The 72,089-nt window shown below is 31.3% G+C and overlaps 5 protein-coding genes, 1 long non-coding RNA gene and 2 pseudogenes across 9 annotated transcripts in view; 2 read left to right on the top strand and 6 right to left on the bottom strand.

The window, feature by feature from the left end:
* The window catches only part of LOC150023232 (uncharacterized), a 639-nt gene extending 188 nt beyond the window's left edge, over window positions 1–451 (bottom strand). The window contains exon 1 of the mRNA XM_090297771.1: window positions 1–451. This exon is cut by the window's left edge and continues 188 nt beyond it. Coding sequence (XP_090153897.1) covers window positions 1–451 — 451 coding nt within the window.
* Window positions 452–6,470: 6,019 nt separating this feature from the next.
* On the top strand, window positions 6,471–6,576 carry LOC137811610 (small nucleolar RNA R71; annotated as a pseudogene).
* Window positions 6,577–24,928: 18,352 nt separating this feature from the next.
* Window positions 24,929–36,303, bottom strand: LOC137806442 (uncharacterized; annotated as a pseudogene).
* Window positions 36,304–37,812: 1,509 nt separating this feature from the next.
* LOC150023231 (replication protein A 70 kDa DNA-binding subunit B-like) lies at window positions 37,813–40,429 on the bottom strand. The gene is made up of 12 exons (XM_090297770.1): window positions 40,271–40,429; window positions 39,997–40,177; window positions 39,746–39,842; window positions 39,552–39,673; window positions 39,385–39,469; window positions 39,180–39,312; window positions 38,950–39,104; window positions 38,638–38,758; window positions 38,431–38,553; window positions 38,195–38,272; window positions 37,955–38,119; window positions 37,813–37,854 (listed from the first exon to the last, which is right to left on the bottom strand). The coding sequence occupies exons 1-12, from the start codon at window positions 40,427–40,429 to the stop codon at window positions 37,813–37,815; spliced, it is 1,461 nt and encodes a 486-aa protein (XP_090153896.1).
* Window positions 40,430–43,234: 2,805 nt separating this feature from the next.
* On the bottom strand, window positions 43,235–45,430 carry LOC137825112 (uncharacterized). 3 transcript variants are annotated; one of them, XR_011083290.2, is made up of 5 exons: window positions 44,397–45,430; window positions 44,197–44,274; window positions 44,023–44,091; window positions 43,605–43,857; window positions 43,235–43,488 (listed from the first exon to the last, which is right to left on the bottom strand). It is a non-coding gene; the product is annotated as an uncharacterized LOC137825112 (long non-coding RNA). The 3 variants fall into 3 exon arrangements; XR_016517582.1 differs by lacking the exon at window positions 44,197–44,274 and having other exon boundaries at window positions 44,397–44,621; window positions 44,664–45,429; XR_011083289.2 differs by lacking the exon at window positions 44,197–44,274 and having other exon boundaries at window positions 44,397–45,425.
* Window positions 45,431–47,629: 2,199 nt separating this feature from the next.
* LOC137806435 (uncharacterized) lies at window positions 47,630–48,409 on the bottom strand. The gene has a single exon (XM_068606560.2). It carries the CDS (start codon window positions 48,407–48,409, stop codon window positions 47,630–47,632), a length of 780 nt encoding a protein of 259 aa, XP_068462661.2.
* Window positions 48,410–54,574: 6,165 nt separating this feature from the next.
* Window positions 54,575–58,875, top strand: LOC137830530 (putative anthocyanidin reductase). Of its 2 annotated transcripts, none has more exons than XM_068637942.2 (5): window positions 54,575–54,830; window positions 57,030–57,200; window positions 57,312–57,529; window positions 57,617–57,776; window positions 58,308–58,875. In XM_068637942.2, exons 1-5 carry the CDS (start codon window positions 54,677–54,679, stop codon window positions 58,667–58,669), a joined length of 1,065 nt encoding a protein of 354 aa, XP_068494043.1. In that variant the 5' UTR covers window positions 54,575–54,676; the 3' UTR covers window positions 58,670–58,875. The 2 variants fall into 2 exon arrangements, with proteins under 2 accessions (XP_068494043.1, XP_068494051.1); XM_068637950.2 differs by having other exon boundaries at window positions 54,614–54,830; window positions 57,035–57,200.
* Window positions 58,876–64,694: 5,819 nt separating this feature from the next.
* On the bottom strand, window positions 64,695–67,465 carry LOC137820315 (uncharacterized). Its single transcript, XM_068624344.2, has 2 exons — window positions 66,111–67,465; window positions 64,695–65,535 (listed from the first exon to the last, which is right to left on the bottom strand). Exons 1-2 carry the CDS (start codon window positions 66,796–66,798, stop codon window positions 64,904–64,906), a joined length of 1,320 nt encoding a protein of 439 aa, XP_068480445.1. The 5' UTR covers window positions 66,799–67,465; the 3' UTR covers window positions 64,695–64,903.
* Window positions 67,466–72,089: the final 4,624 nt, after the last annotated feature.

Genomic DNA, 72,089 nt, shown 5'->3' with positions numbered 1-72,089 from the left:
CTGGAAGATTTGAGGATGTTCCTTGTGATTCTCCTCCCAAGCCCCAATAATGTGGAAGCAAAAAACCTTGGCACATACCATCATTTCTTTCGAATTCGATACCATTGCGAAGGTCGTGAGATTTTTTAATGTAGTGTGACATGGTAATATTTTCAATATATTTTACAGCAAACCAATGATGAAGGTAAGTTTCATACAAAGGTACAGATTTACCATCTTCATCAACTACTTCAACATCAAAACTCTTGACCCCAATGTGACCCTTTGGAAAGTCAATATCTAATAGTGTTTTCACTACAATTTTTCCTGGTCCCACTTCAAACTTTTCGGACAAAAAAGTAGCTGATTTGATATAACTTTCATTAGACTCTACAACAATTGAGTGTGTTGTGCCAAAAAGAAACATCATCATTGATGATAACATTATTGTTACTTTATAGAGATTCTTCATGTTAACCTACACATAAACCGTAAACATTAGCCATGACAATATTTTGTATCCAATGTTATTCATGTGGTAAAAACACATGATAATCAAATAAGATTTAAATGAAAGGGTAAAATAATAGAACATTGATAACAAAAGTTGCATACCATATACAAAAAAGAGAATTGGCTAATCATGGTGATGCTTCGGTTTTAGCTGATGATGTATGGTCGTTTAGATTTTAAAGTAGGTAAATTTATGTGTATATGAAATTAATTGCTAGTTTTATATATGATAGATGACTTGATAGTGATATATTTGGCCTAACTAAATTTTAAATCGATGTTGATTGTCTCCTTTTATTGGATGTATAAGGTGTTTTTGTTTTACTTTAAAGCCCAAATTAGCATGTGTAGACGTAGTTTTACACATGTACAAACCTATTAGAAAACTCTAATAACTATTTGTAGGTGTTAAACCAGTTCGATTAACAATTTGTTTAAGCAAACTTGGCATGGTTTAGTTTTTAGAGGGATTTATTTTCTTAATTAGTAACATATACATTGTAAGTTTTACCTGTTTAAAAAGAAAATAAAAAATATAATTATATAAATGTAATATAAAAATTATTTAAAAAAAATATTTAATTTAGATTTATGTTAAAATATACAAAATTTGGAAGAGAAAAGTAAAAGTAATATTTTAATACTCTAATTTGATTTAAGAAAAAAAAACTAATAATAATATTAATAAAATAAATTAATTAATAGCTACAAAAGGAGAGAAGACATAACATATGGAAACGAAAATTTTATATATGATGTACCGGTAGGGTCCATACGACACCTGGAGACCCAACACCCAATCAAGGCTGACCGAGACAACCAAAACCATTATGCCTAAACAGAGGATTAACAAGACTAATCAATGGTCAAGGATTAGGTAATACACTCCTAATCATGATCCAAATCCCTAATCTGAACCAATAACAAAGAGCCTATGATAATCATATAAATTGACAAATATTCCAAGAATCATGTATGCATCATCTAGTAGTAATAACATTGAAGGTCAAACACCAAAATCTCACTTGAGCGTCGGAGTGCCTTTTGCACGTACCATCTGAGCTTGGAGTTTACAGAGACGAGGAGTGGAGCAATGAAAGGAAAGCACGGAGACCGTTTCAAGAAGAGAGAGGGAAGGGTAGACCAACCAACCGAGAAGGAAGGTAATAGTTCTTTTGGTTCCAACCCCGTTAGAGAACATATACTGATATTACATATAACGTTGAGAATGCATGATATTTTTTTACTGTTCATAGTATTTTTGTAGTAAATAAAATTATATTCTTATATAATTTAAATTATTTTAAAACTAATTGTGCATGTCATCTAGAGTTCAATATAAAGATTAAATGAAACAAAACTTGAAGGCTATGCTCCAAAGATTAGATTGTTAAGGTTTTACAAGATAATGAACTTACAGGTAATCAAATTAAGTTAATTTCACTAAAGCATGTTGTTGAATGTAACATGAAACTATTATACATGTTGTTGAATGTCAAATATTAAGAAAGAAAATATATCAGAATATTAAATAACAATTAGATAAAGGTAAAATAATTATAGAAAATAGTAAAAATTATCAAATGTGAGCCTTATAAATAATTTTGGAAATTAAGGACCAAAGAAACATTAATATAAGTCTCTTAGGTTACCTAAAATACTAAAGATATTTTAGTCATTTAAAACGGGAACGAGTAAAAGGATGATGATTGGAATTGGGATGCATATGGGGACGAGGATAAGACGGATATGTACATACTCATCCCATCCTCGTACCCAATTTAAAAAATCAAGTGTTATTCATAGTTATACTCATACCCTATCAATGGAATTTCTCATTAAAATCAAGATGAATTCAATACTTTCAAGAACGAGTTCATTTATTATCTCTAATTTTAAGAGTGAGATTTATTTATGAAAATGATTTAATTCTATATTAAATTTATATACATGGTAGATTTTGAAAGATTATTCAAGTGGTTAATTTGTGCTTGTAAATACAACTTTAAAACTTAAAAGATTGTGCTTGTAAACATACTTTTTGTTGAACAAGATGCTTTGATGTCTCCAAATCCAAGAGGAAAGCTTGAAGACCTTGCTGCTGGGTGTGTGTGTGTTGTCTAGTTGTTTGAAACTTGTTAATTCACTCCTTAAGTTGATCCAAGTTCATTTGAATCTTTAACTTTTTAAAAAGATGTGTTTTCTAAAAAGCTGTCAAAATTTCAACAGGTTGTTTTACCTTAGCAGTTTTTGAAAAACTTGGTTGACTTTGCTGTCAAACCAAAACAATCGATTGTTTCGACAAAACAACCGATTGTTTTCCTGAAAACCTTAACAGAATTTTGTTAAGCGGTTTTAATGTTTTAAATGATCCTAACTAACTTGGCTCCTTTATTAAATGCTTTTGACCACTTGGTGGGTCTATATAAAGGTGGTTTTACGCTCCTAATCTTGGAGTAAGAGAAAGAGTTTATCAAAACAGTTTTTCCAAGATTTGAAAGAGCTTTGGATCATTCTTAAGTGTGTGGAATAGGATTGGGATGTAATTATGAACTTTAAGCTTTGTAATACCCAGGTGCATTCTATTCCCTTCTTCCTTGATTACTGTATTTCTGTAGTTGTGTTGCCAAGGAGTGTTGTGTGTTCTTGAGGTGTTCAAGATCAACATTCTTGGTGTGGTTTGCCAAAGGTAGTGTGTTTCTTGAGGGGTTCAAGGTCACTACTTTGGTGTGTAATGTGTGTAATCTGGTTTTGATTGCATAGTGGATTACCTAGTGGTTTCTGGGGACTGGATGTAGCTCTTGGTGTAAGAGTGAACCAGTATAAATCTGTTTGTGTGATTCTCTCTTTCCCTGATCTCACATATATATGTTTTAAGCTGTTTTTATTAACTGCTGATAAAAAAACCGATTGTTTTGACAAAACAACCGATTGTTTTTCTGATATCATCTTAAAACAGTTTTGGGTATTTGTTTCTTTGATTCTTTTCTCTGTAATTCAGCATTGATTTTCATTATACCTTCAAAGTTTGCGAAAATCCCTCTTAAACAATTCACCCCCCTCTCGTTTAAGGCCATATATTCTAACACTTTTGGTCATGAATTATTATTTTTTTCGCCTTTTTACAATAGTCCATAATTACATGTATTTTGTGTATTTTTTAAATTGTGTTTTGGAAGATATTTTTATTTATTTTTTAAATTATATTTACAAGTATGTTTTTATTTTTCTTATGTTTTAATTTTCTTAAATAGTATATGAGAGGACAATTTTACCGTTTTTATGTTTTGTGTGTTGTTTTTAATTTTCTAAAACAGTGAGTTCTTAAAATTTATTTAATATTTCTGTGATATTTTTTCTAGTAGGGTGATATTTTTTAATTTCTTTTATCTGAAAAATATTTTAAGAAAAATATGTTAATATAATGTTGTAGTTTTTACTTTTATTTAATAGAACTTATTTATAATTTTAGATTATTTAGCTAATTAATACCCGATTAATTATGTTAATTGAATGTGATTTGGAAAAATTCAAAAACATTAGTAGTAAATTCAAGTCTTCGTGGTAATAAAATTAAATCACTTGAAAATAAATTTTTAATAATAATAATATAGTTAAAGAAGGTAACAAAAATTTATTTGTGACAATTAATACAATAAATTAATCTTTGAAAATTTAGTTGTCGGGTTTTCTTACTTCATATATGGCAGATGTGTGAAGTGATGATAAAATTTGCATGACAATAATGATAATGATGATTACATAGTTGTAATTTGTGCGTAAATATGTGGTTCTATATTGTTATCATTGTCATATTATTTTGAATATCATTCTTAGACTAGCTTCCGAACCACCTCATACATATGCAAAATTTGAGGCGCACAAAATATCCATTAGACAACTTGGAAGGTAACCTTGTGACACATATACTCATGAATATATTTTTTTTGTTAACATTCCTTAACTATGTTATTATTAAATTTTATTTTTTATTTTAAATTTATTTTATTACAATAAAATAGGTGTGTGTTTTAAGTGCAAGGTTCAAAGCAGAGGTTAGACCGACTTCCTTATGGTTTCACTAGGCTTGATAGCTTCTAGCAAACAGAGAATTGGAGAAATTTGTTGAATATTCAGAAACAAAATTCATTAATATTTTAAGTCTATGTTTAAAAAGGAGGAGCCACTTATTTACAGGTTCATGTGTCTCAAAACCATGCCTCTTGGTTGCCTTCATCTTAGTTAAGTGAACTTAATTATGGTGAAGATTAAACCAAGCTAATGACCGTCCATGCTCCTTAAAGTGCTCTAGAAGCCTTTGCTTGATTGTCAAATGAAGGTGATAGTGCCTTTGAGTTATTTTTAACCTATTTTATGAATGACTTAGAAATACAACGCTGAAAGAAAAGACTATTCTAGTTTTCACAATTTGTACAAACTAAGGAACAAATTTCTCCTGTCTATTTATGTGGTTGATCTTTTACTCCCAACTAAGTGTATGGTGGCTTTGGAAGTGAAGATGGTCCTCTATCATACACTTTCCTTTTTTGTTCTAGTGGTAGCTCATTAGCCATTGATATCTTGAAATATGTCCCTTGAGGTTTTGATTGTTCCATATTTTTCCAAAGATTCACAATAACCTCTTCATCTTAGACTTATAAATTTAACCTCCATTTATCAACATCAATCACCATTCTTGTAGTTTTTAAGAAAGTCCTTCCAAGGATCAAAGGGAATTCTCTACTTTTTTCAGTAATCATGACTACAAAATCGACTTGAAATATAAACTTGATAGTTCTTACAACATATCTTCAACTATACCATACAGTTGTTGCACACTTCCATTAGCCATCCTTAAGGTCATTCTGGTTGGTTTCATGGTCACTTTACCTATATTTTTTAACAAAGAAAAGGGAATAAGATTTATATTGGCCCCTAAACCTAATAATGCATTATGTACACAAACGTTTCCTATAGACATTGGAATTGTGAAACTCCTAAGATCATTTGAGTTTCTTGGTATGATTCTCTCATTGCATTCACTACTTATTCCTCCATTTTCTTTCATAACAATTTTCTTTTTCTCCTCACTTATTATTTTTTTCATAAACAATTTCTTTTCTTTTTTTTTCTCTTCCTATATTTGCACTTTTTTATTTTATTTTTTCTTTCTTTCTTCCTTCACTTGTTAAGCTTTCTCTATATTTTCATCTCCCCCTCCAATTTTTTTTAAATTTTCTTTATTGTTTTCAGTTTGACAATCATCCTTGTCTAAAATCATATTGCTAGAGTTTTGAGATTTAATCTCCATGCCTTCAAGTGTTAAGACATTGCAATGTTCCTTCGGGTTAATCCGTGTGTTTGTTGTAAATCTTCCTTCCTGTTGTCCCCCTAATTTTTTAGCCAACTGCTTCACTTGTGTTTCTATATTTTTTATTGAAGCTTCAACAATCTTTTGATATGTCAAGGAAGCATACAAAAATTTTCTAGTGTATCCTCTAGCTTTGATGTTCTTTTATGCATTGAAGGATAGTGTTATTGTTGTTTCTAGTAGGTTTGTTGTCTATTAGATGAAACATTTTCTTGTTTCCATCCAAAAATTTGGTTTGGTTTGGTCATCTAGCTTTGCCTTCCTTGATTCATCATGTATTGAACTTCTTCTGCTGCTAGGGTGTCATAGGAACATTAACCTCTATATTGATTTTCTCCACTTGTATTTGAGGATAATTTATGGCATGTAGTTGATGAGGCAATTTGGACATTTATTTTATGGCATGTTTGGTTCTAACACTTATTTCTTCTGACCAACTTGTCTATCATGTTGAACTTGATAATCGGTTGAAGGCAAAATATCAATGATCGTAGTTGTTTACTCTGCATCTACTTCCATCATAGTTCCTCTAGTTGATGTATCTAGGATCATTTTAGTGTCAGACCTTTGACCATTTTGAAATATACTTAGCTGGTCTAAGTCTTCAAATCCATGGTTTGGACATCTTCTTAGTAACATCTTGAAGCGCTCCCAAGCTTCATATAAGGGTTCATCTGGTCCTTGCCTAAATGTAGAAATGCTAGATTTAGCTTTAATAAAGGGAGAGTAAAAAAAATCCTCTTTAAGAATTTTTCTTTAACTTCATTGCAGTTGTTCAAACTTTGGTTTAGGTAAGATTTAAGCCATTATTTTGCTTTGCCAGCTACTGAGAAAAGAAATAAATATGTAGGTAGATTGATTCCATATCCCTCTCTACAAATCCCATGCTACAAATTAATTCATAGAAAATGGATAGATGAGTGTAAGGGTCATCATGATTCATTCCTGTGAATTGATGGTAGCTAATTAAGTTCAAAATTGATGCCTTCAATTCCAAAGATCTAGTTGTAGCAGGCATTGCTATGCTTGAAAAATATGTTGGTCCTTGTTGCGTAGCATAGTTTCCTAATGTTCTCCTTCGAGGATTTACAATTTTTCCTCCTTCATTGTTTCTGTTTCCCATTTGATCAGCCATGTTGTCAGGTTGTGGTGCTTGAGATTGTGACTTGGATAAGTTTGGATTTGGTATTTTCTCTTGATCTCCTTAGTTTTGTTTGAGCCTATTTCTTTCTTTTCTCAAAGGTTTCTCAATATCCTACTCAAACAACAAGTCTTTTGAGGAGGGTTTGCCTCTTGTTATCATTAATATAAAAAATCCTTAAAAGAATATTTAAACAAAACAAATTAAAACAAAACAAAATAGTTATAAATTCAAAAAGATTTAGGCTATTACAAAATAGTTAAAACTAAATCTACAGTTGAAAGTTAGTTATGCACAAATATTACAATATGTACTTTTTCAGAATGAAAGATATAACATAATTATTGGTGTATCAATTAGTCCCGACAATAATGGCAAAAACTTGATGGTGGTTTTATTAAAATCTATTTTCAGCAAGTAGATCGAGTTAACTGTAGTATAGTCGATAAGGGGGTTGTTGTATACACAGGGATTAAACCAAGAAAATAATATCATTTGAAGTGATGCAGAAATACAATAAAGGTTGAATGCATATATGGTTTTTCCCTTCTCACCTTTCCTATCAAAAACTTTATCCTTATTTTGTATATTTGAACATTTAATTTTGGTATGTCCTTATTTTCCACAATCAAAACAAGTAAAATTAGATGCATTAGGATCGTATTTTTTTGGAAACCTTCTTTGTGATGAACCTCTTTCTTTCTTTTTTTCTTTTCTTCAAGAATTTGGTAAACTTTTTGGTTAACAAGTTTAATGTTTTCTTAATCATTGTTTACCTTAGATTCATCACCCTTTGAATCTATTTTCTAAGCAGCTGACTTAAGAGGAATATTCTTAATCTTTTTATCATTAATTTCTTGCTCATTTAACCGGTTCGTTTCCAGCTGATGTTCTTTTAATTTGCCAAACAATGTTGCACTAGTCATTATTGTTAAATTTTTGGATTCAAATATAGTTGTTACCTTGGGTTCCCATTTACGGTTCAAACACTTAATTACCTTTATGTTTAATTACACTTTATCAATGAATTTGCCTAGCTCAATCAAATGATTCACTATTTGTAAAATGCTTTTGCACTTCTGAAAATACTTCACCCTACTCCATTATGAACAACTCATATTCTCGGATTAGAGCATGTTTCCTTGCCCTTTTCATATATGTTGCGCCCTCATATGTTTTCTCCAAAATGTCCCACATTTCTTTTGTAGACGAGCCTTGTGAAACCCTAAAAAATTCATCAAGATTTAAAGTAGATGTAATAATATTCTTAGCCATGCAATATTATTGTGCTTTCTTATTCTCAATAACAGACCAATTTGACCATGATTTTTCCAGAAGTTCATTATTAACAAGACACATGGACCTCTATCTATTGATTCAACAAAAGAAGTACTTTCCAAATGCAACAAAGATATAATTTCAATAAGCACCTCATCGAACTTAATGTACCCAAATGACAACTTGGAGTCAGTTTCATCCATCATCACTCTTATAAGCTTTTCAATATTGTCTTTACCATCACAACCTATCAATTCTCATCGCTTGGCCAAATTTAACATGTCCATAGACAATTTTCGAGTATAATAAGCATGTTTATAGATTCAAAACTCACTTCTTACACTAGTGCAAAAAAGATATTTTACACTGGTTCTAGGAGGAATTTTACTCCAGTACTACAACCGATGTAGTTGTGGGCATTGTAAAATGTCAATTACATATAACATCGACTGCTTAACCGGTGTTATATGTACCCATATTACACTGGTTGGCTCTAGTAACTGGTGTAATATGAGACATTTGAAGCAAATTTTTATTTAATTGAGCCCCCAATCATAAATAAAAAAAAAACACATGATGTGTAGCAATTAACACAATTAGAGAAGAAAAACCATAATGATATGAACCTTTGTATATGGTCCCTTCATGTCCATCCTTCTTGATAGTTGGTTTTGGAACACACTAGGAAGAAGCATACTCAACAACCGCTTTATGTTGAGCACCTGATTGAAGATTCACCATTGATAATTAAAAGGAGCAGTTACATAGTGAGTTAAAGACGTGAAGTGTAAGAGAGAAAAAATTACCACTCTCGTTAACAAAAACATGTCCATCGAAGAACTGAGCAAACTCGAAAACATCATGAGGAGAATTGAAGTCTATGTAGGCTCGGGAATGCCTCTAACGCTTGTGGCTACAAATACAGTTAGGAAAAAATGGAGGAAGGAACGAATAATGTTTGAATGGATTTAGAGGAACCTGGTGTTGCTAGGTCTGAAAGAGAACCAATTGTAATATATGAAATTACAAATTAAAACTAAAATTAAAATTAAAATTACAATATTTGAAAATAAAAAAACTCACTTTGGAGCGTGAATGAAGGCGTTGTGGTTGCAGAACGAGTGCAATGTGGTGCGACTATGGAGGCGCATCGACGGAAGGATTGGTGGCAATGAAGAGGAAGAATAGTGGCACCGAAGAGGAAGAGTGGTGGTCGCGAATGTATTGAAGGACCAATGGTCGCAAAGAGGAAGGAAATATTTGAAAGGGTGGTGGCAACGGAGAGGAGATAAACAAAGTTGGGGACAACAGTGAGGAAGAAAAATTAGGGGTGGCAAAGCGGGCCAGCCCGCCCCACATTGGCCCGCCCCACGCTTGGCCCGCCCCGCAAAGTTATTGCGGGCTAGAATTCTCGACCCGCCCCGCATAAGAGCCGGCCCGCGGGTTTGCGGGCCAACCCGCATTCTTTTTTTTTTTTTTACATTTTATTCTTAAAAAATTGTCAAATTAAACTTATATATTTGTTAATATCAAACCTAAATTTTTTTTCTTCATTTTCAAACATAGTCAAACATCAAAACATTAAACATTAAGATAAATATCAAATATCACTATTCTTCCACTTTCAAAACATTAAAAATACCTAATTCCAAAACATTAAACATAAACATAAACATTAATTCAAAAACATTAATTCCAAAAGTGTGATTGTGTTATGTTTCTTTCTTTGAAATTTTGTGAAAACCTAATTACGTTGCCCTACTGCTAAGTGCCAATTTCTTTTTTTCTTGCAGGTTAGTGGGTCAGCCCGCCCTGCCTCGCTGCTGGCCCGCGCGGGCTGCGGGTTAGCGGGTTGAAAAGGTCAGTCTGCCCCACGTTTTTTACCAACGGGTTGGCCCACACGACCCGCCCCGCTTTGCCATCCCTAATAAAAATAGAGACACACAAAGGTGGAAGCTCAATGAAAATGAAGGTGGAAGCGGCGGTGGAAGACAAAGCAGCATAATGGAGGCAAAGAGTAGAGTAGCGCAAATGAGCAGTGAGGTGGAAGCATGAAAATAAGTTAAAAAAATTATATTACACTAGTTCTTAGTAATAATTGGTGTAATATATTTTTTTTACTCAGAAATGGTATATAATACCGGTTGTACAGGGTAACCGGTGTTATATGCCTTTTTTAAAACTTATAAATCTATTTTTTTTCTCTAGGACACTACATATTATCCTGGTTGGGCTATCCAACGGGTGTAATATATGTTGCTAACAAAAAAAGTTTAAAAAAAATCTAAGTATTACAGCAATATATTACACCGGTTGGACTATCCAACCAATGTAATATATACCAAATATTTAAAAAAGGCTACCGTATTTTTGTTTACATCGATTCTTATTTAATCAGCCTAGAATATCGTTGTAAAATGTCTTTTCTGCACTAGTGTTACTTTTTTAAAATATAATATGCCAGAGGAATGCCTTTATTTTATTAAAAAAAATAAAAATTAGTAACACATTTTATATCATTATTTTCTCAATTATCATTCAAATGGGTTTGTTAGTTTGAAAATGAAATTCAATTCATGGAGAATTAAATAAAATCCACATTTAAAATGTAAAAAAAAAAAGTGTTGGATTATGTGTGAATAACATGTAATATAATTTGTAGAAAAAAATTGAATTTGGTGTTGATGATTTAATTGATTTAATAAATGATATTTTGTATTAGAAAATTGAGATTATAACAGATGAAACTTTAGGTAAACTTTATGACATGTACAGCCAAACAACTCTTTTAGTGATTAACTAATTATGAACATAAATCAATTTCTCTTATATCTTATTTATGCTAATCAATTAATATGCATAACATACATAAAGTAGTTTGATATTTATTTTTATATAAAAGTTTTCATGTTATACATCATTATGCAACTTGACATCTATGTTGATATCTCAAGTAACAACAATCATTTGCCAATACATGAAAAATAAAATATTATTAAAAAAAATCAAAATTTGGGATACTAGACCAAAACTCATATGTTAACAAAAACGATACATTGGTAGACTGTATCTATTCATAAAGAATTCTAAAAATAGACGATTTTCATATTCAATTTTTACAACAACACAAATATCAAAATTATTTTATAAAATAAAATTAAATATATTTACTTTATCAAAACTATTTTATCGATTTAAAAAAAAATTAATTACTTATAAGAAGTATTTAAATCATCAAATTTAATTTTTTAAAATTATTGTCTAAAATAATTTTAAACAAATAATTATATATTTTTTTTACTATTTATTACAAATTATTTAAAATTTTATTTTACAAGAATAAATTTTTGATAACATCATAATTAATATATATATATATATATTAAAAAATATATAATATATATACTAATACTTTCTTACAAAAATATTCAAATTTTGTTTAATTTATATGATTTTTTTCAACATTATTTTAAAATGGAAAATTAAAATTTATGAAATTAAAATGTTAAATTTTAATCAATTTATCAAAAAAATATATACTACTTACAATACATAAATATTAAAATTATTTTTATAAAATAAAATAAAAAATTTATATTTTCTTTACCATAAATATTTTACCGATTTTTTTAAAAATTATTAAATTATAAAAATTATTTAAATCATCAACTTTATTTTTTTGAAAGTGTCTAAAAAAATTGACAAATAATTATATATTTTTTACTATTTATTAAAGATTATTTAAGACAATTTTTAGTAATAACTATTATTTTTCTTCTAATTTATTTATTTTTAATTATTTTTTTATTTCACTTCTTTTTTTAATTACTTGAATTCTATACTTCAACGTTATCACATGCTATTTTATATCATTTTTAAATAATATATATATATATATATATATATATATTATCTTGCGTTAGTTATCTGGAACAAAATAATTTGTCATTATCTTTTAATTTGTTTCCCCTAATCAATATTGTAAAATATTGATGAATTAGTTTTTTAAACTGTTTGAAAGAAAATCAAATTACAAAATTGTAAAATTGATACCGTCTACTGCAAAATACCATTTAATCCAAATATAAAGATACTATCAAATTCAAAATTAACATATTCAAGTATTAAAATACACATTCACATAATTATATAATTCGCATAATTATATAAAAGAATTGAATGTAAAAAAAAAAAAAATAAGTCAAACGATTCAAGTTATGAAGTATAATGTGTAATGTTTCATCCTCTCTAATACACATATTTGGTCTACCATACCACCACTTTATGTTCATTATTACATATACAAATTTATTCCACCCATAAAAAAATAATATATTTAATTTTATGATATTTTTATATATTACTTTGTGATATTTTTATATAGTATAAATTTGTTTTTATTAACTAATATTAAACTCTCATCCTCTAAAAAAACACGTCCACCCTAGTACATTTACAAAGATGATGTAATCTCAAAAGAATTTTTGAATTTCTAAATTCTAGATAGAAAAAAATAGAATACTTTTGACCTGTTGCCAATTTAATTTTTTTCCACACCTATAAAAAATACAAGAAAAAAAATAATGAAAACGCTAAAGAAATTGTCTTAAAAAAACATGGTATTGTAAACTCTATGTACAACAATAACGGAATGACTTTTGAATTAAGAAACACAGGTAAAATTTTAACAATTTATTTAAAATTAATTTTAAATAAAATAATATTTGCAGGAAATTTCAAATGGACAACGCAATATGAACAAGTAATGTGTTTAGTTTGAATAATATTAAGGATGACAAAATACATTCTACTCCATTTTTATACTTGAGAACATCTTAAAGATTAATAGAATTTATTTTATTATAACTTTTTTTACCCAATAATAACATAATAGTAAAACTTGGTGAAGTTACAATTCAAATAATTAAGACTTTAAATCAAACTAACTCAAACTCATTTGTTGGTGGGTTGACTTTGTTCAATTGACATTAATTATGTGCACCTCGTTTGAAGATAGAAAGAACATCTACCTTTTTTTTTTTCTTTTCTGGAAATTCTATTCTGATTTTTCTTTAGTCCACATGAATAAAAAATATATAAATCAAAATCAAAATGAATTAATGAAAAACAAAAAAATGAATCGAGACTTTTAATTTTTCCTTCTCTTACCCTCAAAAGAGGTTATAAGAGAGGATTTTAATCTTATTCTTCTAGAATGAAATTAGTACTATAGTACATTACTATTGAGAGTGAAAAAAAATTGTATGTTATTTGAATATTTTTAAACTTAAATTTTTATTTAGAAGAATCTTGTGAAGGAAATAAATCATGTCAAATTAATAATGCGCAAAATCTATAACTAGTAAATTCCGTTCAAATTAAAAAATCGCATTTAGAGTGTAAAATATATCTTATATGTAAAATTTTGATTAAAATTAATTTAAAATTAAGACATTTATGTTTTGAATATTTTTATTTTGAAAATAAGGCATCTTCGTAATTAAAATTCATTAAATTAAAACTCATTGATCTTGAAATTTTAATATATTTTTTTCACTTCGCACACCATTGAGGGCATGCAAACCATTGAACGAAGTAAAGTAACCCTCATTTTTCATTCATTGTAAATGCCCAAAATAGCAAAAAGAGAAATGCTTTTCTCAAGAAAAAAAACTTAATGATATAGGGTATGATGGATTCATTTTCTTACTTTTATGAGTTAAAAATTATTTTCTAAAAAAAATTTATACTACTCAAATAATTTTTTTGTTTAAAATATTTTTGTTCTTGTTGGTTGACCTGCTCGCTGGTTGACCCTAGTGACAAGCTCTGACTTCGTCTATCTCTGTTGGAATTTGTTCTTCTTTTTGTTTCGTTGGAACGCGGCTCCGTTGAGACAGAGGGGGCCTACCTGTTGATTGCACTCCGACGATCAAGTAAGTACAGGGGTTATAAGAAACAAGAAGTAACTAGTTTCAGTCTTAGAAACAACGTACCTTTATCTGGGATCTCAAGTCCCTTTTAATAGTTTATCTCTTGTAACAACTTTCCCTCACGAGAATATAATCTCAACTGAAAGCATACTCAACAAGAAAATATTTTGTTCAAGGGCACCCTCTCTTGGGGCTGCAACCAAGCATAACCTTTCCTCCATGGAGTGCATAAAATCGTAACAGAATAACCACCAGGGTACAAACTCATGTACCAACATCAAGGGTCCAATCTGTTTACGTAGGCACCCTCAGCGTGGCGCTACGCATCATACATGCAACCTACGATTTTACGTGATCTAGAACACATGGGCTTAGGTTTAAAAGAAAATGTTTTACTTAAGTTAGACCCTATGCAAACTAAGCGCACTCCTAGGTCCATAAATACCCCTTGTTGACCGCCTAGGCCTTATGCATGAAAGGTTGCACTAAACCTACTAAAAAGGCTAATACATGCATCAGGGGTCCAATCACATGGCCCGCCAACCAGGTCTAAGAGCTAGGTTGACCTATATATGGCAAGTGCTGAGGTCTGACCTCCGAGTGCTGATCTCTGAGCGCTCTGGTCTAGTACACAAGCCCCCCAGGCTCAAGCTGAGCTTGCTTCAGTGAAGAGGCTACTTGCTCGCTCTTGGTGTCTTGTGGGTAGTGGCGCGACGCACAAAGCGTTTTTTTATAGGACATCTCACCATACTTCATCGTTAGCGTACACGTGGCCTTTTATCAGCGGTTGGAAAGCATTGTCGCTTGTCCTTTTCTCTATTGTTTTACATAACGTTCGAAAATCCCCAGCGTTTCTCATTGTTTCATCTCTCCTTCACAAAGTTTTCGCACCTCTCTCAAACTCTTTGCACCTCCTTCCTCATCTTGAGAAATCTCCTCGCCTCGATTCATCCTTTGAATCAAGGTACCTCCTCCAACTCATAACTATGTACTGGCATCCTTTGACACTTTCATTATGATTATATTACCTATTATGGGATTGCTCTGCACTTATTTGATTCCAATTGCTATCTCTGTTTAGCTTCATCATTTCTCTTGAATCCAAAATGTGCGCTTTCTTTCATTGCATGAATGTGTGCTTGTATTTACTTGTTTGTTTTTCTTGTTTTAGATACTCTGTTGTGATGGATTACCAAAACATGTACCCATGGGCTCCTGAAAACCTTCTAGAGGAAACCTCTGTATACACCTCCTCTGAGAAGATAGTGCTTTACATGAAAAGCGAACGTCCTAAAAAATGTATTCTTGGTAGGGAAAACGATAGGGGTCTCAGGGTAGTGCTATGTAGGGAGGATGAGCTAGTTTGTTGCGATGATTCCTCGGACCCAAATGGTCCTTTCTGTTATTTCTATACTATAGTCTTTAAGAAAGTTCCCCTCCGTTTACCCTTGTACAACTTTGAAAAAGAGCTTCTTACCGAGATTAACGTCGCCCCAGCCCAGCTACATCCAAATAGTTGGGCATTTGTTAAGGGTTTTTCCATCCTTTGTACCCATTTTGGCCATCTGCCATCTGTAGAGGTCTTTCTGTATTTCTTTGAGGCCAAACACTTGGGCCGCCAATTGTGGTTCTCTTTCAACGGGGTGGCTGGGAGAGCATTACTATCGCTCTTCCAACAATCTTATAAGGGTTTCAAGAGTAATTCTTTGAAAAATCGTTGCAACAAGAGGGACCCAACTCTTCTATATGGGTTCCCATTGTACTGGACCCAAAAACCAAACTTCCAAGGAGGACATGCCACAGCGGGATGCCTTTTCTTCTGCAGTTTGAAGGTGGTTTTCGACACAGTCACCCTAATAAAACAAGAGTTCTCTCCAGGAGAGTTAAAAGCTTACATTGGTATTCTTTGTTCTCTTACTCTTACTGATGTTAACTTATGTATTTGTTTGCTGAACTACCTCTGTTTTTCTTGTAGACAGTATGTTGGGTAAGCTCAACAAGAAAGACTTGGCAGCTAGAGCCAAGAAGATGAAGAAAACTGCCTAAGCTCTCCTTGTTGAAGACTTGAAGATCAAAGTTGTTGTTGAGGCCGCCCCTGCTCCTACTTACGACGAGAAGGCCTACTCTGGGCCGGTCTTCAAAAGGAGAAGAAAGGCTTCCAATGAACCTTCTGAGCATTCAGTCTCGGACGGGCGTGCACCTTCACCACAGGCTCCTCCGCCAAGCCTACCTCCTTCTCGAGACATGGTAGTGGTGCAGGAGGACGAGGATACGAGCGCTCCAGAGGAAGGACTGTGGGACCCTAACTTGGATGCCCCTTCCTTCCTTGAGAAGACCCTTCTGTCCGTCAAGGCCAAGGAAAAGCTAGAGAACTTGAAGGAGGACCACTTGGTGGAGCAGGCTATGAGGCAATTGGGGTAGGCCTTGGCTGCAAACTGCCTAGCCATTTCCAAACCGAGGGGGTGGAAAGGATCAGCCAAAGAGAAAACCCTCAAGGTCGTTGAGCTCTCGCAGCGGGTTGGTGGTCTCAAGCAGAAAACAACCAAGCTTCACAAAGAGCTCCAGCGATCGCAAGAAGAGACTAGGGCTCTCCTTACTAAGAAGTCTAAGGAAGCCCTAAAATTATCCAACAAGAACGTGGAGCTCCAAGATGAAGTGGATAGACTAAAGGGAGAGCTGGCCAAGAAGGACGAAGAGCTTATCCGAAAGGGTGGGGAGCTGGTGCAAGAGAGGAAAGCCCTAACTGATGATGTTGCTAATTCATATATGGCGGGCTTTGAAGACGTCGTTGCTCAGGCCTCAGGAATCTACCCTGAAATGGACTTCTACCAACTTGGTTTGGGCAAGACGGTGGTAGATGGGCGACTTGTGGATGAGTAGCATCTTCTTGTAATCAACTGCCTTTTGTATCCCTTTGAACAATTTTAACTTTCTAAACCTTTGTATGTATCAGTACTTTAATTTACTTATTCAACTTCTTTAGCTTCAGCACACCTCGACTAGTATAATGCATGCCTTGGTAAGAATCGACTAGCATAGTCTTATCATCCAGCGGTAATATAACTAACTACCTTAACAACATAATGAACCCAATAAGTATGGGAAATCATAATACTCTGGTAGAGCTAACCTGTGGGTGACTCATACCTCCATAGCCACAAAGAACGTCCTACTTGCTTTAGTGTTGGCTAGCCACGCGAGCGAGGATTAGGTTTTTCGATCTTGTCGTGTAGGACTTGTATGCTTGGAAGGGCTATCCGCTTTCTGGACACATCATTCCCTAGCATTGGGGATGACTTGAGTATCTGACTTGGGTGCCAATCTCTACACCAAGTCTACTCTTATATGAATTTATTAGCTTTGGAGTATCTAACTTGTGTGTTGGCTCACACACCAACTCTACTCTCCGAGAACTTTTATCGCTTGGAGTATCTGACTTTGGTGTTGGCTTACACTACCAAGTCTACTCTTCAAGAACTCTTATCGCTTGGAGTATCTGACTTGTGTGTTGGCTCACACACCAAGTCTACTTATCAAGAACTTTTGGAGTATCTAACTTGGGTGTTGGCTTACACCACCAAGTATACTCTCGACACCCTCGTGGTGTATTATTACCCTACAGGCTTTACCTCAGCTTTTTCTACAGAGCGAGCTCGGGTGGTTTCACCAGCGCCGAAGTGGGTACACAATTTTCTCAGAGCGCCTACTCAGGTATTCTGATCGAGTGATGTCGCCTTACCTGTCTTTAGCCACACCTTCTTAGCTATAGTGATAAGAATAAAAAATAGATGAAGATGACCAAGGATGCTATACTTGAAGGGTCATCTCAACAAGCAAATAAAGACTTCATCAATAGAAGAAATGGACAAAGCCCAAAGCATTTGAAGTTCTTCTTATTAGTCTTCTCAAAATGAGGCCCAAGCCCAATTAATATCTTTTTTGTAATATCTTTAGAATAGATTCTAAATAGAACATTAGAAGGGAAATAGTAGGTAAAGTCACTTTTCTAGAATAAGGAAGTGACTTAGATAGGGTCAACATTTACATTGTCTTTTCATGTACCTTGCCTCTTCATTTTTCAAATGACTCTTCATGTATCTTACCTTGCATAATCGGTCCTCTATTCCTAGATAAGGAGGAGCCTTGCTTTTGTAAACATAAGTTGAAAGTTGAATATTGAAATTGAAAGTGAGGTTATTCTCTAGAATTTGAGTGATTTCTTTGTGAGACTTGCTCTCCTTCTCTTTGTCTCATCTTGTGGGTCTTGGGAATCCTCAAGTGGCGGCACTCCCACTCATCTTGGAGCCTTCCACTATCCAAGTGGCCTGATCACTCCCATTGTCTTCAACCACATAAGTTTCTTCAACTTTTCATCTTCTTATTCCATACCCATTCTATATCAAAAACTCTAAAACATGTTTTGTTTCTTGTTCTTGATTTTCAATCGTCAAATGTTGCTATTGAATGTTTCTAATCAACAGTTTGTCATTGGTTCTTGTTTTAATCGGTTGGAATTACTTGTTGATGTTCTATTTGGTTCATGTTCTTGAAATGGGTTTCCCATGGGTTTCTTGATTTGTGTTCTTTAATTGCTTGTAGAATCTTGATCCAATTCTTGAAAGTGTCCATATAATGGGTAATCTCTTAATCAACTCACATCATATAGCAAATCGTACCTGAGTACCTCTAGACTCAAGATCTTACTAAGAAGAACGCGTACTATCTCATGGTGGATACTTGGGGTGCCTAAACTCATAGTCTTACTAAGGTAGGTCATCTTCCCCATCTTATGCCTAACAATCTTAGTTACGACAAACAAAGCTTTAGGACACCTAAAATCATAATCTTACTGAGACAAGTTCGTCCTACCTTATAGCACGTGCTCAAGGCGCCTAAACTCGGACTCTTATCAAAACAAGTCGACTTCCCAACTTAACCCAGACAATTTTAGTTATGGCTAATTATGATTCTGGGCACCTGAGCTCAGAATCTTACTGAGCAAAAGTCGTCCCATATGAATCACCATGAACTTCAGAACACCTAGACTTGGAATCTTACCAAGAAAAGGTCGCTTTACCTGAAACAATATGCTCAGAACGCCTGCTCGGGTACCTTGCCAAGACAGGTCGCCTTACCTGGCATTGAACCATCACAATTTCTTTCATACCTTCTTGCGCTTAGAGTATTTGACCTGGATGTAGGTTCACACGCCATGTCTACTCTTTTAATGACTTTGGTTGGAGTATCTGACTTGGGTGTTGGCTTTCACACCAAGTCTACTCTTCAACCCCGAGGTGGGTTAGCTTACCTGCCCTCGGGCAAATAACCTTAAGTCAATTCAGGGTGCCTGGACCTGGAATCTTACCAGGGAAATAGGTCGCCTGGTTTAAAAATAAATCATACACACGTGGTGTTTACTCGAATAACTCACCAATCAAGTCGCCTTATTGTGTGTTAACAAAGAATCCTAACAAATCACCTTTCAAGAGCAGTTTTTCATTGGGCGGCCTCATTAAAAAACCCTCTTAAGGGAAAAAGAGTGTCCCCTTAATTATTCAAATTGTTCATAAAAGATTTGACAAAACATATCAACTTAAATAAAACTTAAGGTTAGCACCATTCCACGTTCGGGGTATGGTTCCGCCTTCAAGAGTCTCGAGTTTGTAGGCTCCATTTCCGAGCACCTCTATCACACGGAATGTGCCAGTTCATTTGGGAGACAACTTATTCTCCAACTGATAAGGGTAAGCCTTTCGCATTACCAGGTTGGCACTCTAGAACTGCTGAGGTCTCAACTTGGACCTTTGTTTCTGCTCCACCCTTCTCTTCAAAGCTTCAGCTTTGACGCGTGTTTGCTCCCGCACCTCGTCGAGTAGGTCTAGGTTCACCCTCCCTTTGTTAGATTCTTACATCACGAAGTTCTGGAATCTTGGCGAGCTCTCCAGGATCTTTACAGTGATCATGGTGTCTAACCCGTACACCAAATTGAACGGCGTTTCCTTTGTTGTGGATTGTGCAGTGGTGTGGTAGGCCTACAAAATTCGAGGCACCTCTTCTGTCCAAGTCCCCTTAGCCTTCTCCAAGCTCCTCTTCAAACCTCTGAGCAAGACTTTGTTGACGAACTCGACCTGTCTATTCATCTGAGGATGCTCTACTGAGGCGAACACCTGCAGATCCCGAGCTGTGTGCACAACTTGCACAACTGTTGATTTGCAAATTGGGTGTCGTTGTCAGACACCAAGTGTCTTGGGATTCTAAAAGGACAAATGATGTTCCTCCGTACGAAGTGTTGAACCCTATGGAGGGTTATTTGCGCAACTGGTTCAGCTTCTATCCACTTGGTGAAGTATTCAATGGCCACCACTAAGTACTTCATCTGGCGAATCGCCAGGGGAAACAGACCTAAGATGTCTATTCCCTAAGTATGGAAAGGTCAGGGGCTATGTATCGATCGCAACTCCTCTGGGGTGCATGATGCCAATCAGCGTGCTTCTCACATTGCTCGCACCGCTGTGCATACCTCATGCAGTCCTCCCTCATGGTCGGCCAGTAATACCCAGCTCGACAGCCTTCAAAGAAAGGGCTCACCCCCCGACGTGACTTCCACAAATGCCTTCATGGAGCTCTGCCATGATACGAGTACACTGGTCCCCGCTTGCATAGGTGAGGATAGGATGAGTATACCCATGTCTGAACAGCTTTCCATCCACCAGGATGAGTATACCCATTTGCAGTGGTCTTGGGTGACTTTAGAGTCTCTTGAATAACTAACTTACTAGTAGGTTGACCCGTGCAACGCACGTGACTTTTTCTAATTTTTTATATTTAAATATTAATATTAAAAATAATAAATTTATTTAGATATATATAAATTATTAATTTGATGAAATGAAATTAAATATATTGCAATAGTATAAATTTATATAATTTTAGTATATTAATGAATTTAATATAATATAACATAAATAATTAAAAATTCATGAATATATTTTGGCCATAATAAATACATTACAATATCAATACAATAAAATAATTTGAACAAATACATTATTATATAAACAATTATCTAATACTATGTATCCATTTTGAAGTCCTCTTCACCAACCTCATGCTATCTTCAACCTGTAATTTAATCTGCAAAAAAACTCTCCAAAAAATCTTTGCAATTAAAAAATAGAATAAACTCTCCAAAAAATCTTTACAATTAAAAAATAGAATTCAGGAGATTATACCAAGTACAATTATTACAAAAAAACTCTCAGTAAATGTGTGTTTCTTCAAGAAACAGATTGTAGGCAAAATCATATTAAATTATGAATTCACCTTTTATGATCTAAATTAAATTAAAATGTAATGTAATATAATACAACTAAAACATAATGAAATACTATTATATAAATAACTAAAGATCTTAAAAACCATACAACAATAATAAACATATATACATCATCATGTTTCTATATATAAAAAAAAAGCAACAATTAATACTTGAATAACTAATTAATAATAGACAATATACAAAGAATAAAACGAATATAAGCATTCTCTAATATTAACACAAAATATATATAATAAAAAATATGATAAAAGATTTTTCTGACTTTAATATACTGGCAATTGTTATAGTGTTAAGCATATGTAATAATGCCAACCTATTATAAATATACTAGATAATGAAACAAATTTGTAATAAACAGATGAACAAATAGAATATGAACACTACTAAACAGAAACATATAGTGAATATAATATAAACATAAAGAGTACCTAACTGTTCAGTTTTCCAAAAAGTCCAAGCAGAAACATAAATATGTATGAGCTTTCTTAGTCCTTGGTAACTATTATGCTATGAGAATAATAAACGAAATTATGCAGGATAACTTAAACTGTGAATAGAAGTAAGTAACAAAACCCTGATATGAGAAGAAGGATTTCTCGTATCACATTCGAAGATAATCTTGTCTCCTTCACGAAAAGAATGAAGACTACAGAAATTCTTCCACCCTTTTCCAAGTTTAATCTGTCTAAAAGGAGGCTTCCCTTTCAAGATCTTGCATTCCACATCCATTAGTAGACCATGCAGAGTAGCCTTGTTGAATCTCCCTTGTCGAATATATTGTGAAAATTTAGCAGGAAGATCCTACAATAATATCGAAATAATAAGAAAATAGAAATGAAGTAGAATAAAATACAGAGCATTTTGAAATAAATCAATTTTATACTAACCAAATAACTGAGTTGGATACTTAATCGAGACAACTTTATTGAAAAATGATCAAAGGGACCAATGCTTAAGGGTTCCTTCCCTTCAATTTCTTCCAAATAACGATTTACTCCACTCTGAGGGACGTCATCCATATAAACAATTATATGGAAGGCTTTGTGACCCACATAACGGAATAAAATGTAGTTATCATCTATGAAACCATAAAAATCAAATAAATTAAACCATCCACTCAATATTTCTGGCGACAATAAATTTTCGTTATATTCCACTATATGGACGTTTCCTTCTGAATCAGCCAGGGTCCACTCCTTTCCCAGTTCTTTTTGAAACTCGATGGCGAAAGCCCGATCTACATAACCAAGCTATTGTTTATGAAATAAAGAAAAAAAAAGGTCAGGAAATGAAGAAAATGTTGAAAAGAAGAAATTTTGGAAAAAAAGATAAATATACATACTTCACCACGGCTGTTCATGCACCAAAAGACTCCTCTTGTTTGAAGTCTAATGATTTCTTCAGCACTGGGTGCCATTAAATGAGTAGTGGAGAAAACACCAAGAACTCAGTAGAAGAGAAAAAGAATAATAGAGAAACCACCAGAAACAAAGTAGTAGAGCACCAGAAAAAAAGTAGGGTTTAGGATATTTTATAGAAGATTTGGTAGAAATGAGTACGGTTGTTGGGAAGCGAAATTTAAATTTAAACTATTAATGTTTAATGTTGAAATGATTATCTATATCTACCAAATCTAATAGAGAAGAGGAATGAATATTTTGAGAACTATGTAAGAGAGATTACATTAGCCACACGTATCTGAAAAAATACAAAATCAAGCAAGTCAGACTAAATCTAAAAAAGTACAATCTGAAAATTTGTGAGTTGATTACTATCAGATATATGAAAAGCACGCATGTATCAATAAATAAAGCCTTTAAATATTTTTTTTTATTTAAAAAAATTGTTTTATTTAATAAATATTTTTGAATAATGAATTTGTTCATTTTTAAGAAGTTTGATGATGAGAAATATAACATAAAAAGAATTCGTCCCAGAAAAAAAATCAATTCTCACAACATATAATTATTTGACATAAATAATAATAATAATAATAAGCATGTAAATCCAACGGTTAAAATTTAAATAATTTTTAAAATAAATGATTGTGTAAAAAAATAAATTTTGAAATCCTTAAATTTGGAAATTGGGATGAAATGATTACCTGCTTCACGAACTCTGCATAGGAAAAAACAATTAAATTTCGAAAAAAGTGTATCAGGAAAATAAAAAGGGCACACTCTATCTCAAAAAGAATAAAATAAATTATTGACTTAATTATTCTGATACCTATTTAATGCAACCATTTATCAATAAACAAAAGGCTTGAAAATAAGAAATGATCTACCTTTTATCTTGTTGACCATAATGTTGATATAATATGAGCACAGTAACTTATATAATCATTTAAGGTATAAGTTATGATTTAAGATATAATTTGAGCACAGTAACACATTACACAAAGAAATTAAAAGTGTCCAAATAGTAAAAACGCTAAAAATTAATAAAACACATAGTTATTACTAATAAAACAAACTGTTAAAATGTACACAAAAATGATGACAATACCTGTAAAGGTTCTTGAAACAAATAACTCACCTGAAATATTCAAGATAAAAAAATTTTATATCAGTTATAAAAAAAAATACTGATTAAAATAAGATAATAATAAAAATTTATATATATAATATATAAACGTATTGAAATTTAAGAAATTGTTTTAACTCTAATATTAAGAGTACCTGAAACATTGTGTCCTGTGGTGAAACCAAAACATTATACAAAGAAATGTGCAAGAGTAATTCTACAAATCATCAAAATATAGTGTGAATATAAATTAAATAATATGCAGAGAGTAACGAATATACTATAAAACTGTCCAAGCAGTGCTAATACTACATCAAATTTCTTCATTAAAATTACTTCCTTTTGAATCAATGTTGATATTTGTCCTTAATATCTTGAATGAGATATGATCATCCAGTACGCAACCCTCAATAGAATTTGACTCCGTAAATCAAGAATTTCACATTGCCTTTCAAGAGCCTGAATAAAAGATTAAGTACACAAATAGGTACACGAAATTTGTAATAGTAATAATAAATTATGTAATTAATAATTTAAGTAAACATACCTCATCAAGTGCTATAGAGATTCATCATTTTTGAACTTTAATTTTACAAAACTGTTACTTCTTATAAGTAATTCCTGTAAAACATTAATTAAATTAAGCAACCTTGACAAAGATATGTCAAAATAAAAGATACGTACCATACTTTCAAGATGACCATGAATATTTGTGTCAAACAAAAGCATTGATCAAAACCTATAAGAGATAGTGTATATCAGTTCTTAAATTGTTGTTCATATATTACAAAAAAATATGATAAATAAAAATATATTTCATACCTCATGTAACGCTGTAAGTTAATACTTCAAACATTTTCGAATATTTCTTTGTAAACCACGTTAGTAGTGAAATTTGTGGGAATACCATTATCATCCAAAATCAATATCTTCAACCCTTTCTTAGATTTTACTCTTGAAAGAGCAACATATAATTGTCCATGTGTAAAGACTGGAAGGGATAGATATTGACCAACTTTATTCAGAGTTTGACCTTGACTTTTATTTATTGTCATGGCAAAACACAAAGATATTGGAAATTGCCTTCTTTGAAACATAAATGGCAAACCTGTTTCCGAAGGACTCAAGTTCATTCTGGGAATAAATATTTGATCACCTATATTTTTCCCAGTAATAACTTTGGCACCAATAACATTTTTCCCCAAGTGAGTTACATGTAATATTGTTCCATTGCAAAGTCCATTGGCTTGATCAATATTTCTTAGAAGCATTATTGGAACTCCGACTTTTAATTTAACATAGTGATTTGGAATTCCAGAGCATTTGATCTCATTTAAAAATTCAGTTGTAAACCACTCAGCTTGAGCATTTTCTTGTTCTTCACATTCGCAAGGACTGTCTGAACTTAAATAAGTAACTTCAGATCCTGGTATTAATGATAAAATGAATTCATTCACTTGATCCACACATTCTTTTGTTGGACATAATATTGCACCATCATCAAAAGAATCATCAGATGTCACATTGTTTATGTAGGAGGGATAAACAAACTCAACCAACTGCAGTAAAGGTTGTTCAACATCTAAAATTAAATTCTCTTCCGGTATTTCAATCATTCCTTTTCCCAACTCATTTAACTCCATATCTCCATCTCCAATGTGAAGTATCCAATCAGCAAACTCTTTTATTTCTGTTTTACTTTGAATTGATGTATCACTCTTTAATCTCATATTTTCTGTAAGTTTTAAGATTTTGCAATGTTTCCATAAGTTAGAGTAATTTACTGTTGCCTTCACAATGTCATACTTTGATCCATTTTTGACAACAGGTAATATCTGACGAAAGTCTCCTCCCAATACAATTACTTTACCACCAAAAGGTTTAAGAGCATTTTCTTCACTTACAGCTCTCATGACATCCCTTAAAGTTCTATCTAGGGCTTCAAAACATAACATATTAATCATTGGGGCTTCATCCCATATAATTAATTTTGTTTTGATCAACAATTTGGCCCTAAGACTTCCTTGAGGAATATTGCATGTTGACTCTTCATTTATTACAAAAGGAATGCAAAAGGTAGAATGAGCTGTTTTTCCTCCTGGAAGTAACAAAGAAGCTATACCGCTAGAAGCTACATTTAAAACAATAAACCCTTTTGATCTAAGACCAGTGGACAAAGTTTTCCACATGAAAGTTTTTCCAGTTCCCCCATAACCATATAAGAAAAAAAAACCACCAAGGTCTGACAGGACTGCTGTCATTATATTCTCATAAACTTCCACTTGCTCAGGAGTAAGAGTTTGAAAAAGAGAACAATGCATTTCAGACATTTCTATTTTGTCATAATTCAATTCATCAATAATGAATTTATTTTGATAAATAAAGGAATCAGAATGAATAGGTTCTGGCAGACTTGGAAAATCTTTCAAACACTTACCATTTGAAATTAATAACTCTTCTACTTATAGAACACAAAGGTTTTGAATTTGAGCATCTTCAATTCTAAGACCTAGGAAAGAAATTATATGTCATATAGCAATTATAAAATTATAAATTATAAATTTCAAATAAAATAATAAAATTATACCTGGTAGGACAAACTCCTTTCTTTTTTGGTATAAAATATCATTTGATAACAACTTCCATGTTTTGTTCCACACTTCATCTGGTCTACACATAGTATTCATCATTAAAAGGGTAACAAAGAGTCTTCTCAACTGAATTCCTGAAGCAAGGACACTGCACTCTATAATTGCATCAATAAACTCTTTATCATCTGCCAATAGCCCCATTGCATAGCATGCCTCTTTATATGTTTTGTGAATGAAACCATTAACAGTTTTGATATTATCATAGCTACAACAACCCTTTTGATAATTCAACAATAACCTCAGATAATATAATTCCTCTGACCCTGCAGGAATATATGTTAACCTTCCAATACTAACACCATTTTTTCTTGGCTTCCACTCTCTTCTATCTGCCATCCAAACAAAAAATCTAGGGTATTCACAGTAAGTCAAATTTTTTCCCAGTGGATAAATTTTATTAGCTTCAAACCAAGCTAAAAACATTTTTGTTTTATGTTGATTGAAGTTCAATATTTCATCAATGTCTTCATTGTCTTTAAAAACAATTGGTTGCTCGTACAATAGATGAAAAGTTAATCGTTGAACTGGAGGCCATCTATGATGGATATCAAAGGCAAATATTCTCCACACAGCTTCACATGGAGATATGTATCTATAATCATAATATTGTTTAATTTCATCAATAACTGGGGTCTCTGTAGAGTCTTTATCAGTAGTAGTAATTTTCAAATTGGCTCTATCTGGACCCTTGTTCACATATTTAAACAAATACTTGATTGAATTTGATTTGTTGCAATATTCTGTGTTAACATGGGCTTGATACCTCAGTAGTAGCAAAGGGCTATATGGCACAACATTTCTATTGTCCAACTTAATTCCATTTTTAAGAATGAATGTTCCATTATCTTGACGTTTATAACATGCATATCCATCCTCATCAATAGTAGTCAACAGTTTAAATTTCTTTGGGTAAAATTTTGAACATCTACCATTAATCATGCAAGGTGAACTTATTCGACTTACCCCGCAAGGGCCATGTATCATGTAGGTTGTCATTGCCTTTGACAATTTAGGATATAAAAATGCATCGGGTAATTCTGCAGAAATGACTCCATCAATATTTGTTGGATTTCTTAACTTATTCTCTCCATCCAACCACAGTAGTATGTGGGCATGAGGTAAACCCCTTTTTTGAAATTCCACAGTGTACATACCTGAAAGAATATGAAAAAAAATCTTCAAAATGTAATACATAATAATAAAGCAAACAAACTGTTAAATATGGGTTAATGTGGATTACCTGCATTAACTTTGCCAAAATAGTCATTTTTTTTGAAGTCAATCATCATTTGATCTAATTTCATCTTGAAAACTCTACAAACAATGTATGGCCTATCAACAACAGTTAATCCTTTTGAGGTAACAAATTCATGTATTTCTGACCAATTTACGTTGCAGGTAATAGTGATAAATAAATCCGGATATCCAAATGTTTTGCAAATGGCCATAGCATCTTGGCAATTGTTGAACATATATCTCATTCCTCCTGTAAAAGATGAAGGTAAAACTATCCGCTTTCCAATTGCAGAAGAATTTGTTTCTCCTCGATTCATTGCTTCTTGTACGCCTTGCAAAATATCACAACGGATTGTTTTTTGGTTTAGCCTTATAAAAGACAATCTTTGAGCTTCAACCATTGTATATGCATCAACCAAAAATTGTTGAAACAATCGACGTGAATGGACTATATTCCCAAACTCCACATTTCTTTCTTGAATTCTAAATGCAATAAATTCCCTTAATGAAATACGACTTCTCTTACGTTCTCTGCTGTTACTTCCAGAATTCCGTATTGGAATCTGTTCTTGATACCCATCCTCTCCAAAGGGCAATATTAATGGATATTGTAATGGAATAAAGGTTGTATGTGTTTCATGGAGTCTATACATTTGTCCTGAATATTTTTTCACTATGATATCTCGCCCTACTTCCATGTTGCTCATATCACCCACAATTAATGCAGCTATCTCATCTGTTGTAGGGGTATTGTACACTCTTGGATCTTTGCATCGGTGTCTAAATAACCTCAATGCAAAATCTGAATTTACATCATCATGTAGAAATTCTCTTACTCTTCTAAAAGTTTTTGCCAAAAAATTGTTGTCATCAATCATCTTGGTAAGATCTTCAATCAAGGATTTGTCAAACTTCACATTTTTCACTTTTGACCTACATGCAATTTTTAAAAATATATCATTAAAAATGATCTTTGAATTAATCCAGTAAATAGAAAGTAAGTCATTAAAGTAACTAAAAATAACACATACCCAAAGTGAGATAATCTATTTGACACTTCATTTTGAGTGTCATATATGTAAAGTTGTGCAAACTTAGGAGATGATCCACTATTGGGGAGCAAGCTTCCAATCCTATGATAGTTTTGTCCATGCAGAATAAATTGAGGAAGGCCAGATCCATCATTTATCGAAGAGTGAATATTCCCTCCAATTGAAGTAAATGAAAACTTACTATTGTAACTTCTAATATTTTGTAGATAGTGTTGACTTCGACTATCTTTCCCATTTAATAAATCTAACAGCAATTTAGGAGGTTTTTGTAAGAAAGGGAGTTGTACTTTTCCCTTTTGACAACAAATAGAAAAATCAACCTTAACATAAATCTTAGATTTCTGAGATCTTTCTTCATACCAAACCTCGCCCAAGCAGTATTCACATTGAATAGTAGGTTGTCCAAATTCAACAGTAGCTATTTTCAGAAAATTAAGAAAGGTGATCTATTAATTTTCTGATATAAATTGATTTAGTTTGATGAAGAAGTGAAGAAGTTATAGTTAAAGATAAGCACCTTCATTTTCAGCTTTTGAATATAATTCAGAACTATAAACTTGTCTAGTGTCATCTGAAACAAAAAATAATAAAAGAAAGTGGTTGTTACAAAATTAAAAAAAAAAAGAATTATAAATTAACAATTTTTAGTACCATTATTTTCTTCATTTTGGATATCTTCGTCAAAATTCAATCTCTGAGTCACTGATTCAATGATTTCAACACTGTGTGTACCGGACTTGTTAGGTAAGTTTAGTGTGTTACTAAATACATCACCTAAACTCCCTGCAACTGAATTACCTGGAGAAAATATGTTCCAAAGCAACAATTAATTAGTACTAAAACATGAGTATGATTTTGAAATTTAATTGACAAAAAAGATCAACGAAAAATCATTTACATTGGTTTCCTGAACTAACCTTGAAATTTAGGGGTAGTACAAATTGTTTGTAAACATGACAATGATTGAGAAGTTGCATCCATCACGTTCACATGACTCTTAGGGGTCACTAATTGCAAAACACAATGATTTTTGTTAAAAAGGTGTTTTTCATTAAATGAATTTTCATTCAGTCTATATTTCTACTACATCTAGCTTGATCACCCTTTTGCAGCTTTACCAAAATGTGCACAAAATCAAAGATTTTTTTTTTTCAAAAAATAAAGAAATAAAATTATAATGTGCCATTGCTAGATATTTTAATCAAATATAACGAATCATTGATCGTAAACTAACCATGAGGAAGTTGAGTGAGGGTAATGTCTCCATGAGTAATTGTTTGCATTAATGACATTGCTTTGGTAGTAGAATTCATCATGTTTAAGTGATTTTTAGGAGTAAGCTGATGAGAAGAAAGAAATTTGAGCCTGTAATTCCAGATGTCTGAGAAGCAAAATCCTGACTTGATTTAAGAGTACTTTGACCTAAAACAAAAACTTTCAATGAGTGATCGAATAAGATAAATCAATTAACATCAGTATATAAGAACTTATAAATTATTTTACATTAAACTTAATCTTAGAAAAATGATTTGAAGAACTTTAGCATTTGAGTGTGTTTGAACCATATATATATGATAATTATTACTACTTAATGATTTCAGTTGATTTAGAAAAAATATTGTAAAACATAAATTAGTACTATACTTAATAAATCTAAACTGTCTGTATATTTGTAATAATACTATAATTGTAATGAAAACAGTTGAATTATCCATTAGAACTAACCATGAAGTTGCACTGTAAGCCCAAATTCTTCATTACTAACTGTACTCATTGATGATAATACTTTTGGAATTGAATGCATGGTGTTGAATTCATTGTTAGGAGTCAGTTTTGCACAGATAGAATCATTTATGCTTGTATTTTGAGAAGTTTGACACAAAAATTTCTTACTTGAGTTCACAATAGTTTGACCTACAAAAAAATAAATTAGGCATAAGATTTGACTTTAGTAATATAATTACAAATTTCATTGAATGACATATTGCGAGAGTTAAATGAAATAAAATGTCATTGTTATTACCTGTTGTTGGATCAACCTTTTCTCGCTGACCATAAATGAAGTTTCCCCGTTCTACCTTTGCAGATTTGGCAACATCTGATTAATATAAAAAAAAATGATTCCACAAAAACAGTATATATAAAAATTCAAATGTTCATTGATGTAGTATTAGTTTAAATTGTAATGAATAAAATTTATAATACGTTTTCACTAACCTTGAAGCAATTCTACATTACTAACAGTACTCATTGATGACAATACTTTGGTTGCTGAATGCATTAATTGATTGTTGGGAGTAAACTTCTCATAAACTAGGATATTTGTTATCATAATTCCTGATGTTGGAGAACCAAGATCTTCACATGAGTTAGGAGTACTTCCACCTACAACAACAAGTCAAAATTGGTGATAAATAAGGTAAAGGGATCACAAATAATGTTAATTATATTTTAAATCTAAATTTAAATCTAAATATATATAAAAATAAGGTATTTAGGTTTCACTACCAGTTGTTTTAACTTTTTTGCTGCGCAGTTCATATAATATATTTCTTCTTTTTCTTGTTATATTTTCCATTATCAGCATCGAGAACTAAAATAAAAAAAATTACAACGAAAATCATATATAAATAGGATAAAGTACTTTGAAAGTAAAGAATATTCTTAAAGTTATACTTACCATTGTTGGAATCAGATATGCATGTTGTATTTGGATTTTGATTCTCTGGAGAATAAAACCCATGTAAAATAATAAGTTGTTAAAAACTATAACATGCAATCTATTTTTTATATATTTTTACCATAAATTGTGTTGAGAGTTGATTCACTCTTACATCATAAGTGATTATTAACTTCTTTTATGAACCTAATTTTTAAATATATATAATAAAAAAATTAGATAACAGTAAGTTAAGTTCATAGAATTATGAGTTAAGTGTATTGCATTTGGATTAACTTGTTTAAAAATAAAAATACATGGATAAATTTTGACATTTAGTATTATTAATGATAAAAAAAAGGTAATTATGTTGACTACCTGTTGTTTTGACATTCTCTCTTCGCAATTCATACAATATATTTTTTCTTTTTCTTCTGGCATATTTTCCATTATCAGCTGCGAGCACTAAAAAAAAAATTACAGTGAAAATGATAAATAAATAACATAGAGTACTTTGAAGTAAACAATATACTTAAACTTATGCTTACCATTGCGGGATTCAGATATGCATGTTGTGTTTGGATTTTGATTCTCTGGAAAATAAAAATCATTTAATAAAATAGGTCAAATCATAAACAAACAATAAATCTATTAAGAACTATAACATACCATTTATTTTTTTATATATTTTTACCATAAATTGGCGTGACAGTTGATTATAGATAGATCATAATAGACTATGAAATTGTTTTCTGAAAATAATTTTGAAATATATATCTATATCTATATGTATGTATATATGACGCTTAAAAATATAAATATACATTGTAGTTGGTATACCTGATGCATTAGAATTTGGTTGAGAAAGGCTAACAATGCTATTTCTTCTATTAATATTTTGCTTCAGTTTCTCCATAACTATTGAAAGTTGAATGACTGAACTTCAGGGAGTATTGTAGTAAGAACAAATATTTTCAGCCATAAAAGTATGTACTGTTTTCAGGAGTAAGTATGTAAAATATATTGTTCACAGTAGCTTTGTTTTGGCTGTTTGTTTTGGCGCCAATTTTGACAGTATATGGTCACGCACGGGACTCCCTTTTATGTTATTACTTTGACATAATAAATTTATTAATTAAATATTAAAATATTGAAAAAAAAATGTGTAATATTTTTATATAATAATCATATCTATTTATATAATTATATTTAATACTTAAAAATGTTAAACCAAAAATTTACCTTCCAAAAGGGATAACACTTGCACAATTTTTCTATATTTTGCATAATAAACAATCAAACTTCGAAATGTAAGAACAATAAAAAATTTAAAAATTTAGGTAGTATCCATGTTCGATGAAGAAATGCATGTGTAGAAGTTGTTGTGAAAAAGGGAAACTTAACTTTTAAGATATGAAAACAAATTCCTATTCCAGGACAAAAGAACAACGTTCTACTTTAAGCATTCTCATTAATGAATTGTTGGTTGACTTTTGAAAGAGGAAACCTGCAGGGAATAAATTTATCAGATTGTATATATAATAATATATATAGTAAATAATAAATATAGTAATATATCTGGACGGACATTTATCTAGGAACAATCATCTCTTAAAACACAGATGAACGAAGCAACCTCCAAAAACAGAAACATAAAGTACATCAATATACCCTGATCCGGCAACCCTATTAAGCAAAAAAAAAGGAACTTTGGCTAACTTTCTTTTGCACCATTCTAGAATAGCTTTTCTGTTTAACAAAAAAAAGGAATCCTTCCATTGGATATATCTGAAATAATACACAGCATGCAAAAAAATGTAGTATATGTATACCGCCAAAAAAAAGTGACTAAAACAGATATTCTCATTTTGTATTTACTAATTTCACTAAAACAGAACTTCAAATAATTATTATAAACACATTTTTTTTATGAAATGTATATACCTTAAATCTGTGAACTTAAAACATTTAAAAATGGAAACTTTAATCAATATTTAGGGTTAGGATGAAAAAAGATCCAAACTTTAATTACCTTTTCCATTCCAGGGATACCTCTACAGTGCCTATTTTTACCAAGTTCTATACTGGGAAATCAAAGAAGAAGAGAAAGAGTTTTTATGTCTTAAATGCATGCACCTTTAATTAATATTTATGGTCGGAATGAAAAAAATCCAAGCTTTAATTACCTTTTTCGTTCTACAGCGTTTGAGTTGTACCTCCCAGAACCAAGCAGAAACATAGTACACCATGGAGAGCAGATCTGGTATCTGATATCTAATATAATGAACAAAAAGAAGATGTTGAGACAAAGATTGTTTCTAAAATGTAAAAAATAGATATCAGTTGGCTTATGAATGTCGAAGAAGATGAAGATGATAAGGGACAAATGAGTTTGAACTAATAGAACCAACTTTATGTGCTTTTCCAGAAACTTCTTCAATCATTTTGTTAATGATTTACACTGAAAATTGTGTTATTAAGTTATTTTGAATCTGCACTAATATTATATTTATTTTAATTTGTTTTTATTTTTAATTTTTAATTTAACTTCGAAATTTGTAGTCAGTGGAACTAATGATTACTTGAAAGTTCTTGAATTCTTAAATAATACTTTATATAACTTTTTATTATTTTAAAATAAGATATATTTCCTTTCTTCAGATTTTTTTATTTTTCTTAATAATATTTTTATGCTATTTAACATTTTATCTGTTTTTTTTATTGAACTTTAACATTATAATAAGTTTGGTTAAATATAAAAATTGTGAAAGTGAGGAATATATAAATATAGAAATATAGAAATAGTGAAATTCAGAAGTTTAAATTTAATTTAATTAAATTAAATATAATACACACAAAAAATAACATTAAAATTACATAATTTTACAATGACTTGTAAATTACAATACATTACAATTTAAACTAATTTAAATTAAATAAAACGATTTCTTATACTATGTTCCCATAAGATATATATACATAAAAAATAAAGTATTAAAGACCAACTTCCTTCCTTAAGTTGAACCTGCAAAAAAAATACTGCAAAATAATTATTGCAAGTAAAAGTATAATTCATTACATTATATCAAATCAAGTCCTTGTAAATAAAAAAATGTGTGTTTCTTCCAATAGAAACATATTGTAGGCAAATTCATATTGAACTATGAAGTCACCTCCAAAAATAAATAAGAAATATTTTGAAAATGAAATAATATTCATAAAAATTTTAAAAAATTAGAAAAATAATACAGAAAAACAAACAAATGTACATCAAAAGGTTTCGAGATAAAAAAAATAGTTAATACAGCAATAACTAATAAACTAATAATTAATAATAAAAAATATAAACATAAACATTGTATAGAAAATCCAATTAATATGCATGCATTCCAAAATCTAAAACAGGCTTATGATATTTTTAATATACTGGCAATTCTTATAGCATTGAGCATATTTAGAAATGTCAACGCATTATTAATATGCCAGATAAGAAATGAAAAATTAAAAGCATATATATATATATACATATTGAAAAGAAAGAAACACTAAACAATAAATACAAAGAAATAAGATGAGCTAATTAAACAGAACCACAATGAAATAAAAATAAAGAGTAAACAAAATAAACTGTTCTTGTTTCCTCAAAGTGGAAACTGGATACTTCCCAACAAAAAGAAGCAATACTTGCAAAAATAAATTAACTTAAACAAACTAATATAGTTCAAAACAATAACTGATTATCCTAAGCACTAAGTCTTTTGTAGTGACACGTCTTCAGTAGTAGAACCCTGATATCAGAAGAGGGCTTCTTGTTACATTCAAATATAATTTTGTCATCTTCACGAATAGAATGAAGACGACAAAATTGTTTCCACCCGCTACAGAGTGTAACGCTTCTGGAAGGAAACCTGGACTTGAAAATGGTGCATTCAACAGCTTGTAGCCATCCATGTAGATTAACCTTCTTGAACTTCCCTCTACGAATATATTCAGAAAAAGGAGAAGGCAGATCCTTAAAAAATAACGAAAATATTAGTTAATAATTAGTTAATAAAAGAAATAGAATATATTAATATCCATTTAAAAAGAAAGGATGGTAAACTTACCACATATCCTCCAAAGACCTGTTTTGAACTCAACTTTAAGCCAAAATGTATAAAGGGGCCATTGTTGAGCGGCAACCTCCCTTCAACTTCCTTCAGAAATTTTGTCAAAATCATTTCACATAACTCCCCCATAAAAACAATTATATGGAAGGAGTTATTACCCACGTAACGAAACAATATATTGTGGTCACCTTTAAACCCATAAAAATCACTCAGAAGGGACCATCCATACACAATTTGGGGACAAAGTATATCTTTGTTATAATATACTATATGAATATTGCCTTGACTGTCGTTGAGGGTCCATTCCTCCTCCAGTTCATTTTCAAACTCGATGGCGAATGCACGATCCACGTGTCCATTCTATCCATTTTAAAACCATAAAAATACTTAAAGAATTGAAAAGACTATGAAAAGTAAGGAATTTAAGAACCAAAAACATACCTCCCCACGAATGTTAACTATTGTAAATAAACCTTTCCCACAAAGTTTTACGATCTCTTCAGGAATGACAGCCATGACAATTAGAAAAAGAAAGATGAAGATAATGGAAGTAGGGAAGAAGTATAAAAGACTAATAGCAATAGGTTTCTGAGTAATAGAAAGCCCTACGTTACTTATATATAGCAATCATACCTTTTCAGTCACAAATCTACGCTAAATTTCCTCTGAAGCAACATGTCTTTTCAGTTACTAAATTAAATAATTAAAAAAATAATTAAAATCAAATAATGATAGTAAAATAATTAAGAAAAAATATTCATAATTAATAATGAAATAATATTAAAGTAAAAAAAAAAATTATGAAAAGACAAAACTTTAAAAAGCATAGTAGGTTAGTTGTTAGCTGTAATTATTCTTTGACGTTTCCATTTTACATTGCCTTATACAACAGTGTTTTTTCAGTTTAAATAAGTTATTAACAAAATAAAAAATTAATAAAAATACAACTATTTCAATAGATAAATAAAATGAATATTAATGACACGTATAATTAATAATTAATTAGCATTATATAATAATAAATTAAAATAGTGAACATAAAACTGTATTATATCTAAATAAATAAATAAATATATACATAAGTATAAAATAAATATAATATCAAATATATTAAACATATTAAATATTATTAATATATCATATTATATATATATATACATATATACATATATTTAAATTAAATACTTAAACCCTAACGTCTAACATTAAATAACATACATGTAATTAAAATTTAAAATTGAAAATATAATTTCATATTGAATTTAAAATATAATATTTTTAACTTCTGTAATTATTACTTCTATCCATAATTTTTAATAAATTAGTCTTGGAAGATGAAATGAATACTTTGAAAGAAGTGTAAAAGATATAGAAGAGACAGTTTATGCAAAAATAAAAAATTAAAAAATGAAGTGATGCATTAATTGCTCTGACACGTAGTTAATGCTATCCTCTATATCCGTTTGAATCCTTAGAGGTTGAGTGTAAGGTGAATTTTTTTTTTTAAAAAATCTTTCTCGTAAGGACACACATATCATTACACAAAGATTTATTTTTTATCACATACTAAGATATTATGTATAAAAAATGAATTGACGAAAAAAAGAATATCTCTAATAAAGGAAAACAATACCTGTAATAAAGGAAAAAATTCCCTAGGAAAGGAAAACAATATTTCAATAACCTTCACAAAAAAAACACAAATTATAATTATTAAAATATTATATAATTCTATATAAATTTATGAATTAAAGAAAAAGTAAAAGTTGAGGCACTTACCATTACGATTCTGATATTTAATGAAAGAACCATTGTTACAAAATAGAGTTACAAAAAGTATGCAATAAATATGAATTACACAAAAACAAACTCATTAAATAAATTAAAATGTAGACATAAAATTGAAAAAAAAAACAAAAATATAACAACTTCAAAATGAACTATAAAATCAGTACGTACCTCAAAGATAATGTCAACATATGAAACTAACAATATTACATAAAGAGATTTAAAAATAGAATTGTACTAATACATCATAACATGTTCTACATAGAAATTAAAGAAAGCCTACAATACATGAAAATAGATCATTCAAGTTACAAAACGTTAGAGAAATAGTATGAAATTATAGTACTCCCTTTTCGATCTTGATATTTTTCCTTAATACCCTAAGCGGGATATCATCATCAGGTGTGTGAGCAGGTGAAGCAAAATCTCTTGTAACCCGTGGAGCAACAAATTCAGTAGCAGTACCTAACACACTATCACTGCCTAAATCAATAGTTTTAGATTGCAATTCAGCAGCTTCAGTGGAGAATTTATTAAATAAATCCTGCGATGATAGCAAAATATATTAGTAAGAGTAAATTATTCACTTTTTTAAGTTAATACTTTAAATGATAATTACCTGAGAAAGTGGTACAGAAGACTTATCCTGTTGGACATCTTTAATAGTACACAGTCGTTTCTTCTGAGAATGAAGTTCCTTCACAAAATGATAAGTAAATTAAATTAAGCAAAAACAGTATAAATAACCAATTTAAGGGTAAAATGTAAGTAAGAATACACTCAAATTAGGAAACATACCACATTTTCAACACGACCTTCACAAAACCTTTATATAGTACTATCATCAATACAAACTTTTTTGACACGAAATGATTGATCAAACCTAAGAGATTGATCTTTAACACAACCAACTTTAAACAACACAGCTTTGTCAATCAAAAGATCAAAGTCTTTTGGTAGTACACCAGAATCACCGTTCTAAATATTAAAAAAAAATATCAATTAATATAATAACCTTTTCTTATATGCATAAATAAACAAATGCATGGTTCGATAATTTACCTTATCATGACTTTCAAATAATTCGGCGCAAGATTTATTGATCAGCGTAGTGGCATCCCTGTCAAATAGAACGAAAGTCGTAGAATTCGTTTCATCAATCACTCGCAGCTTCAGCTTATACCTAAAATATAAAATACATAAAAGGTTTACAAATTATATCTATAATTTAACGAAAATAATTAATAGTTAATTATTAACAAATTATTAATTAAAATAAGTAAAAATAATTAATATAATAATATAATAAGTAATAAGTATTAAGAAATATGTAATATGTAATTAAAAATAAATTCATGCAAGTACAAACACTACCTCTGTTGGACTTTGATAACATGTTTGTTACATTTCTCACAAAAAAACATTTTGGAATCAGGGTAAACAGTTTTACCGCATAAGCAAGCTGTGTACCACCAATCGTCATCAGCCACAATATGTTTTATTGTAGCTAAGATAACAAAAGTGCTTTCCTGTAAAAAGAAAAAAAATGATCTTCAAATATTAATAATCGATTTCAATACACTGTTAAAAAACATTAGTAATACCTCTTTGCAATCTTTCAGGCCTTGAATAGTATTTCTATGAATGAAGGTGATGAATTCATCCTCAACATTATGTTTTCCAGAGTCACACAATTGACTGAGTCCCTGTGTAGGAGAATCCGTACTTTCAATCATCCTACAGATGTAAAAGTTGTAGTTAGAAAGGTTCATACATTTTAATTATCGAAAAATAATATATTAAACTAACCTTTTCTTGAGTTCGGTTGCATCTTTGGACTTATCATTATATATTATTTTCGTGCATTCCAAGCAATTTTGTATAAAAACCTTGTCTACATTAAAATTAAAATATAATGTAAATAAAATAATAAAATAAAAAATATAAATAAATTAGAAATTCAACACTTGACATACCCTGGAAAATTTTGACTTTAGCAAAATGCACACTGATGACAATATTTTCCAGCTCTCCAGATGACAGAAATGCATTGAGCTCATCAACATAGTTACCAAATAAAGTACACTCAATGCGGTAGCTGTTGTAAATTAAAATTACAATTGTAAGAACAAATATTTTGGATTAGTTATGGTACAAAATATTAGCTTACCCATCAGCTTCAATAGAAATTGCATTTAACTTAGTTGTTGACCCTGATCTATTCAGCTCTCTTTCAGTTCCCACACCAGTTAATATTCCAATAACATCTGTAAAAACATATTCATTTAAAAACATGTTCAAAGAAATCTGTTGAAGTAAAAGAATATTACTAACCGACTAAGTAGTCCGTATCAAATCCAGGCGCCTTTAACACAGAAATTGGTGTGTAATGAGGTTTTGGACATGAGACCAGATCATTACCAATAGAGCTTACTTTGGTTCCAAACTGAAAATTGATTTTGTATTGGTGACAGGTAGTGCGATAAGATCCTGAATTAGTAGACACACTAAAGAAATTGAAGGAATAAACTTTATCCTCAAAAATATCATTTTGAAATTTATAAATTAGAGTTCTTCTAACGGAAACATAAATTCTATCACCCTGAAAGATAGCAACAAACATTAAGCATGATTAATAAAAATGACATTAAACTGTAATAAAAAAAATATGAAAGAAAATGATAAAGTATTTTACATCTTTGTCTTGTATGACCATTTCCATGGAGAATGGAAACTTTGTTTTCTTGAAATCAGAAACAAACCACAAATGTATAACCCTTGCTATCAAGATCCAATTTTCACTTTGTGGATTAACATCTTTCACACAATTTGTATTTTGTCTTGACACAGACATTGTAAGGGTGACCTTTGAGTAAAAGGAAAATGTAGAATGCAATGGTCAATGTGAAACACAAAACATACCCATATATACTGAGGAGGTGGTAAGGAATTATTTTCAAAAATATCAAAAAAACAAATTTACAATTTCAATGAATGACAAAAACAAAGTTAAGCATGTCAGGTTTCATACAGAAGAGATTAAGCCTATAAAAAATCGAAACTGTAAAAAGGGCAAATATTTCAACTTCAAGGATTGCGATTAATGAAATTGTGGTTTGAATTTGAAAAGTAAGGTTGAAAGTACACAATTTTTTAAATTGCTAGCATGATCGGAAAACCCTACTTTGCAAAGAAATGGAATTTTAGGTACGTTTTCAAAGGAGATTTGAAAAAGAGGATTCTTGTTTAGCAAAAAAAACCCTTACTTTGAAATTTCTGAAATAATACACAGATAGACAAAAAGTGGAAACCCTAACAGAGAAATCTTACCAATTTCATATAACCATAGACTCTTGCTTTTGCATGCGGACGAAAGAAGGAAAAAGTCTTTCCTTGGTGCTTGATATACTGGGGAATCAATTTGAAACATGAAAATCAAGAAACAAACCTATAAAAGTAGCGGTGCCGTTGACAGATTACTGAAACCGTAAACAACTGAAAGAGGAGAAAAAGTGAGATAATGACTTAACATAATCAGGTAATAAAAACAAAAGAACCAAATCAGATCTCTACAAAATGATATTTGAAAAAATGAAAACTTTTTAATACTTACTTAGCAAAACAGGAAAATGAAGATACAAACCTCTGAAAGTAGCTGTGGGGTTGACAGATTCATGAAAAAGGAAAGGAAATCAAAGAAGAGAAAAGGTTGGATACAAAGAACACAGAACAACATTAATGACTTAAGCCAAGAAGGTAATAGAAACAAAAAAACCAATACAACGCACGCGGGTAAAGGTTTAAAATCAGATCTAAGTTTACTGAAAGTATGGTTTCATGCAGCTCGGTGAGAGTATTCTTGCTGTGTTTTGGAGGAACAAACCAATTCCCCTTGATGATAAAGATGACTTCAAGGAATGAAAATATTTGACTATTATTATGTACCCCTCATTTTTATGTGGGAACATGTTAGATTAAGGATTTAGGATGAAAATGGGAGGATGTTAGATTAAGGATTTAGGATGAACATGTCAGATCTTAAAAGTTTAGAAAAGTTTTGAACCAAATGGAATATGTTTGACTTGAATCTATCTATAATACAAACTTTCTTAACACTTTCTCTGAAAAAAGACAAAAGATGAAACCTTTATTCCCTTTCGGCCTCATTGTTAACCACAAACCTGTGATCCTAACTTGACTATTAAGAAAACAAACCCAAACAAAAATAAATTAACTTCACATGGAGCTGAAATAACAATCAAAGGAGTACAGGAAAACCACAATCATGTATTTAATGGTATTTGATATTTATAAATTTTAAATTCTAATGGTATTTGTTAAAATTTAAAAATTTGAAATAATCGGAAATTTCAAATTTTAAAATTTGACATTTGTAATAATAATAATAATCTTGGAATCCCAAATATTGTGTGGCAGAAGATATGAATAAAAAAAAGGTAATTAATGTTAATAATGTTGTTGAAATTTTTAAATTTTTAAATTTGAAAATCTGAAAAATTAAATATTTGAAGTTTATTAGTAATAATAATAATCTTGGAATTATAAGTGTGTAGAAGAAGTCAGAAAAAGAAGATACAAATAAAAAAGTAATTAATGATCTTTGGAATTGTAAAATTTGAAAATTTGAAAAATTAAATTTTTGAAGATTATTAATAATAATAATCTGGGAATTGAAAATAAGTGTGCAAAAGCAGAGAAGTCAGAAAAAGAAGATTTGAATCAGAAAGGTAATTAATGATCTTGGAATTGTAAAATTTGAAAATATGAATCTATAAATGTTTGGGAATTGGAAATAAGTGGGGCAGAAGCAGAGAAGTCAGAAAAAGAATATATGAATAAAAAGGTAATTAATAATCTGGGAATTGGAAATAACTGTGCAGAAGCAGAGAAGTCAGAAAAAGAGATATGAATCAGAGAGGTAATTAATGATCTTTGGAATTGTAAAATTTGAAAATATGAATAATTAAATATTTGAAGATTATCTGGGAATTGAAAATAAGTGGGAAGTCAGAAAAAAGAATATATGAATCAAAAAGGTAATTAATGATCTTGGAATTAAACAATTTGAAAATATCAAAAATTAAATATTTGCAGATTAATAATAATAATAATAATAATAATAATCTTGGAATTCGAAAAAAAGTGTGCGGCTGCAGCAAAATAAGTCAGAAAAAGAAGATATGATTCAGAAGAAGATATGAATCAAAAAGGTAATTAATGAACTTGGACTTTTAAATGTATTTATAGATTTGAAGATTATCTGGGAATTGAAAATAAGTGGGAAGTCAGAAAAAAGAATATATGAATCAAAAAGGTAATTAATGATCTTGGAATTAAACAATTTGAAAATATCAAAAATTAAATATTTGCAGATTAATAATAATAATAATAATAATAATCTTGGAATTCGAAAATAAGTGTGCGGCAGCAGCAAAATAAGTCAGAAAAAGAAGATATGATTCAGAAGAAGATATGAATCAAAAAGTTAATTAATGATCTTGGACTTTTAAATGTATTTATAGATTTGAATTTGAATTTCGAATTTGAATTTGAATTTTGAATAATAATATAATGCGAATAATCTTATGATTAAAGTTTGTCTGGAGTACATTAATGCGAATAAAAATTTAAAACAAAATTGATAACCAAAATAAAGTAAAGAATTAATTTTCTATACTCGACATTACAACAATTTGGAAATTACATCTATCTATAAATAAATTCTGAATACAATATTGAATTTTGAAGCACTAACAACACCATCATAGGAATTGGGGTTAGTCCACTTTCAAAGATCAATTTGTGGTCTTCACACAGTGCATGTATCTGACAAAATTTACTCCATCCACAACCAAATTTAACAGAAGCTTTTTTGGCCTTATGATAAAGATCCTAAAAGAAAATAAACACATGTATGAGATTTATGAAATAAACACAAAAAAACACCATTAAAGATTTTATCAGCAAAAAAAATAAACAATGAGAACCAAGGAAGGAAAAGATTTCACCTTGATGCTGAAAAAAAGATGGATATCAACGAAAATCCCATTCCACTTCCACTACCGGTTGCTGAAGAAATTGAAATGTAGATGGAAAAACTCCAGAAAAGATTAAATCAACAGCAAGGTGAAAAATGGAAAACAAAAATGAGGACAGACAAACAGAGGAAGGAAAAGATCTCACCTTGGTGCTTGAAAATCCATTCCACTTCCACTACCGGTTGCTGCAGAAATTGAAATGTAGATGAATATCATTTTGATGCTGTCAAAAGTAACAAAAAAACACAGAATCAACCATGTGAACAACAAAGAAACAAATAAACGGTCGAAACATGAATAGAACGAAAATTTGATAAGAAAAACAAAAAAATATTTAATTTTTATGCGGTGGAACAAAGAAATCGTAAATGAGATGAACAAAATCCACCTTGGTGCTTGAACATGGTTGATATGAACGAAAATCCCATTCGACTTCCACTACCGGTTGGTGCAGAAACTGAAATGTAGATGGAAAAACTCCAGAAAATATTAAATCAACAGCAAAGTGAAAAATGGAAAAAAAAAATGATGACAGAAAAATCGAGGAAGGAAAAGATCTCACCTTGGTGCTTGAAAATCCATTCCACTTCCACTACCGGTTGGTGCAGAAACTGAAATGTAGATGAATATCATTTTGATGCTGTCAAAAGTAACAAAAAAACACAGAATCAACCATGTGAACAACAAAGAAACAAATAAACGGTAGAAACATGAAAAGAACTAAACTTTGATAAGAAAAACCCAAAAAAAAGAAATAATAACCTGGAGAAATAGGAGAGAACCGCAGGAAACCCAGAGAAGATCGGTGCAGGAAACCCAAAGAAGAAGAAAAATCATCAGAAACATGAAAAAAACGAAACTTTGATAAGAAAAACCAAAAAATATTTCATTTTTATGCTATGGAACAAAGAAATCGTAAATGAGAAAACACAGAATCAACCATGTGAAAAACAAAGAGGCAAATAAACGGTAGAAACATGAAAAGAACTAAACTTTGATAAGAAAAACCCAAAAAGAAGAAATAATAACCTGGAGAAATAGGAGAGAACCGCAGGAAACCCAGAGAAGATCGGTGCAGGAAACCCAAAGAATAAAAAAAATATCAGAAACATGAAAAAAACGAAACTTTGATAAGAAAAACCAAAAAATATTTCATTTTTATGCTGTGGAACAAAGAAATCGTAAATGAGAAAACACAGAATCAACCATGTGAACAACAAAGAGGAAAATAAACGGTAGAAACATGAAAAGAACGAAACTTTGATAAGAAAAACCCAAAAAGAAGAAATAATAACCTGGAGAAATAGGAGAGAACCGCAGGAAACCCAGAGAAGATCGGTGCAGGAAACCCAAAGAATAAAAAAATTCATCAGAAACATGAAAAGAACGAAACTTTGATAAGAAAAACAAAATAAGTTTTCATATTTATGCGGTGGAACAAAGAAATCGTAAATGAGATGAACAGAATCCACATAACGGAAGAAATAGTCACCTGGAGAAGGAGAAGGCTGAAATGAAGAACCCAGAAATGAAGAACTATAAAGGAAACCCAGAGAAGAAGAAACCAAATGCAAGGGAAAACGAAGAGAGATCGGAGAAGTTGAGTAATAGGAGAGAGAAAGGCTGAAAGTGTATATAAAGAAAGATAGTATTTAAAGAAATGAGATTTTGTAAACGTGTAAGTCATATAGAGTGCCACTTGTCACTCCCAGAATGAGTTTCAGCTTGCTATTTTTAGTTAAAATTTGAATTTTTTTCTTTTTGAATTTTTTTTAAAACTTACCCTGGAAGTGCCTTCTATTTGTTATATTTATAGATGCCAACCTCCCTTGCCTGAGCTTGCCAGTTTGGCCAACAAGTCTGCTCGGGCATTCTGCTCCCTCGGGACATGCACTAATTCGAACGTGGGGAAAGTTTCCCTCAAGAGTGTAACGTACCTTAAGTATGAAGTCACCTGTGGATCGTTGACTTGGTATTCACCTGTGACCTGCCTGGTTACTAGCAACGAGTCACTTTTTACTAGCAAACATCAAGCGCTCAACTCTTTGGCCAACAACATCCCAGCTACCAGCGCTTCGTACTCAGCCCGGTTAATGTTGGCCTTAAAAGCGAATCTAAGGGCCTGCTCAATCAACAGTCCATTGGGTCCCTCCAAAATGATGTTAGCGCCGCTACCATGCTGGTTGGAGGATCCGTCTACAGAGAAGACCCACTGAAAATCTCCTCCGTCTACCTGGATGGCTTCTGAGGAGAGTTCTACTACAAAGTCAGCATATACCTTGCCCTTGATATGCCCCTTGGGTTCGTACTGTACGTCAAACTCAGATAGCTCAACTGTCCAATGCACCATCCGTCCTACTACATCAGGCTTCTGGAGGACCTTGCGCAATGGGAGATCAGTCATGACGATCACTATGAAGCTTTGGAAGTAGTGATGGAGTCAACAAGCCGTGAACACCACTGCCAAAGTCACCTTCTCAATGGCCTGATACCGTACCTCGGGCACCTACAGCACCTTGCTCACGAAGTATATGGACCTCTGAACCTGATCCTGCTCTTGAACAATGACCGAGTTGATCGCTCGATCTATAACTGCAAAATAGAGACGAATGAGAGTACATCGTAGCAAATTACAAAGGACAGGCGGGCTAGCTAGGTACTCCTTCCACTTGAGGAACGCCTCTTCACATTCGTGAGTCCATGTGAAGCGGTTGTTCTTCTTCAAACACTGGAAGTAAGGGTACCCCTTATCTCCTTCTGCTGATAAGAACCGGGACAGGGCGGCCATGCGTCCAGTCAACTGTTACACTTCCTTTACCGTGGCAGGGCTTCTCATTCCTATGTTTTCTGCGTACTTGTCTGGGTTCACTTCTATCCCCCGTTCAGTGAGCAGGAACCCAAGGAACTTCCCTACCTCTAAAATACACACTTTCCTGGGTTCAATTTCATATCATACTTAGTTATTGTAGCGAATAGCTCCTCCAAGTCGGCGACGTGCTGGTCCTTCTCTTCCGAGGTGATGACCATGTCGTCCACATATGCTTGCACATTTCGCCCAATCATGGGGGCGAGAATCCTATCCATCAATCTCTGATAGGTAGCATCGACATTCTTTAGCCCGAAGGGCATGACTTTGTAACAATAGCTGGAGAACTCCGTCATGAACGTGGTCTTGCTCTCATCGCAGGGGTGCATGCGGATCTGATTTACCCCGAGAACACATCTAGAAATCTCAGAAGTCGGCAACCCGAAGTGTTGTCCACCAATGAATCAATGTTGGGTAGCGGGTATGAATCCTTAGGACAGGCTTTATTCAAGTTTGTGAAGTCGACACACATTCTCCACTTTCCACTGGCCTTCTTTACCAACACGACATTTGGTAGCCATTCAGGGTACTGGATTTCACTTTTGTGGCCAGCCCTCAAAAACTTTTGGGTTTCTTCCTTGATGACCAAACGTCTCTCCTCATTGAACTTCCTTCTCTTTTGTATTACTGGCCTGACCTTCTTATCCATAGTGAGCCTATGGCACAAGAAGTCAGGGTCGATGTCAAGCATATCTGCGACAGTCCATGCAAAAGCGTTCACGTGCCTCGCTATCACTTCGACAATCTGATCTTGCATCTCCTGACCTAGTGATGAGCCAAGCCTGAACAACTTCCCTTTGATCTCTCTCTCCTTACCAACGGGCTCAGGTCGCCTCTCGCTGGTGATCTGTGTTTGGGTGGTTACATCAGGTCCTTGGGCTTGGGTGGTGACCGTGCATACTACCCTTCTCCTCTTCAGGCTGTTTTCATAACATTTCCTCACCACCTTCTGGTTAGACTTGGTGACGATTACCCCTCCCTCAAGGGAGGGCGACTTCATCTTCATGTGCCTTGTCAAGGCCACCGCACCTAACATGTTCAAGGAGGGTCTGCCCAAAAGCATATTATAAGTCGAAACCGCGTTAACAACTAAATACCTTATAGTAATTGTGCGAGATGAGGTGCCATCCTAGAAATTCGTCCTCAACTCCACATGCCCCCTTACCTTCACCTGATTTCCAGCAAAACCAAATAAGCAGCTGTCGTATGGTCTCAGCTGGTCAGGTGACAACTGCAATTTATTAAAAGTCACCCAAAACATCACGTCGGCCAAGCTCCCTTGGTCGATGAGAACCCTATGTACTCTTATTCCCACTGTGAGGACCGAGATCACTACTGGGTCGTCCTCATGTAGAACTACGTCTCCCAAATCAGCCCTTGTAAAGTAGAGGTCGGGCTCGGCCGGCTGATCAGGTTCTCGCGCCTCTACCTTCACCACTTCCCTCGCATACTTCTTACGTTTGGAAGCGCAACATTCCCTTCCTGAAAATCCTCCTGAGATAGTATTAATCTCGTCGTGCACAAGTATTTCATGCCCCTGGTTCGCTAGAGGAAGCTCCTCATTCGATCCTTCCTGGCTCCCTTCCAGGTATTCCTTCAAGAACCCATCTTTTATCAATCCTGCTAACTGGTAGCCTGGGGTTATACAGTGCTCCACATCATCCCCGAAGGCTTTGTGGAACTCACACCAGATCTCCTTTCGCGGTCCCAAGTTCCTATCAGATTTCGAGGGGAACCTTAGCTTGTCTGCCATTCTCAACATGGCCAACAGTTCCTTGTACGCCATTCTGAACTTTGGTCGGAAAGGCAAGTCATCTCTCGCCTTTGTTCTGGGTTGGCTCTTCCTTGGTGCGTAAGGTGTTCGCCATGTGTCTGACCTCTTCTCGGTCACAGCTTCATGCACTCTCATTGGTTAAGCTCAACTTCTTTCTTTGGGCTTGGCCTGCCCTGGGTATGTGCTACCGTGCTTCACTGTTACAACCTCTTCTGCGACGATGTGGGCGACATCCCGTCGTCGGATCTCCCCAAACGTTCTCGCTCGATTTCTTATCAGCGAGTCACTGAATGGTCCTGACATGATCCCTTGCCCAAAGGCATGGATCATCAGGACCTCATCTTGAGTCTGGAGCTTCACTACGAACTCCCCAAACTTGTTCAAAAAATCCTTCAAAGGTTCTCCTTGTCTTTGCTTCACACCGAAGAGGTCGAAAGGGACAGGCGGTTGACCTTGGTTGACGATGAATTGCTCCCTCAACAATCCAGAAAATTGATCGAAATAGGTGATGTGGTTGTCTGGGAGGCCAACAAACCACTGTAGCATCGTGCATGTAAACGTGCCCATAAACATCTTGCAATGCATAACGTCCGTTCCTCCTGAAATCATCACCTGAGCATTGAATGTTGTGAGATGGGCCTTAGGGTCTTTTGTACCTGTAAAAACAATCTTGGGCGTTATGAAACTAGCTGGTATGACAGCGTCCATAAACGCCTGTGAGAATAGCCATGGGACGAGCCCTTGTTTGAATAGTCGAGCCTCGCTCCCCTGTGGAGCGTTCGCCCAACTGTTGTAAATCCTTACGCAACTCCTCATTGGTTTTGCATAACTCCTCATTACTTGCTTGTGACGCATCTATCTCCGCCATGAGTGGGTCTTTCCTGAGCACCTTCTCGGCTCAAGTCTCCGCCATGAGCCTTTCCTGTTTAGCTCTAGATGTTGTTATCGCCTACTGAAGAGCCTTCACAGTCTCCATAAGTTGCTGCATTGTGGGATTGTCGCTTCCTTTAGATCCTACCGAACCTTGTCTTGTATTCCTCATTACTGTTGGAGATGGATGAAGCTCATCTCTACCTTGCATTGGTGTGTTTGATGTAGTCTTTAGCTAGTTTGCTTTGAAGGTTGCAATGTGTCTTAGATGATCCTGTATTTTAGGTTTGTGTGTATTCAAGGTTGCCTTTTGCTGCATGACCCATCCTAGATGCCAAATCAAGGTAGTAAGATCACGCACATGATGTGGTTAAATGGTTTCGGAAAAGCTTTTTAAAGTTTTCTTAAAAGGTTTGATTCAGTACAAAAATAAATCTGTTTCCTTGAGAAACAATAGGTTTATTTTTGCTCTGTTGAAAGGTTTTTCGAAATTTAGTTAAGGCACCAAAGATAAAGCTCAGTCTGTTATTTCAGTTAAGTTGAGCTGGCAGTTTTGTTAACATTTAACATGTTGTTTTTAGAATCAATCTGTTGTTTTAAAACTGCTCTGAAACTGTTTTTTGAAAAGTGGTTAGAAACTGTTCTCTATAAAATAAAATGCCCTTCTCACATGAAGGGATGCTGCGCAATCACAGTTTTAACAGAGATAAAACATTTCTTGTGTGAGGAAGAGAATTGGAAAGGTTTTGCAAAGGTTTCTTCAATAGAAAGAGATGTGTGCTTGTTCTTAAAGAACCTTGTGCTGGATGAAGGTGTTGGTACTGTCTTTGAGCAAATAGAACAACTGGTTTATGTTCTTGCAACACAATTTCAGGTGTAATCTTTCCCTTATTCATTCTTGTAATAGGTATAAGTGTTAGTCACTCTTGATAGGGTTTCTTGGAGTGCAAAGTGTGCCGGAATAGTGTTTTTCAGCAGTGTTTGTTGAAGTTCTTGTAGGGTTCAAGAACTGCTGTGTATGTTGTAATTGATTGTATCTGTTTTAGTGGATTCCACCTTGGAGTAAGGTGAACTGGACGTAGCTCTTGATGAGTGAACCAGTATAAAAACTCTTGTGTTTCTCTTCTCATCCCTGCACTTGTTTCTGGTTTTGCTTAATTCTGTCAAGAACGAAATCTGTTCATTTGAAATCAAATCTGTTAATTCTGGGCTTAATAAAAACTGTTCTTCTTAATCTGGAAAAGTTCTCTAATCATAAACAAAGCTTTTAAATATAAGTTTGCAATTGAATTAAGAACTAATAGGTTTCTTCATAAAATTCATGTAAAAGATTCATTGTCCTTAAAGCTTTGTGTTGAATAAATTTGATTGTTCTTTTGGTATAGTGTGTGTTCTTCAAAACTGTTAAAAGTGAACCAATCTGATTTAGCTATCTTTCACTATCTGGCCTTAATCCCAATCTGGTGCAGTTCTGTTTGTGTTAGACAGTTTTGAAGAATCAATTTTGTTCATTCTAATCAATCTGTTCTTTTACCTCTGATATACTGAAAACAGTTTGTGCTTGCGAAAATTTTATATGTTCAATTCACCCCTCCCCTCTTGAACTTAGACATTAATAGACCCAACAATTACGTCCAGGAACTTCAACTTAATTACGGGTAGGACTTGGTTTTATCAGGCCCCACAGTGGGCACCAAATGTTCATGTCGGTTGACATGCTCGTCGGTTGATCCTAGTGACAAGCTCTGGCTCTGTCTATCTCTGTTGGAATTTGTTCTTCCTTTTGTTTCGTTGGAACGCGGCTTCGTTGAGACAGAGGGGGCCCTACCCGTTGATTGCACTCCGACGATCAAGTAAGTACAGGGCTTATAAGAAACAAGAAGTAATTAGTGTTAGTCTTAGAAACGGCGTACCTTTACCTGGGATCTCAAGTCCATTTTAATAGTTTATCTCTTGTAACAGCTTTTCCTCACGAGAATATAATCTCAACTGAAAAGCATACTTAACAAGAAAATATTTTGTTCAAGGGCACCCTCTCTTGGAGATGCAACCGAACAAAATCTTTCCTCCTTGGAGTGCATAAAATCATAACAGAATAACCACCAGGGTATCAATTCATGTACCAGCATCAAGGGTCCAGTCTGTTTACGTAGGCACCCTCAACGTGGCGCTACGCATCATACATGCAACTTAAGCTTTTACGTGACCTAACACACATGGGCTTAGGTTTAAAAGAAAATGTTTTACTTGAGTTAGACCTCATGCACACTAAGCACACCCCTAGGTCCATAAATACCCCTTGTTGGTCACTAGACCTTGTGTACGCAAGGTTGCAGTAAACCTACTAAAAAGGTTAATACATACATTTGGGATCCCATCACATGACTTGCCAACCAGAACCAAAAGTCGAGCTGATCTGTCTATGACAAGTGCTGAGTTCCAACCTCCAAGTGTTGAGCTCTGAGCGCTCTGGTCCAACACCTAAATTCAAAATTTGATTCCAAAATAAATAAAAATATATTGAAAGACTTTTTTGCTTTCACCACCACATGGTTCTTAGTGGGAACTTTATTTTTCTGTCATAACCACCGGTTATGCTGTTTAACATTTTTATATTCAACCAACACATTATTGATAATATAATTTTATAATTGTTATTCTGGTCTCTACCACTATCATCATTATTCCACTATTACCGTTCATTATTTCATTATTATCTTTAACTTAATACAACAAATTTTCAATACAAATATTAAGTATATCCAGTTATTAAAAAAAATTATTCCACTAAAAAAATATTAAATAAAAACTAATTTTAACTAACTATTAAATTAACTAAATTAAATATTATTTTAAAAATAAAAATATTAATATTTAAATTATTTTTTATTTATAAATAAATAATTTTTAAATTAATATTTAATTAAATATATTTTTTAAATATTAATAATTTTATTAATCTTTAAAATAATATATAATTTAATTTATTTATTTTTATTTTTAAAATTATTTTTTGTTTATTAATTTTCTTATAGTAACTGAAGTAAACATACATAAATAACTTATTTGACTAAATATAAATTAACATAACTACTGGATTGGGATGAATTATATTATGATGAGTTGATAGTCTTTCCGAATATGTCTTATACATTCTTTTATCACATAGTTATCATTTTGATTGGGTTTATAAAGATAAACAAAAATTTCATTAAATCTATATTTATAAATAAGTTCATAAATAAACCGTAAGTCTTCATTTTTCTTATTATATGGTTGTGTATAGTTAGAACATCATATTTTTTTTTATAAAATCTACTAGTTATTTCTAATTAAATTATACATAAATGTGAGTTTTACATTTTCTTTTAAGAATTATTATTATAAAATCTTTATTAGAGATTATTATAAACTTTGACATTTCATATAGACTAAGAAACTTTAAAATTCATCAAACATATGTTATTACATAAACTATATCATAAAAAAGAATAAGATACACAATAATTCTTCTTCCTAAGATTTATAGTTTTTTTAGTTTAATAATTTCCTATGAAAGACATGTAATATTTTAAACTCCATTTTCTCACCAGATTTTAAGGAAGAACCTAAGGAGAGAGAAAAATTTGACATAAACAAAAAAGTAGAGTTACACAATAAATAAAAAAGTTACCAATATAGTTACTCCGACTACCTTTAAAAATTTCTGAACAAACCGTATCTCTTGAACGAACAATCTCTATTTACACCATTAACATTAACTTCAATTCAACTAATATGCGATAATTTTAAAACAATTTGAATAGAAGGAGTAACTTTGCCGGTTATGTTGATATCCTAAAACTTCAAAAAATAAAAGTTAATTATATTATTATGTATTTATTTTTTAAGTTATTATTATTGTTATTATTATTTATTTAATTTTATGAATAAAATTTATTGTAATTTTCTTTTTCTTCAAGGATGTGTCTAGTAAACTTACTGAAAATTTGTAAGGCTCAGATCCTGCTAAAGAGTTCTCGAATTTTCTTTTCCTGTAGTATGAAGTCTAGCCATTTCTATTACATTTATATATGTGATTAATAAAATTAGTCTATAAAAGAAAAAGAAAACAAAAATGGGTCAATCGCAGTTACAAAATTCATGAAGAGTATGTATGTTACATAAATGAAATTTTTTTCTTTGTCGATAAAAGAAAAAAATATTGATATCACTTCATTTCCATTTAAATCACATTTTGGTCTCAATACATATCATCACATCATAGTCATGATATTTGAAAGATGGAAAACACCATATGCATCTAATGATCAAAAGGTTGATTGAAAATGTAACCCATCTTTTCATTTTTCTATGATAAAAATAATATTTTTTTTAATTTTTAAATTATTATTATAAAAAATTAATAAATAATAATTAAATTTAGAAACTAAAAATATTAATTACTATATAATTAATTTAAATATTATTTCGATATTAAAAATTATTAATATTTAAAACGATTTTTATTATTAATAAAAATATTATAAAATAATTTTTAAATTGATATTTAAATTAGTTATTAAAATTTTACTACTAATATTTTAAATTTTAAATTAATAAAAAAGATTAATAAAAAAGATTAATTTAAAATATAAGTAACTAATAAATAAAATTTTAATAATTAAATATTAATTTAAAAATTATTTTATAATATTTTTATTAATAATAAAAATTATTTTAAATATTAATAATTTTTTAATTTATAAAATAATCTTTAATTTACTCATTATAAAATTAATTATTTTAATTTTTAAAATTAATTTTTATTTTAATTTTTTTTATGAACAACTCTCATTTTAAAAACATGCTAGAGTATTTTTCAGTAAACATTTTTATAAACTAAAACTAATTAGAATATATAAATTAAAAATCATCCGTTTCTATAAATCACTAAAAAAAATATCATGAAATAGATACTAATTTTAAAGACAAAAAATAATTAGTTGCTATAGTAACTAAATTAGTTTTTATTATTATTAAATGGTTTTTAAATTGATATTTAATTAACAATTAATGTTTTTTCTACCAAATTTAGAATCTAAATAATTATAGTTAAAATCTTATTTGCTAATTAGATACTAAATTAGAAATTATTTAATAATAATAAAAATTAATTTAGAAATTAATTTTTTTTTTTAGTTTTAAAATAGTTTCTAAATTTTTAATTTTTATTTGATGATTTTTTTTAGTGAAAAATATGCATAAAAAGTAATTTTAGACAGTAGAAAAGTTATTATAGAAAAAGGGTTTTTTGAAACATGCCTATTAATGCTAAAAGGGATGATTTTGTCTTATTTATTTTACAGCACTTGCCTACTTGTGTGCTTGGTGCTTGCCTACTACCTATATACTATTTATAATGATAGTTACATTATTAAATAGAGAATCAATATAGATCAAACACTTTACCTTACCAGATGCTCTTTCATATAAAGGATTCCTTCCATCAGGGTGGTTTAGTTTGCAAGGGTTTGAAGAGTAAAAAAGGGAATGGAGGAAGTGCTGAAGATGGTGAAAAACAAAGGAGAAGTTGCTCCTAGAGCCAAATACTGTGTCACAGGTTCCACAGGGTATATTGGCTCATGGTTAGTGGAAGCTCTTCTTCAAAAGGGTTGCACAGTTCATGCCACTGTTAGAGATCCTGGTTAGTATTCTTCTCTAATCTTTTTCTGTTCTTCCAAAATTAAACTAGTACAAGAGAAAGAATTAGAACTTATCGTGAGAAAATTATTGGTTGAAACACAAGTTATTTTATTAGGATAAATAAGGAATGAATGAATTTACTTTAAAAACTCATTCACTGATATAGAGATAGTATCATTCACTGATATTATTAGATCAATTATAACATTCGACATATTTTTTACTTGGAACTGTGCCAATACTACATAGAATATTCAGGTTACTTTTTGTATTTTCCATAATCTTTGATTTTGAATTTGTGAGAGGTGATATCAGAAGAATTTGATTGTTCATGATAGAGAACCATGATTCATGACGTATGGTAGATTTTGATAGAAGTCAATTTTTCAAACACAAGTTTTTTTTTTTATCAGTTTTTCTCCATTTTTGTAGTAAAGGGTCAAATTTAATGCTTGTTACTGTCACTGATTCATTATAGTAAAAGATTTTATCAACTGAAGCCAAGAAGAAAAGGGTGAGAACTGAACATGTTAATTAGTAATCGAAGATTTTAGAATTTGAACGGTGATGTAAGATGATGGAGATAAGATGGGTGAGTTCTCTTATATTCAAATGGCCAAAGTTCCAGAATTTTTCATTTTCCATCTCATAAGGTGCTTATAATTACAGAAAGTTACTTAGGATGCAACAATTTTATTTTTTAAATCGTTATTTTAGTTTCTAAAATAATACTTAATGGTTTTTAAGTTTTACCTATTATAAAAATTATATGAGAATTATATAATTTCCAAGCTTAGTGTTTAGCTAAAAAATTGCTCAAACGCACACAAATTTCCTTAAAATCATATTCTCTCGGAGTTATCTAGAAATCAATAATGCTACATTTTTTGAAAAGATTATGATTGTCAGATATCGAGATACAATCTGTGTGTTTCTAGAAATATGTGTAAGAATTGAATTTTTTAGAAGCAGAGAGGAGATAATTAAATTTTCATTTGAAGAAGTATTCTCCAATTTAATATTATTTTAAATAAAATAAATAATATAATAAATTAGCATAATTTTAATGCCTTAATTTTTATTTTTCATAATATTTAAAAAAATTGTTATTATAGTGAAGGCAAAACATTTATTTTTCTTTTCATTTAACATTACTGGTCTCTATTTTGTTCCATTAATTATTGGTCTCCTAGAAGCCCATTATTGGTCTCTTTGCTGAGGCCAATTCTTCATCGATCTTCATCCTACACTCTCATAAACATACAAATTTTTTTTTTTTTTTTTTTAAATTAAGCAATACAAAAGTTAAAAATAATTTTGCATTATGCAATTTGAAAATCTTTTGGTTGCACAATTTAAAAGTAATTTTTTACTTTTAGATAATAGTCATTTTTTTCTTTAAAAAATACTTTTGAACTACATAATCTAAAATTCTTTTTTCTTCTAGATAGTATAATTTAGAATAGTGTAATCCAAAAGTTTTTTTTATAAAAAAAATGACTTTAAGATTGTGTAATTTAAAAGATTTTTATGGAAAAAATGACTTTTTAAATTATGCAATCCTTAAATAAAAGATATCTTTAACACTGTACAATCCAAAAAAAAAACAATTTAGAAAAAAAAATGACCTACCTAAAAAGGACAAATGAATTTTTTTTTTTTATGTTTATGAGGTGCAGAAGAAATCTATGAAGGTGCAGAAAGAATTTGCCCTTTCTAAACTACTTTGAGCCCTTTAGTGTTGGACTTTAGTCTACAAACCCATTATTAAGTTTTCCAAAATCACTGTTTCATTTTATTGTTAAACCAAAATGTTCATACCATCTCACTATACCAATCTTAAGGAGTAATTAACCCGGGAAGTTTAATACATTATTGAAGTGGTTTGCCCCATAATTCAATATATTTATTTATATTGTGATTTATACTAATAAGATGTTTCATCTTCCTACCATGAAAAGAGATGATTCCTTTAATCAAAGATCTATGTTTCTTTTGTATGCAAAAAACATTCTATTTTTAGAGGGAAACACAAAAAGTAAAATAACAGACATTCAGGATCAACGGTTTTTGTAGTATCTATGGGCTAATGAAACTCAAAATCGAATTCTTTCTTATTATATGTTTGATATTGTCTAATACAAATATTTGTATATGTTAATTATGATCAATTCTTCACTTTCTTGTGGATATGTAAAAGCAAAGTCACTGCATCTTCTGTCTCTGTGGAAGGGTGGTGGTGACCAATTGAGATTCTTCCAAGCGGATTTGAATGAAGAAGGAAGCTTCGATGAAGCTGTAAAAGGGTGTGTTGGTGTGTTCCATGTTGCTGCTTCAATGGAATTCAATGTTAGTGAGAAAGAAAACAATGGTAATACCATGAATGTATAGTGCTTTTAATGAACCTGACATAGAACAAGAACTTTTCACTTTTGAAATTTTTAAAATGGTAACTGAAAAATATTTTGTATTGAACTGGCAGAGTCTTTTGTGCAAGAAAACATAATTGGCCCTGCTATCAGAGGAACCATAAACCTTCTCAAGTCTTGTTTGAAATCCAATTCTGTGAAAAGGGTTGTCTTCACATCTTCCATTAGTACCATCACTGCCAGAGATAGCAGTGGAAACTGGAAACCTATGGTGGATGAATCTTGCCAAATTCAACCTGACAATGTGGTGAATATACAAGCAAGTGGATGGGTAATAAGTGATGTTTTCAATGGTTTTTCACTTTCAATTTACACCCAATTGATTCCATTCCTTAAAGGGCTTTCTCTGTGGTGCCAGGTTTATGCACTTTCAAAGCTTCTCACAGAAGATGCAGCATTTCAATTTGCAAAAGATAACGGTATTGATCTTGTGTCAATAGTCACAAGCACTGTTGCAGGCCCATTCTTCACTGCTAATGTACCAACAAGTGTTAAAGTTCTACTGTCCCCTCTAACAGGTGATTTTTACTAGGAAAGTACTATATCTTAGCTAATCCTTAGAGAAAAAATGTGTGACCAATTAATTAGTATGCTTAATATTTATTTCAAGAACTTTCATTCAATTCCTGAATTTGTGAACTTAAGTATCTTGTATGACAAGTTCTTCAAAGAATGTGTGCCTCTGTGCTTTTGTAAGTGCATCATGAAGTACAAACAATGCAATTTTAGATTGTACATCAAGTTCTACATAAAAGAAATATTTTTTGAGCTATTATCACTGTATTGACATAAATGTAGGAGACCTGAACAAACCAATATAGAAGAATAGGCCAAAACTCATACACAAATTTAGGCCAATCAGAACATAAGTTTTAACTCTTATAAGAAAGAATTCAAACAAAAAAACTATGGAACAAACAAAAAAAAAAGTAAAACATCACCTATAAATGAAAATCCCAAATAAACAAAGAGTCTCATTTCTTATTCACAGACATTTTAAAACAATATTTTTTAATGTAATGGTAACATGAAGCTTTATTGAAATGTAGGTGAAACTGAGTACTTCAGGATATTATCTGCTGTAAATGCAAGAATGGGGTCAATTGCTTTAGTTCACATTGAAGATATATGTAGGGCTCACATGTTCCTAATGGAGCATGCTAAAGCAGAAGGCCGATACATATGCAGCAGCCAAAGTTGTACACTGTCTAACTTGTCTACTCTTCTTTCCAAAGTCTATTCATGTTCTAATATCTGCATGAAGACTGAAAAGCTTTATGACAAAGTTCTCTCTCAGATCTCATCAAAGAAGCTACAAGATTTGGGGTTCAGTTACAACCATGGTCTTGAAGATATAATTTATCAAACAATTACATGTTGCTTAGACTACAGTTATTTACCTCCTGTTTAGTCTGTAGTTTTTCATACCATAAATACATGACTTGAAAAATTGAGCTTTTTTGCCACACAAATAGATGATGTATTCCTCTTCCAAACCAACAACTTCCTTGAATTTTGGGTATGTTATTCTCCCTTATTATACTGGCTACAACATTTCATAGCCATCATTATTATCAATGAAATAGAGGCCAGACACCAAATATTTCAAGCATGATATATACGACAACTAATTAGACCATGATTGTGATGAGTTGAAAAACACCAACAACTTTAAGTTATGTCTTAATCTGAATCAACTACTTCAATAGTGGTCACTCCCTATTCAGTTTGTAGAGTAAATGAAGGCAAGACAAGATGCTAATAGAGGCAAACCTGCTGAATAGGTGTGGCCTAATTATACTTTCACATATAGATTTTTCTGGTCTAGATTGGTACCAAAGTCATTTACATGAAGAAAAATTAGTTAAGAATTAGCCTTAGGCAAAGGGTTAAGAAAGCACATTTTTGGAGAGGTTGAGCTATTTGGTAACTTTGACCTGTGTTAATACATCTTTTAGGCACATGCTAACAAATGTTCTATTAAAGTCTTCCCTTTTTAAATTTCTTACCCAACAGCATCCTTGTTCTCTTATTGCAAAGTCTGCTTGAAACATTAAAGAGGGAAGCCTTCAAAATGGTTCATAAACCTATGCTTAGCATGGCTTGTGCAGCCTTATTGTGAGTCAACAACAGCAAGCTAGGGTGATTTTGCAAATTGAATTTTATGAAACCAAACTAGACTTCAAAATTTGAAATATGAGGAGTTTCATTGAATGACCTCCATTCCAAAGCAGGGAAATGTAATGAGGGTTAGTAGACATTTATGAGGAGCATGTGCCATGAGAAATGAAAGCTGTACAGATGTTACAGTAATTAAGTGACACTACCAACCCCCACCAAGGTACAGGCTCTCAGAGTACTCATGGCCTTCCCAAGACACTAATAAATTTACCATGTCAACATTTGTTTCTGCATGACTTCGTTGTGAATAGTTTAATGCTTCTAAATGGTTGTGGTGTTATAAAAATAAATAAGAAGGAGAACAAAATAATCTTACCAAATTTCTAAGAAAAATGTTCATATTACCAAATTTTACGATTTTTTTTTCTTAAATAACTTTTTTTAAAAACCATATCACCTAACTTATCTATTGGTCTATTGAAGGCATATGGAAAAAATGTTTGATTTTTTATAAAGAGACTGAGATTAAAGTTTTTTGCTAAGGGTAATTACTATGCAGATAACTTGCTTCTTTAGGGATAATTAATAGGTTGGAGTTTCTCTGGTAGAGTAGTTTAGCTCCTAACATTTATTAGAACTTTTTCCAAAATAGGTTTAATCTCCTTATATTTAGTCTTGGATTATTTTTTTATTCATGTATTTCTTCCATTTTTTTTCTTTTATTATATATTTTATGTGATGACACATTATTTTAGAATATATTAATAAAAATAAGAATATATTACTAACGTAGAAATAAGAATAATATAAAAGTTTTCATATAATAAACATAAAAAAGATGGGTTGGAGAATAAATACATAAATATCAAATTAAAATTAATTAATATTATTGTGTATTGGGCTTATTAATATAAATTAAATTTTTTATTACGATACTACATATATAATATATTATATAAGATTACAATATAATGTTATGATAATGTACAATTCATTCTACTAATGTAAATATTCATAGTATTTATCGAAACTATTTTTTATAATACTTACAATTTAATTCAAATTTCAAACATAAATTTTATATTTATGATATTACTTTCATATTACCTAAGTATTAATTTTATTAACCCAAAATATATATAATAGTAATAATGATAATATTAACGAACTAAATTCAAATTCATACATTACACTATTAATTATATATTAATTTAATTTTTAATTTATATAAATAATCCCTAACACAACATAATATTAATTAATTTAAATTAATATTAATTTTTTTTATTTTTCAAACAATTTTTTTATTTTTATCATATAAAATTGTTTCACATTTTTTCAATTAATAATATATATATTTTTTATTAATACATTTTCATATCTTTTATAAACTACTCTTAAAATATATTTAAATATTCAATAATTTTATTTTACATTTTTTTTAAATTATTTTTAAGGAAAAATCCAACATTCGTAATTTTGATTAAGTACTAAAAACAACTAAGTATAAAACATGATCATGCTTTATTTTTAAGACGATAGTATTCGTTCAACAAAAAATTATGTAAGATACAAGTGTTTCTTTTGTTAAATGATACAACATTGTGTTGTCTTATTTTACGTCTAATAAAACATTAATATGCTCAGAGACGATACATACATGGTTTTAAGCTAACATCGTACTTCACGAATATGTGTATACGTTGTAGGAGATGTTACTAAGAAATTCTATTCAAATTCAAGTCTCAGTGAAATGATCTCTCAGGTAAAGAGTTAAAATTAATTTCTTCAACAACTTCCTGACACACACATTGTCAACCTTAGAAAGGATATCTATTTCGTATGACTTAGTGTTTTACACAAATTCAAGTATAGGCACATTGTCCAAAAAGAGATAAGTACATTCATCTATCAAGATGTTGCATAAAGAAGAGAAGAACAATTAAAGTTGCATAGAGTGCAATTAATGCGTCTTCTACGTCAAAGCTCATTAGATGCAAGGAAATCATTCAAGTGAGTTGAAGTTGCTCAACGATTAGAAAAGGATTTGCAACAACTATATTCTTCAATGCATACTTGAAGTCATTCACTAAGAACAAAACAATATAAAAGACACACGTTGCAAAGTACTGAAACACTGCTCAAATTTTTGTGTCTTAAAAAGTTTCATAGAAAACATTGTTCGTGTTTAGGGTTTAGGGTTTAGCAAACTAGAAGAAAATGTATAAATTGTGTAAATGTCAAAAGACATTATCCCTCTCTAATGAGAAACTATGTGATTTGTTGATAAATACTTAGATAATTTCTTTATCTTAGCTAGGAGTGACTCTTTGGCAAAGAATACTCGATCATTAACTAAAGAGGGGTTGTTGTTAAAAAAATACTTTTAACGAGTTAGCCACAAGAGACTTTTTTTCTAAAAGAGTACTTGATATTAGCCAAAAGTAGCTAAGTGTGAAAGAATACTTGAATGAGGTTAGCCAAGAGTGACTTCTAATAAATGCAAAAAATTCTTAAATTTCATATCAAATTAGATATGCATAATGAATGGATTAGATGATAAAACATCATAAAAAGAATGCATTTTCCCTCAAAATGTACTTGACTCAAAAGGGGAAGAAGAGAAAAATAAATTGATGAAATCTTGTAAAAAAAGAAGGAAAAAAACAAACAAATAACTGATAAGCAAAATGATCAATCTGCTCAGCGCATGAAACAAAGGCTAAGAGAATTTACTCTAGAGAGCATGAATTGAAAAACCTCAAGAATGTTGAGCGTCAAGGCATGCGTTGAGTGGATTAAGGCCAAAGATGTATCAAATTTATAGAGTTTAGAAGGTTGAGCGAATCCAGAAGGACTGAGCGAAAAGAGTCATTCATGGTGAAGAAATCCCAAATTCGCTTGAGAGAGGCTTGGAGCTAACTTGAGCCAAAAAGGTTTCTTCAAGACTAAGAAAAACTCAAATGCATTAGGCTTGGCTTGAGCGAATCCAAAACCCAAGATTTCTTTATGCTTAAGAAAATATTTTTTTGGGTTTAAGGTTGAAGTGAATCCCTGCAAGATTGAGAAACCTAAAAATTCGTTGAAGCTCGGAAAATGCTTGAAACCAAAAGGTTCCTTCAAAATGAAGAAAGCCAATTCTTTGAGCGAATTGGCCCTGCGCTAATTGAATGTTGAATTTGATGGAGTTCCTCACTAAACTCTATAAATAGAGAGGTCTTGATACTTTACAAGATAGACTGAAACGGAGGCAAATCAAAGGTAGAAGAGAGCCTAAGTTGGCATACAACATACATGGATCCATGTTTGTTGTGCTTAGCCACTCATCTGTCATGAGTAGCTAAACCTATATTGTTGGGATTGGAGAACAATGTAACACATTTTTAATTCATGTTTAAATGCTTATTTTTAAGATTAAGTTCTTTTTATTTAAGTGAATGCTTAATGCTTGATGGTGAGACTCACTATCTATGCCCATGAAAATTGGATGATGTCGAGAGACACGTTCATTTATCTAAAGTCTTTCAAATCAACCAAGTATGCCAATGTCTTGGAACGAAATTGAGTACTTGGCTTGAAATGATTCATCTTAATGCAAAAACAAGATATTGTAAGTCAATGTAATTCAGTATGTTGATTGAGAACTTGACGCAGTCAGTTGTGTCAAATGAATCGGTATCAAAATGTCTTGTATATTTATCTTTCTTCTTATCTTTTTTTACATTACATGTTTTTATTATTTGCACTAATCTAAAAAATGAGAGTCTCTGCTAAAACAAAGTTTGAAAGACCTACTTTTAAACAAGTGAATTTGTTAAACTTAAAATTGCGTCTAACAAGTTTCATCATACGCAATTCTTATTAAAAAAACCCTTTGACAAATCGCATGTTCTATAAAACTATCATCTCATTACACAATATCATACGATACAAACAAAAGGTTGTAAAAAATTATTAAAACTCAATTCAACTCTCCCTTCTTGTATTTTCCATTTCTATAATTATTATTTTTTAATTTTCATTACTTAGTTTCATATATTATATTATTTTATTTTATTATTAAAATTATTTTTAATTTAGTTAATTATTTAAAACCTAATGAAAATATAAAAATATAATTTATCATTATTGTTAATTTTATTTTGTTAATAATTTATTAAATTATTCTTTTGTTAATTTTAAAAGAAATGAAAAAATAGTAGAGAATTCAGTTTTTAAACTTAACTCTTTAGAAAATACATGCACCTGGGTTTAGTTGATAATTTATTTAAAAATATTATTTGAGAACAAATTTCCAAATTTGACACGCAGTTGTCATCTGATAATTTTATACATTCCTGTAAAAAGAAACATAAGAAAGAGACCTGCCCTTGCGTTATGACACATGGGTCCAGACCTTATCTTAAGCCATTACTGTTCACATCAAGATGCAATAAGCTTGAAGGATGCATAACAGACAAAAATGGCCATTAAATATTAACAAAAAAACCCTTCAATTCACAAAGTGAAGAAGAGACAAAGCATAAACCTCAACTATGAATATCTCACTTTTAAAAACCAATTTTATGTTTGTCCTTAGGTTTAGAATCTCCTCTCTCCCAACTAGAACCAAAACCATGGAAGAAGAGTCACATGCCATTTATTTGGTGTGCATTAAATACAAAATGAACAACTTGTCATTTATGTACAAGGTTGGAGCTTCTCAGTTTGAGGAACACAACATGTTTAGTTCACATACAAGGTTAAAGAGGTCAATAGCATCATCACCCCCATACAACGTGTGTTTGCATTGGATTATCTTAATAGTATGAAACTATTTGCCTTAATTATCTTATAAATAAACTATTGTTTTATACATAAATAATTAGTTATTTTATTAAAAGATAAAAAGAAAATCATAGTTTATTATCTTTAATATATTTACTTAACTTGATAGAAATAAATCCAAAACAAACACATTTAGTGGGCACTTGTGGAATCTAACATTTTGATTACATTAAAATAAACCAAGCATGACTCATTCCTACTTTGTCCAAGTCAATAGCACTTAATTAAATGGAACATGCAACTAGGATTCTTACACTTTTCAATTAGCCTATGAAAAATTTAATCTGGTAAGTAGGTTTTCTAGGTTATTACAAATTTAAATGGCTCTGTTCTTTAGACTTTCAATTAATGTAACACCGACATAGAACCTGCAGGGAACTGCATTCTTGTAGAAATGTTGGAGGGGTCATTATTAAATCTGGTTTAGTACAATCTTACAAGTCTTGTATTTATTTCTGATTCTTGAACCCAAGGTTGCCAAGTGCAGATGTAAAAATATCCATAACCATTTAAAAAATAAATTACAAATGTATGAATGGGAGGTTCACACAATGAACATGAAGAAGCAGAATTGACTTGGAGGAAAGAATCAAAATTCTTCAAAAGATTACAAACTGCATCCACAAGGCCAAAATAAGGGAATCTACAAAACTACACAACATGTAAGGCATTTTGACTTTGATTTTATCCTTTTGGTTCAAGGTTTGCAAATCACCACAAAGCAAGGAAGAAGAGCTCTAGGATTGAGCAAGTAAAGCTCCTCAATGTTTGAATATAGACCAACTTTCCCAGCCAATGAATCAAATCCTGTTTGTGCTGCCATTTCCTGAATGTTTTCTAGTGGCCTGTGAACCCTGCCAGCAATTACTCTGCACACTATGAGTGCTTTTCTCAGTGATGGTTCATCGTCAAAAATCTCTATGGACTCAAAAGCCCTTCCACTTGTGGATGTTGTGAAGACTCCAATGCCACCCTTGAGCTCTTTCTTTGCTGAAAAGCCATTCCTTATGATTCTGCAAACACAGCACTTTTCTGATAGGCAGAGACTAGAAGAGCCATTAAGGCCTAGAGAGCATGCCACAGTAGTGCCATAAAACCTCAAAAGCTCATTTCCATCAGCCAGACATCTTGGATGCTTCTTCTGGAGCTTGCTGGCTTTGATCTTCACCATCTCCCTGTACTCTTCAAATCTTGCAAGAGTCTTTTGCATGTTGTGCACCTTCAAAACTCGTTCAATTCTACCACACTGGTTTTCAGACTTTAGCCAGCTAGTCCTGCATATGATCTCCACTATTTTCCTTGATGAATCTCCTTCCACAAGTTCAGTCACTGCCAAGTCAAAACTTATTGCTGTTAAACTTCAAAATATATGAATATGATACTATAAAATGTAAAAAGAAAATACAAAAACAGCAACAAACTTGGAGGTCATTAAACACTTCAACCAATTTTGAATTATGTGGGTTGGAGCGAGAGAGAAAGACTTTCTCTTAGACACTTTGATTTTTTAAGGTAAAGCCGCAGGGGAATCCTATCTGAGCATAGTTATAAATTGGAAAGGTAATGGAAAAAGTGAAAACAGTTTTGTTGTCCCAACTGAAAAAGTATGTTGATTTATAAATTAATATTCCTCATCTCAACATAAAAATCTATGTCGATCAGATATAGATGTGGCCAGAAAGTTTGTGGTCAGAAGAATGTTTGAATAATCAACTTGAGGGTCACACAAAAATTGAAAAAAAAAGAAAAAGGCAATGCTATAGTGAAGGTTACAAGCACATGATATACATGTAGGAGGATAGAGCGTGGACCTTCAACATGAAGATAGAAACCAACCATGAAACCAAACAAGATTAACATAAATATTTGGGTAGGAAAAATAAAAGAGAAAACAATGTTGTTACCAGCATGCTTAGACAGATGATGAGCTTCAGCAGCATCCCATTTGTTGAATTGCTCTCCACATTTGTGGCAAGTGACAGTTGAAGACCCGTTAGAATCTGTCTCATGAGACAACCTAGTGCTAGGTTGAAGCCCAGGAGGACCAGACCCTTCTTTATCTGATAAGAGGAAAGGAGATTTCCTTGGAGGAGTGGATGAGGTCCTAAAAGAAGGATTAAAGTAGTGCATTGTAGGGTGCCCTCCAGGGCCAGGAGTCCCTGGCCTCAAAGTCCCCACAAAAGTTGAACCACCACTACCTCCACCAGCATTGCTGCCACCACTGCCAACCCCTTCTTGGAAGCCTCCATACCCAGTTATCTTCAGCTCACACCTTGAGTTGCTTAAAATCACCTCATGAGTTATGGGGTTGAGGAACTCACTGCTCCCTATGGATCTTGGACTGCAACTTGGTGGCTTATCAAGATGCCTCTTGCTTCCATGGATAACATCCTTGAGATTTGCTATGGACCTAGAACACCCTGACCTCCCTGCTCTCTTGGTCAAGATTGTGCTCAAGTGCTTCCTTGTTTTGGGGTCATGAACATCAGATGGTTCAGATTTGCAGTGTAAAGACTTCTTCAGAGAGAACCAAACTGTTGGCATATTATCCTTAATGCTTCCCTTTGTCTTCTTCTTTTCTTCCTTCTCCATGCACTCCAACTAGACTCCCCTAAATTTCTGCGCTCTTGAACTTAACTACCTCACAATGCTCATTCTCAAAAGGCTCTATCTCCATGTTCCCCTTTTCCACCTTTCCCTTCCTTTTCCTAAGTGAAAGCTGAGAGAATGAAAAAAAATCTCAAAAAGACATCAACTTCAGCTTCTTTCTGGCTAAAGCAAACAACCCCTTTTCTTCTTTCCAGAAAATCCCTTCACTTTCCAAGAAACAAACTCAACCCAACTAAAAACAACACTACCTAAGAGGAAAACATGTTTCGAAAGAGAGATGAAAAGGAAGAAAATTCAAAAGACTACACCAAACTATGTTATCAAACACCTTGAAAACTCTCAAGTACAGGTGTTACCATGAAGAGATTAGTGTGAGGGAAGTTCTGATTCATCATACGGAATGAGTTAGGGAAGTTGCATAGGATGGTGTCCGTGACCCCATCAGAGAGCAAATGAGACAAAAGGGTCTCAAATCCAAAGGATGATAAAACATGAATAAGAGCATTAGTTGAAACACGGGTGTTTGAAAAACATAACAAGAATCTTTGGCCCTTGGATATGGGATTTCGGAACATGACAACTAACTTGGACAAACTAGTTACTGTACCACCATTAAATGTGAGTTACTCAAATGGTACCTTTTCTTTTTGGGTAATGAAAATTTCAGAACCCATAATTTTTATACAACCTAAACCAATATTATTATATTAAAAAAAATTATATTATTTAATTATAAATTTCTCTTTTATTATATACATTTATATATAAATTTATCACATTAAAAATTTATTAAATTTTAAGGATTGTCAAAGTATGATTTCTTTTTTTTTTATATTGTATGACAGAGAAAAAAATGTAGTTGTGATTTGAGTTTAATTTTGTTATTCAAATAAACATGCTAAAATCATTTTAGAGGAAATTGCCTCAAGTAAACTTATTTATATCAGTAACATAAATACATTTAAGTACGGAAGTTAACGGTGAGGCTAATGAGAAGAAAGAAAATGGGGAGAAGAACAAAAAGTTATTTTGTTTGGTTAAAAATAAAGAGAAAGAGGGTGGAAACAAATAACTCTTCAGAGATAAATTGTTTTAAAATATACACAATCTTAAGCTGAAACAAATTTGTACACTAAAAAAAGTAAAGGAAAACAAAAATTTGGTATCCCAAATTGAAGAGAAAAAAATGCAGTACTTGAAATAATTAAGTGCTTTATGTTTTTTGTGGAACAAATTAAGTGTCCCTTTTAATAAATACTATGGCTATGCTGTCAGCACATGAAGGCATAGTGATAACTTTTATTTTATGAGGAAGATTACTAACACAAAATAATGCCACATGCAATCAAGTTCCAAAGGAAGGACCACTCAAGTGTTTGTTTTACTTTACCCATTTTTGTATATTCTAAACCATGGAATTATTTGGGTTTCTTTTGGAGGAATTAAATATTGGATTTAACATAAGAGGAGAATATACATTTTGTCCCTAACTCTCATCCCTTCACCTTGAATAAATAATTAAACTATTCTAATCAAACATAATGTATCTATTTTCTTTTTAATATTTAAAATGGGTAATTTCTTTTTAATATATAATTTTTTAATAGAATTAAATATGTTTTTAATCTTTATACTATAACAAATTTTTATTTTTTTTCATAATCCAAATTTTAGATCATCGAATACTAATAATATGTAAATGATTGACATAAATTTTTCTACATATATAATTGATTCAATTTAATGTTTTATTTCATCAACTAAAAAAAAATAATTATAGTACATCAGCAATTAAAACAATAACAAATTTTTAAAGAAAACAAACAATTACCAATCATTTAGATATAAAAGGAGACATTCTAATTATTTTCATATTTATAAATAAGAAATAGTTTAAAGTTTGAATTAATATGAAAATCAATTTTATATTATATTATAAAAAAAACATATTTAATTTTTTAATACATAGGTAAAATGAGTAATTTTTGTTAATATAATTTATTTTATGTTTTTGAATAATTTTTCACTGATTTAACATGTTTTTACACAGATCAAAAAAATCTAGCATACAAGATTACTTATTACATTAACACATGACAATCATTGCAACATTTATAAAAACATTTCTCACCATATTTAATTAATGTATGAAGTAAGATTTGGACGATAATGTCTAACAACCAAACACTGATTAATATGAAGCATCATGACATTGTGTCAGTGAACTTATCTAAAAGGTTGTCACAAAACATGCCTGAGATTTTCCTCTTTGATGTCTGCAGCTTTTACGTGCTAAGTGCCTTTACTTCTGAAGCACTTTTTCACCTATATGAAGGACCAATCTTTGTGCATCATACAACAATGTTAACCACGGTTTCACCTATTTGCTTAATGGGCTAAACGACATGTACTCAAAAGTACAAGCTTTTTCTTTCGAATTCGCATTCAATTACCTCTTAATTGATATTTCAGGCTTCTAATAATTTTGATTAAAACATTATGACATGTAGGACATACCTCTGCATATTTTTGCTGGCTGTAAAACCTATTTAATGTTATAAAATTAATTTTGGTTCAGATTTGATTTTATAAAATTAAGTTTATAACTATAAAATATTAAAATTTTAAGTCAAGACTTAATTTTCTTAAAGTGAAAACTTTATATTAGAGAACATAACAACGGGTAATAGACGTTGATTAAACAATAATTGTAATTAAATTAATGCATATATATATAATAAGATTTATGTAATTTGTTAGTGGGACTATCCTTTGACCCTATAAATTGATTTTGATTTGTATTGGTCAATGGTTAAAAAAAGAAAACAGACAGCTAATATGCATGCGTTTTCCAGGGTATATCTCCATCAATATTATAGTAGGTCTTTCCTTTTTTTAGGCAAAGGTTAATGCAATATTTAGTATAAAGAAAGGGGTTAAGAAAGAAAAGAAAAGAGGTCTATGTTTAGTTTTTCCGTTTGCTTCTTTTTATTTATGTACAAATTTAACTATACTTTGATTTTTTTAAAGCATATGTTTGTACACTTATATTTGTTTTGAAACCAAAATTTGAATAGAAAATTAAAGAGTTAAATATGTTTTTCCTTCTATATTTAAATAAAAAATTATTTTTTATTTTTAATTAAAATGTTAGATTTTTAGCAATTGGTAATAAAGAAATTATTGGAATTAGAATAATAAAAAGATTTTAATATAAATTATGATATTAGAATATTTTATGTTAGATTCTTCGTTAATATGGACTATATAATATTATAATATATTTTACGTTGAAAATTTATTTGTTATAAAAAAATTAAAAGAACACTAATAAATACTTATCCTAATAATTTATTTATTAAAAGTATTCATGAATTCTAAAGTTTACTTATGATAAAAATTAATTTTATATTATAGTATATAGACGGAAAACATATTTAATTTAAAAAAATTAAATCAAAGTATGCATTAAATATTCGAAAATTGAAATACATAAAATTAACTTTAAACAATAAACTAAAAAAATGGGAAAAAGTCACGGAATAATTGAAAATTTTAGTTTTTTTTTTTTTTTTTGATTTGAGGTGGATAAGATGTCATCTACATTCAAATTATCATATGTTCTCAAATAACCATAATAGTGTTGTTGGATTGTCACTACAATATCTCGTTCAGATAAAGTGGTTTCTATTTGTAAAACCATGGATGATTAGGATCTAGCTAGCCTCACTCATTGTTTTTATTTTATTTCTCAAACTTTTCTCTCTTGGAGACATGAATGTGACTCCTACTTCTTACCCTAAATTTGGGGATTAGTGGGGTATAATTATGAACCCAAACATGAAAAAGCACAAAAAGCCCTTGAAAAATATGAGAGCTCATTATTATGTTTGACCACAACAATTATTTTAACAAGTTGAGAAAATCAAAGAGGTGGTGAAAGAGATGCAAGATATGAGTTTTGAAGGGTTAAAATAAAAATGATTCTGCATAAGCAAGGTAATAACTTTTTCTGATTCTGAGAGTGCTTGATTTGTTGTCGTGATGCTGCTTGTAATGGATTAGGCAAAAGATGACAAAGTGAGTTGTGGTTGGAAGAAAACTACAAGGACGGTTAAGACAAAGGCAAGAATATATAAATTAAGTGTGTGAATGTGAATTGAAATTACAGAGAAAAGCTAAGGCATGAAGTGAAAAATGGGGCAGTATCATACAGAGTGTCACAGATGATTGTTTGGGCATGTGGTGGTGCAACCCACCATTCAATTCATTGATTAAATGCAAGCACATGCTACACAATCCCACTTTTGCCTCTGGACCATCTGTGCTTCAATTCAAAACATAACATACATATATATATATATATATATAATAATGTTATAAAACTTCATTTCTAGATTAATTCGTTTCCACAAAAAAAAACATTTTATAAAAAGAAAATTGTTTATTTATCTATAAATTAATTTTATTTATAATACATCCTTGACCGAGCTAACCGAGTCTAGCACGTTCGTGCAGGCCGACCGACACACCTAAATCATTAATGCTCAAATCAATATCAGTAAAGCTAAACTATCATTAAGAACTAGGTAATACGTCCCTAAACGTGATCCACTATGCCTTCTAAAGGTACTTCCATTCGGCATCCACTTAAGATAGAGCGATCGAGATCTGAAGGAGTAGCGTTAAGCAAGGAGCAAACTGAAGTTTCAGTATGCTGTCCGATAAGAAGGAAGTAGACGAAATCAGCCAATGATTCTTTAGGTCTCATTCTCCTAACAGGAACAACATTAAGTATCCACATAACGACTCAATAATAGATTACATTAATTTTCCATCAACTTTTATTAAAATAGATTATAATATTTTATTCAAAAATAAATTTAATATTAATTTATTTTTTATAAAATGAGTTGCTTATTTTATAAGTATCTCACTAATATAATATAAATTAATTTTATTTTTAGTTGATCTAATATATCCAACAGATATAATAACATTTTACTCTGTTAAGCTAATGACTTGTTAAAATTAGTTATCTACTGCTATACCCAAATATGTCAATGAAATTATATGTATTAGAGTTCTCTGTTTGGAAACAAAATAGTCATTAACTTTCTGACTTCTAAGATATACATGCTTTTAGGGGTAAAAAAAATCTATATGATCAAAAACAATTTACCAAGTCTTTTGAATTTTAAAAAAATTTATAGCACCTTATATAATTTCTAATATACACAACGTTTATTTATATAATATGATTTAATATTTTA

Source organism: Phaseolus vulgaris, chromosome 11, assembly GCF_051622355.1.
Source record: "Phaseolus vulgaris cultivar YP4 chromosome 11, ASM5162235v1, whole genome shotgun sequence".
Taxonomy (NCBI): Eukaryota; Viridiplantae; Streptophyta; class Magnoliopsida; order Fabales; family Fabaceae; genus Phaseolus; species Phaseolus vulgaris.
Note: the sequence above shows the minus strand (reverse complement) of the source record. Positions and strands in the feature narration are given on the sequence as shown.

Excerpts from the sequence above, each read along its gene's own strand:
- LOC150023231 (XM_090297770.1), bottom strand. The coding sequence starts at position 40,429 with ATGTCTGTGTCAAGACAAAATACAAATTGTGTGAAAGATGTTAATCCA. Across the intron at positions 39,105-39,179 it reads GCCTGAAAGATTGCAAAGAG|GAAAGCACTTTTGTTATCTT; the intron begins GTATTACTAATG and ends TTCTTTTTACAG. Across the intron at positions 37,855-37,954 it reads ATGATGATATCCCGCTTAGG|GCTTTCTTTAATTTCTATGT; the intron begins GTATTAAGGAAA and ends CATGTATTGTAG.
- LOC137806435 (XM_068606560.2), bottom strand. The coding sequence starts at position 48,409 with ATGAGAGTGCATGAAGCTGTGACCGAGAAGAGGTCAGACACATGGCGA.
- LOC137830530 (XM_068637942.2), top strand. The coding sequence starts at position 54,677 with ATGGAGGAAGTGCTGAAGATGGTGAAAAACAAAGGAGAAGTTGCTCCT. Across the intron at positions 54,831-57,029 it reads TGCCACTGTTAGAGATCCTG|CAAAGTCACTGCATCTTCTG; the intron begins GTTAGTATTCTT and ends GATATGTAAAAG. Across the intron at positions 57,201-57,311 it reads TAGTGAGAAAGAAAACAATG|AGTCTTTTGTGCAAGAAAAC; the intron begins GTAATACCATGA and ends TTGAACTGGCAG.
- LOC137820315 (XM_068624344.2), bottom strand. The coding sequence starts at position 66,798 with ATGGAGAAGGAAGAAAAGAAGAAGACAAAGGGAAGCATTAAGGATAAT. Across the intron at positions 65,536-66,110 it reads TCATCTGTCTAAGCATGCTG|TGACTGAACTTGTGGAAGGA; the intron begins GTAACAACATTG and ends TTGACTTGGCAG.